This window comes from Callospermophilus lateralis, chromosome 12 (assembly GCF_048772815.1).
Source record: "Callospermophilus lateralis isolate mCalLat2 chromosome 12, mCalLat2.hap1, whole genome shotgun sequence".
Lineage (NCBI taxonomy): Eukaryota > Metazoa > Chordata > Mammalia > Rodentia > Sciuridae > Callospermophilus > Callospermophilus lateralis.
In genome coordinates this window covers 10,101,544-10,173,632 of record NC_135316.1, presented here as the reverse complement: position 1 = coordinate 10,173,632, position 72,089 = coordinate 10,101,544, and positions in this window count along the sequence as shown.

The following is a 72,089-nucleotide window of genomic DNA, read 5'->3' as shown; positions in this document are numbered from 1 at the left end:
TTCAAACTCATTTAGATACCAGATGTTACAATGAAACATCATCTTTTAGACACACATTTAGCTTTGATAATCCCCAAGAAACAATCAGACAACTAGATAAGAAAATATCTCTCCAGGTTTTGAACTTTCATTTAATTATGACTCCTATCAGTGGCACCATAGATTTCCCCATGAGTGGACCAGATGTTTTCACATAGGGGCAACTATAGGTGTAAAATTAAGGGCCTCAGTGTGACTGACTTTACTGCTCTCAGGTGGAGTAATCCTTGCAGTGCAGGGAAAGAATGAGGAAATTTCCCAGAGCGAAGATGGCTCTGGCAGCTGCTGAGAAATCCTCAGTTTCCCCTTTACTTAAAGGATTAGCACCTTTGGATAGACCCAATCCCAGGCAATCTGGCATATCTCCTAACTTTTCCAGTAGAGTCAGTTTTTATCTGCCTTAGGTCTTGAAGGGGGAAGAGGGTATGTACTTCGATCGGCCCAAATTTTTCTCTTGATTTTTTTCCTCAGTGAGTACAAGATTTTCTCTCTTCAAAGCAGATATCATAGCTAAGTCTACTTTACACTGTTGGCATAATTTAGGATTTTCCCTTAGAGCAACGAAAATCTGAATATACAGCACCTCACACCATTTCCTTTTTGTAAATTTTATCAGACTGTCCCAATTTTTTTAATACGCAGGCTAGTGGTGCACCTGGCGTATTGGAGAAAGAGAAGCTCCCATCTGAGTGAGAAGAAAACAGGACTCAGGCGCCCATGCTGCGCCAGAGAAAACTGTTCTCATTAGGGACGTCTCCCTAGGTTTGAGCTTCCTAAACGGTCCAGAAAACCCGTCTCTCACCTTGCTTTGCCAACGGGTTTCTGGTCCCCTTTAGCAAAGTGCTAGGGTCTCAGTTTGCCCTTTGCCAGAGACCCTGGGAGGATTCAGACTTAAGGGCATTACTGTATGCTCCTGGCCACTAAAAACCCATTGGAAAAGAGAAACATGTTCTCTTTTGTTGACTTTGCTCTGTAGACTAGCAGATTACCTGAGGAGTTGATTCTAAAAATGCCTCTCTAGCAGCTTAAAGAGAACACAGCTCATTTTAAACATTGGGCAGTAAAACAGACTATTGAAAGTTACCTATGCACCTTAGGGAACCTGGGCAGATTTTACTAATTATCTCATGCCTTTCTCAGTCTCAACCCGAATTGCTAACATTTCTGACCTGCGAAGGAAGGGGAGCATCCAGGAGGGATTGGATGCAGGGTTTGGAGTGTTGCGTAGCCCATACGGAGGCAAATGTGATTGGGCCTTTCCCTCAGTGCTATTCATCTACCGATCACCCTAGATACCCCTGGGGGCTGTCGGGAGGAGGCTCAAGAGAAAGGAACCTTAAGAATCATCTGAGAGTAGCCCAGACCAGAATTCCGCAGTTGTTCCAAACTCCTTCCCCCACCTCCACGCATCCGAGGCAGATCGGGATTCGGGACACTGTGTACTCACGCCAATTGCTCTCCGGGCCCAGATAGAAAAGTTGGAAGCGGCTTTGGCAGAACCCAACATGCCTGCTCTGTATTGAACAGGTGATTGAGAGCTGCCTAGGCCAGGAAACCTCTCACCCGAGTCTTGAAGAGTGGTGGCTGCACTAGTTGTGTTTAAGTAGCCATCGGGTTCCCACCTTACCCTCCAGAGAGAAAGAGAGAGAAAGCTGCACCTCAAACAGACATGGGGTGCATGCACTTACCTCGGTGTAGAATCTCCTTATGGGACCTCCAATATGAAATTGCTGTTGACCGGTGACGAGTTCTTGCTTCCCCAATGTTGAAGAATAACACCAGAAAGCACACACCGAGGCAAGGTCAGAGTAGAAATTAGAAATTTATTAAAGGACAGCAGAAAAGACTTCTCCCGGAGGAAGAAGGGGACCCAAGAGTTGGAATCCGTGTAAGTGCGGTTGTTTCCCCTTTTTATAGTTTTGGTGATGGAATGTAGGTTGGAAGAGGGGTGGGACACAGGTGGGCCAAAGAAGTAATCCGGTCAGGAAGGACTTCTGAGTCAGCACCTTCAAGTTTGCTGGGGGCTGTTTTCTGGGCTCCATTAACATTTCTTTGAGGTGGACTTTGGCCTAGGGCCTTTTCTGGACTTCATTAACATTCCATGAGTTGTCCTGAGTTTTCCCTGAGTCATTCCCAGCATGGCCTCCATTTTAGATTTCACTCGATATTAGACCCAATTTACCTAACTACACTGACTACCTAACTTTAAATCTGGCTTCAACTGCATGTATTATTATTATTATTTTTATTTATATTTTTTCTATTTCTTTCATTTTCATTTTTGTTGTTGTTGTTGTTCTTTAACTTTTTTTAATGTTTTTATTTTTTTATTTTTTTATTTTATCATTATTATTATTAATATTATTTTAAATTTTAATTTTCATTTTTTAATTATAATTATTATTTAAATTTTTTCTTTCTTTATTTACTATTATTTTCTTTTGTCTTTTCATTTCTTTTCAATTTTCTTATTCCCCCTTCCTTGAATTCTACCTGCCTACTCTCATTCTCTTTAGTGACTTCTTCCCTTCCCTTCTAATATCTTTCCTCCCAAGCATCAAATAAATTTATAAGAGTAAGCAGTAACTCAGCAGTCAAACAAAACAAGAAGTAACATGAGCAGCATAAAAAAGCAAGGAAGAAAAGGAGTACAAACAATGATGGACAGCCTAAATATTCAGAAGGACCTAGAGTCATCAGAAAAATGGTCATATAAAGAACTCAAGGAATACCTTAGACAGATGGAATGCAACCTTAAAGAGGATACGAGACATCAAAACCAAACAGTGAAAGAACACATTGAAAATGAATTACATAAACAGATACATAGAGATTATAAAAAGAATCAAACAATAATTCTAGAAATGAAGGAAATTATAAACCAAATTAAAAACTCAATTGAGAGTATCACTAACAGAGTGGAGCAAGTAGAAGACAGAATGTCAGATAATGAAGACAAAGTATATCATCTTGAAAAAAGTCTAGCCAACAAAGAAATGCTTGTGAAACGTCATGAGAAAAACATCCAAGAGATATGGGATAACATAAAAAAAAAACTTATGAGTCATCTGGATAGAGGAAGGTACAGAGATTCAAACCAAGGGAATGAGTAACCTGCTGAATGAAATAATTACAGAAAACTTTCCAGAAATAGAAATGGAAACGGATAAAAAAAAATTGTAGATGCTTACAGGACACCGAGCACACAAAATCACAGTAGACCAATGCCAAGACACATTGTTATGAAGATATCCAATATACAGAACAAAGAGAAAATATTAAAAGCTACAAGAGAAAGGAGGCAGATTACAATCAGGGGTAAACCAAAAATGTTAACAACGGATTTTTCATCACAGACGCTGAAAGTGAGAAGATCCTGGAACAACATATTTCAAACACGTAAAAACAATGGATGCCAACCAAGAAATCTGTATTCAGCAAAATTAAGCTTCAGGTAAGAAAACGAAATAAAAATATTTCGTGATAAACAAAAGCTAAAAGAATTTGCAGCCAGAAAACCAGCATTGCAAAGCATCTTAAGGAAAACACTACACGAGGAAAAAATGAATATCATCAACGAAAACCATCAGTGGGAAGTGCCTCAGTAATGACAGAGGGCAGGGGAAAAGCTAATCATGGATAAACAAACTAAATTTAAAAAAAAAAAGATAAATAATCAAAGACGGGTGGCAATACAAACCATATATCAATAGTAACTCTAAACGTTAATGGCTTAAACTCTCCAATAAAGTGACATAGGCTTGTAACGTGGATTAAAAAAAAACAAATCCAACAATATGTTGCTTCCAGGAGACACATCTGAATGGAAAAGACGTACACAGGCTGAAGGTGAAAGGTTGGGAAAATTTATACCATGCACACAGTCCTTGTAAACAAGCAGGGGTGGCCATCCTCATATGGAATAAAATCGACTTCAAGACTAATTTAATCAAAAGGGATAAGGAAGGACATTATATACTGTTAAAAGGAACCATTCACCAACAAGAAATAACAATTATCAATATTTACAAAGCAAATAATGGTGCTGCAACATTTATAAAACAAATTCTCCTCAAGTTCAAGAATCAAATAGACCACAACACAATAATTATGGGAGACTTCAACTCACCTCTCTCACCATTGGACAGATCCTCCAAACAAAAGTTGAATAAAGAAAATATAGAATTCAATATCACAATCAATAACCTAGACTTAACTGACATATATAGAATATATCAACCATCATCAAGTGGATATACTTTTTTCTCACCAGCACATGGATCCTTCTCAAAAATAGACCATATATTATGCCATAGGGCAAACCTCAGTAAATATAAAGGGGTGGAGATAATACCATGAATTTTTTTCTGATCACAATGGAATGAAACTGGAAACCAATCGTAAAAGAAGGAAGGAAAAATCCTACATCACATGGAAAATGAAGAATATGTTACTGAATGATCAATGGGTTACAGAAGACATAAAAGAGGAAATAAAAAAATTCTTAGAGATAAATGAAAATACAGACACAACATATCAGATTCAATGGGACATAATGAAACAAGATTCAAGAGGCAAATTCATCGCCTGGAGGTCATTCCTCAAAAAACGAAAACAAAAAAAACAAAAACAACAAATAAATGAGCTCTCACTTCATCTCAAAGCCCTAAAAAAGGAAGAGCAAAACAACGGCAAATGTAGCAGAAGGCAAGAAATAATTAAAATCAGAGCGTAAATCACGAAATTGAAACAAAAGAAACTATTAAAAAATTAACAAAACTAAAAGTTGGTTTTTCAAAAAAATAAATAAGATGGACAGACCCTTAGCCAATGCTAACGAGGAGAAGAAGAGAGAGAACTCAAAATACTAACATATGGGATGAAAAAGGCAATATCACAACAGATGCTACATAAATACAGAAGACAATTAGAAATTATTTTGAAAACCTATATTCCAATAAAATAGAAAATAGTGAAGACATCGATACATTTGTTAAGTCATATGATTTGCCTAGACTGAGTCAGGAGGATACACACAATTTAAACAGACCAATATCAATCGATGAAATAGAAGAAGCAATCAAACGACTACCAACCAAGAAAAGCCCAGGACCGGATGGGTATACAGCGAAGTTTTACAAAACCTTTAAAGAAGAATTAATACCAATACTTTTCAAGTTATTCAGGAAATAGAAAAACAGGGAGCTCTGCCAAATTCATTCTATGAGGCCAACATCACCCTGATTCTTAAACCAGACAAAGACACCTCAATGAAAGAAAACTACAGACCGATATCTCTGATGAACCTAGATGCAAAAATTTTCATTAAAATTCTGGTGATTTGGATACAATGGCACATGAAAAAAATTGTGCACCATGATCAACTAGGATTCATCCCTGGGATGCAAGGAGGGTTCAATATATGAAAATCAATAAATGTTATTCACAACATCAATAGACTTAAAAATAAGAACCATAAGATCATCTTGATAGATTCAGAAAAAACATTAGACAAAGTAGAGCATTCCTTTATGTTCAAAACATTAGAAAAACTAGGGATAACAGGAACATACCTCGACATTGTAAAAGCTATCTATGTTAAGCCTCAGGCTAGCATCATTCTGAATGGAGAAAAATTGAAGGCATTCGCTCTACAATCTGGAACGAGACAGGGATGTCCTCTATCACCACTTCTATTCAATATAGTTCTCAAAAACCTGGCCAGAGTAATTAGAATGATGAAAGACATTAAAGGCATAAAAATAGGAAAAAAAGAACTTAAATTATCACTATTTGAAGATGACATGATTCTATACATAGAAGACCCAAAAGGGTCTACAGAAAAACTACTAGAACTAATAAATGAATTCAGCAATGTGGCTGGAAATGAAATCAACATGCATAAATCAAAGGCATTTCTGTATATCAGCGACAAAACTTCTGAAAAGAAAATGAGGAAAAACACTGCATTCACAATATACTCATAAAAAATTAAATACTTGGGAATCAACCTAACAAAAGAGGTGAAAGATTTATACAATGCAAACTACAGAACCCTAAAAAGAGAAGTAGAATAAGATCTTAGAAGATGGAAAAATATACCCTGTTCATGGATAGGCAGAACTAACATCATCAAAATGGTGATATTACCAAAAGTTCTCTATAGGTTTAATGAAATGCCAATCTAAATCCCAAAGGAATTTTTGGAGAAATAGATAAACCAATCATGAAATTCATATGGAAAAATAAACGACCCAGAATAGCAAAAGCAAATCTAAGCAGGAAGTGTGAATCAGGAGGTATAGCGATACCAGATTTTAAACTATATTACAGAGCAATAATAACAAAAACAGCATGGTACTGGTACCAAAACAGGCGGGTGGACCAATGGTACAGAATGGAGGACACAGAGACTAATCCAAAAAGCTACAACTATCTTATATTTGATAAAGGAGCGAAAAGCATGCAATGGAGGAAGGATAGCATCTTCAACCAATCGTTTTGGGAAAACTGGAAATCCATATGCAACAAAATGAAACTGAATCCCTTTCTCTCGCCATGCACAAAAGTTAACTCAAAGTGGATCAAGGAGCTAGATTCAAATCAGAGACTCTGCATCTGATAGAAGAAAAAGTTGCTTCCGATCTACATATTGTATGGTCAGGCTCCAAATTCCTTAATAGGACACCCATAGCACAAGAGTTAATAACAAGAATCAACAAATGGGAGTTACTTAAACTGAAATTTTTTTTCTCAGAAAGAGAAACAATAAAAGAGGTAAATATGGAGCCTAGATCATGGGAACAAATTTTTACTCCTCACCCTTCAGATGGAGCCCTAATATCCAGAGTATACAAAGTATACAAAGAACTCAAATAATTAGACAATAAGATAACAAATAACCCAATGGGCCAAGGACCTGAACAGACACTTCTCAGAGGAGGACATAGAATCAATCAACAAGTACATGAAAAAATGCTCTCCATTTCTTGCAGTCAGAGAAATGCAAATCAAAACCACCCTAAAATACCATCTCAATCCAGTGAGATTGGCAGCCATTATGAAGTCAAACAACAACAAGTGCTGGCGAGGATGTGGGGAAAAGGGTACTCTTGTACATTGCTGATGGGACTGAAACTGGTGCAGCCAATTTGGGAAGCAGTATGGAGATTCCTTGGAAAGCCGGGAATGGAAGCACCATTTGACCCAGCTATTGCCTTTCTCGGACTATTCCCTGAAGACCTTAAAAGAGCGTACTACAGGAATACTGCCACATCGATGTTGATAGCAGCACAATTCACAATTGCTATACTGTGGAAGCAACCGAGATTCCCTTCAATAGATGAATGGATAAAAAAAAAAAAAACAAACGTTTTTTTTTTTTTTTATATACTATGGAGGATTACGCAGCACTAAAAAATGACACAATAATGAAATTTGCAGGGAAATGCCTGGCACTAGAGCAGATTATGCTTAGTGAAGCTAGCCAATCCCAAAAAAACACAAATACCAAATGACTTCTTTGATATAATGAGAGCAACTAAGAACAGAGCAGAGAGGAAGAGCATGAAGAAAAGATTAACATTAAGCAGAGACATGAGGTGGGAGGGAAAGGGAGAGAAAAGAGAAATTGCATGGTAATGGAGGGAGACCCTTATTGTTACAAAAAAATTACATATAAGAGGTTGTGAGTGTAATGGGAAAATAAACAATAAGAGAAATGAATTACAGTAGGTAGGGAAGAGAGAGAAGATGAGAAGAGAGGGGAGGGGGGATAGTAGGGCATAGGAAAGGTAGCAGAATACAACAGTAACTAATAAGACATTATGTAAAAATATGGATGTGTAACTGATGTGATTCTGCATTCTGTATTCGGAGTAAAAATGGGAGTTCAAAACCCACTTGAATCTAATGTATAAAATATGAAATGTCAAGAGCTTTGTAATGTTTTGAGCAACCAATAAAAAAAGCAGCAATATATATGCCAATCGAAATTCATCATGAAATATATATAATCCAAAGATCGAAAAATATTCATTTTACTGAACATGGATTTATGTATAATGTTATTCAACTAGGAAGCTCACCTGTAGGTTGAATTTTCAGTTCCAACAACGTTTAGGAGGAGTGATCTCTTCTCACAATTTGCATCTGCCAATTCAGCCACCTCACATGTGTGTACAAGTGATATCAGGTAGGATTCTATATGTGCATATAAAAATACATGTGCTGAATAGGCTACAGAGAAAGGGAGACAGGGATTCACATATTTGTTAATTTTAAAAACACATGTAGAACTATTTCAACAAAATATTGACTAGATTTATAACTCCTACATTATATAACGCAAAAGGCAATTCCAACTATACACCATGCCTCCTCTGAACTGCTTGTATTTCTATTCTTTTTGGGTTATTTTTCACCATCATTTTAGGATTATTAGTCAGAGACTAGTAGGGTACGGGTTAGTGTCAGGGATTAAGTATTTCAAATGGAAAATTGGAAAATGAATCCAATGTGTATGTAAATATGTGCTACACAAAAATCTTCCCACTCACATCCAGAACAATGCCTTGACATTACCTTCGCCCCAAGTAAGACACAATTAGAGTAGAAAAGTGTAAAAATCTAGGAATACATATATGGAATGGAATATGCTCGGGAGTTCACAACCTTGGAGGTGGTAGAGGAGTTTCCAAAAGTAAAGGACAGGGTAAACACTCCACAAACAAGGAGCTCTGCTGGCCTAAGAATTCTTGGGAAATGGCCTCTGAGGTTGGGGTCCTGAAACATATGTTGCTGTCATGAGCTTTAGCTTCCTTTGTAGTGATACCATCAAAGCTGGGTCTGCATCTATGTGACCGGGAAGAGATGGTTTCTTATATTCCAATGAACATGAGGAAGCAGTGCTCAATTCTCTCATTTTAGGTAAACTGTGGCCACTGGAGGCTAAGTGTCTCCCGGTGGGGACTGTGAAGACATTTGGTCATCCTCCACTTTTCATGGTGTTTTTTGCTGCTGCACTGGGAATTTGGTATTTGCTTCACAAAATATAAGAATTTCATCTGGGATACAGTGCTGGAGGGAGTTCTGTCACTTGTGGTGGGTCAGGGTCTCCAGGAGAATGCCCCAACCAGGCTTCTATCCCACAGAGCTTGCCCCAATAACCATAGCAACCTTATTCTGAACATTGCCCTTAAAACTCTCCATATAACAAGATGCCTTTACGTATAAGGGTCTCATGTCTGCACTATATCAGTCACAAGCCATTTGGAAGCCAAGGGCAGATCCACATGGCCCCTCCATGATGTTTTATCACACACCTTCCCACCACTGCTCTAGGCCCACTACTCAGCAGGCTCCAAATTACTGGCATCTCGTGTTCTACACCATTTTCATGAAACCCAGTCAAACAAGGCACTGTCTGGTATACACATGATAAGCAACAGGACATCAAATTTTCTGCAGTTCCACCTGGTCATGGGAATTTCAAAAATTTCATGGTATTTATTTAGCAATTTTTCAAAAATAAAGTTAGAGGCACTGTGGGTCTCAATTCATTCAGGAACCATTAAGTGTTGAGAAAGTTCATTTCAATGAAAGCTCTGGAGAACTCTCACAGTCAAGGCTTCTCAAAAAGTTACCAAATGGTCACATAAAGCCGGGCCAATTGACGTCTACAATGTGAGGTCCATGTGTGTTTTGACTCTCATCTATGGCTGCCAAGTCTTTCAGAATAAAATCATGTGATATCCTGGCTGAGATTCCCAGGCCTCTGTGGAAAGCCACCCTGGGCATAGATCTCAGTTTCCAAGAGTGAGTCTTATGTGTGTCCTCCTAAAATCCCAACACAATTCATGGCAATACTTCTTTGAGGTCAATTCCAGAATGCAGTCGCTAAGGGGAATCACACCAGAGTTCAAGCCCAGGTGTACCCAGTCATCCCTTCCAACCGCCACAAAAATTACCACAATTAAAATCAAAACACTCCCACAGGGCCATCATCTTCTTCCATGTAGACACTCATCATAACCTCTAGCTGGAGGTTTCTATGAGCCCAAGGTAGTGTCCAAAATAAGCTCACTTGCCCCTTATTTGCCTAAAATCATGGTGGCCTGGACACTCTTCCTGTGAACCAGGAGTGATCAAATATTCCTGCTGTTAAAGTGTTCCACTTCTCCAATTTCGGCCTACTGGCTGTAGTGTATAGATTCTTTATGTGATTTGGAGTCATGAGAAAACCCAAGCACATATGGGCTAGCCTCTGCAGGGATTTCAGGAACTCATTTGACCAAAAGGATCCCTATTCTCACTTGATGGAGTTCAGGAACTTAAAACAAGAAGGCAAAAATATTCATCCGAAATGACTGCTTTTTTGGACATTTTAGTTTTGGAAGCACATGGGATCTTTCTTTAGATCCATCAGGTGCTGAGAATTTAAGCCACAACCTCATACAAGGACAAGAGGCTGATTCAAACACATCCCATTCCAAAGCAATTAAGCAAAGAGCCACAGGTGGTGTCCATTCATTTCCACATGAAAACAGTGTTCTTCAGGCTACACAAAGGGGTGACCTGAGGCAAAGACCTTTCTGACATTCAGGGTAATAGAAATAGAATTAAGCAAATGGCCTAAAGAAGGGTTTCTCCACTGAGACTTTACTGGTCACACTGATATCTGAGTTTTCTGAGATGCTCTCATTCCCTTCAGCTATCCAGAACATGGCCATGTCACAGAGCCTTGTGGTGTTACATATCTGGGAAACAAAACCATGAGTCTATTCTGGAGAGTGGCCACAATTCTCGAAGAAAACAGAAACTTTAGAAGATAGTAGATGTTGCCCATCCATAAGGCAAGCTGCAGTCCATTCATCAATTGCACAGTATGAATCGCGGAAGCTTTTAACTAGAGACAACACATCCATTGATGCATTCTCTTTTCTAATGTCTACAACCATGGATACAGTGGGATACACAGACATAGAAACACTCACAATGTCAAACGACTTACTAGAAACAGTCCACTCCAAACCAAACAAACCACCTTTCCTACCTATTCTCAGAACATGAGAAAAAACCACAAACTCACACCTACAATGGCAAAGCCACTTCCTTCCCCCAAATAGGTCTGTGACTATCCGGAGTGTCTTCTGACAGGTGGGCCATATTATGTTCCCCCAAAATGGCCTGTCCTGTTTCAGATCTGGTCTCCTTGTCCAACTCTGAAGTTGTAAGGAGCCAGCTGTGAGCCACTACCTGCTTTCTCAGGAAAGGCCCCTCTTCAGGGCTCTGCTGGCATTTGGACATCCTCACATCAGTAGGTACCAAGAAAGACTGACTATGTCTTTGGGAAAAGCAATCAAGTTAGCCCACTGGGTCTGGAGTGGGACTGGCTCTGGGTGCCTGACTTCCTGGATCCCAAGTTCAGAGAATTCCATCACCAAGGAAGTGAAGTGAGGTCACTTCTTTCAGGAACTGAATATGGTCACTGCCTTGGTAACCACTTTGTCCTAACAGTTGCTTCCAAGGTTCCCATGAGATAGAGGCTGCCCCAACATCCTGTGACACATTCAGAAGTTAGAATGGTATATCAACTATAGGCACCCTGGAACAGCTCTCCACAGAGACCTGGTTTGGTCCATCTTCTCTACATTAAGAAGAGAGAGGCTGATTCAGACTCATCAATTCATCCTGACCAGGTTGTTTGTCATGGAAGATGACTATTGCTCTCTCAGGTCCTACATAGCTGCCTACATCTTCTCCAAGGATCATTTCTCCATGGATCTTTGAGGTTCTCAGCAGGTGGAAGATATTCTACATTCCTATATTGTAAGACCCACTCTGTCACTGCTATTACGTTAGTTATATTGAGGGAACAGTGTATGGTTAGGGTTAATAACATGTTCAGTTTGGGTTACGAATCATTCTGCGGGATGAATAATGGTATTGGCAACCTGCGATATTTACAAGAGTATACATGTGAAATATAAGTATGAAAGCAGAAATCTAGGTAAGATTTGAAGCCCAGAAGGGCATTGGGGACTTGAGTGGGATACTTATCTTTGAGTAATGCGCTGCACAGATGTCTCAGATAAATCAATATACACTGGCATCGAACCTTGTTCCTTGGATGATTGAATGTTGAAGAGAACATCCAGTCAAAAACCGATAGTCGGTAGGGTTAGGAAGGTAGTTGGTAGGTTTAGAAAGAAGAGTGAGTATAGGATTTGGACCAAAAGTTCTTCAGCAATAGGGTTTCAGGTAGAGAGTGTATGTAAATGTCAGCACATGTGAAGAGTCAGTCACAATGATGAACTGGGGAAAACATGTAGGAAAGCAGATATCAATAGAGACATTAGGAAATCAAGCAAAGTATAAAGTGTGTGATAGGGTTAGACATTTTCAACAGGTTTGAAGTTGAATATATAATCTTAGGAAGAAACAAATATGTAGTCACGAATAGGATTGATATTTGAGAGCATTAGGCAGCCTGGACATGGATGTTTTTAGTAATGCATGCTATCTTTCCGTTTAGTCTTTGGTACAATTGTAAGTGTGACCTTTGCTTTTTGTGACCGGAATATTTCTGTGATAAAATGTGTATGTAGATCAGGTGACATGAGTATTTCTTCCACCATTTCTGGGAGCAATATTTTGAAGGTTTATAAATTAGTATGGGGGTACAAATAGGTGTACCCTGTTTCTATTAATATAGACATAATGCATGAATAGACCATACTGTGAATAAATAATATAACTGGATCCACTTTAAATAATGGATTGAATGGATATCTGAAAATATATAAGAAATGTTATATTGATATACAATCATTAATTCCAACCAGTGATATATCTAATGATTATCTTATGGTTGTGGTTAATCATGAAGGGTGTGTGAGATTCTCTTCAAAATTGATTATGGAAATCGAAAACAATATATTTGGAAAAAAAGTCTCATGAATAGACCAGTCAAGAAACATAGAGAAATACATGTGTTCTGGAGCAGGAAGTGATTGAAAGTGAAACAAATGCGTCTAAATTTGCTAACTAGTGAATGAAATATATATCCTATGATGTGCATAAACTGAAGAAATAGTAATGTACCAGTGTGGAATAAAAATTAACGTCAAAATACACATTGTGTCCCATAGGAACCAACATGCATTGATGTTAAACTGGGTCAGTTAATGTAGACATATTAGAATTTGTATGCACCTTTCACTGAAGTTAGTTTTCAGTACTAGGAAACAAATATGTATTTCAGGTGTATGAGTATTTCTAAGAATAATCTTGTGAAAAGTTGATTATTAATCCACATACATGAACATGAATGAATTTAGGGAGTGTATATAAGACACATATCTTTCATATTTTTAAAAATCTGGAGAGTGTATATATATATATATATATATATATATATATATATATATATACACACACACACACACACACACACACACACACACAAACACAGAAATTAAAAAGTAGCAATATATATGCCAATCGAAATTCATCATGAAATATATGTCATAAAGATGCAAAAACATTCATTTTACTGAACATGGGTTTATGTATAATGTTGTTCCACTGGGAAGCTCACCCATAGGTTGAATTTTCAGTTCTAACAGCGTTTAGGATGAGTGATCACTTCTCACAATTTGTATCTGCCAAGTCATGTAACTCAAAAGAATGTACGTGTGATACCATGTAGGATTCTATTTGTGCATATAAAAATACATGTGCTGAATAGGCTCCAGAAAATGGGAGACAGTAATTCACATATTTGTTAACTTGAAAAACACATGGAGTACTATTTCAATTGAAAATTGACTAGATTCATAATACCTACCCTTTATCTTGCAAAAGGCAAGTCCAACCCTGAACTGCATGCATTTACGTACTGTTTGGGTTATTTTTCTCCATCATATTAGGATTAGTAGTCAGAGTCTATTAGAATATGAGTTAGTGTCAGGGATTCAGAATTTCGAATGGAAAAATAGGAAAATTAATCCAATGTGTATGCAAATATGTGCTAAAACAAATCTTCCGACTCTCATCCAGAACAATGTCTTGAAATTATCTTCGCCCAAAGTAAGACACAATTAGAGAAGAAAAGTTGCAAAATCTGTGATTACATTTCTGGAATGGAAAATGCTCAGGAGTGCACAAACTTGGAGATGGAATAGGAGTTTCCAAAAGTAAGGACAGGGTACACACTCCACAAACATGGAGTTCTGCATGCCTAAAACTTTTTGAGAAACTGCCACTGAGGTTGGGCACTGATATATAGGTTTTTGTCAGGAGTTAAGCTTCCTTTGTAGTCATACCCTCAAAGCTGGGTCTGCATCTATGTGACCTGGAGGACAACATTTCTTATTTTCCAATGAACACGAGGCAGCAGTGCTGAATTCTCTCTTTGTAGATAAATTGTGGCCCCTGGGGGTTTATTTTCTCCCCGTGTGGACTGTGAAACCATTTGGTCATCCTCCAATTTTCGTGGTATTTCTTGCTGCTGCAGTTGGAGTTTGGTAAATGCTTCACGAAATACAAGGAGTTCATCTGGGAAACAGTGCTGGAGAGAGTTCTGTCACGTGTGGTGGGTTACGGTTTGCAAGAAAATGCACAAACCAGGCTTCAATCTCTCAAAGATTGCCCCCTTGTCCATAGCAACCTGATTCTGAACATTGCCCTGAAACCTCGCCATATAACAAGATGCCTTTACATATAAGGGTCTGAAGTCTGCACTATGTCAGTAACAAGCCATTTGGAAGCCAATGGCAGATCCACACGGACCCACCATGATATTTTATCACACACCTGCCCACCACTGCTCTACGCCCACTACTCAGCAGGCTACAAATTACTGGCATCTCTGTTGTAAACAATTTTCAGAAAACCCTGTCAATCAAGGCACTGTCTGGTACACTCATGATAAGCAATAGGACATCCAATGTTTCTGGAGTGCCACCTGGTCATGGGAATTTCAAAAATTTCATGGTATTTATCTAGCCATTTTTCAAGGATGACGTTGGATGCACTGTGAATTTCAATTATTCAGGAACCATTAAATGTTGAGAAAGCTCAATTCAAAGAAAATTCTGGAGAACTCTCACAAGCAAGGCTTTCCAAAGAGTGGACAAAAGGTCACTTGAAACCAGAACCATTGAGGTCTACAATGTGAGGTCCTATGTGTTTTGACTCTCAACTATGGCTGCCACGTCTTTCAGAATAAAATCATGTGATATCCAGGCTGAGATTCCCAGTTCTTTGTGGAAAGCCACCCTGGTCCTAGATCTCAGGTTCCAAGGGCGACTCTCATGCGTGGCCATCTAAAATCCCAACACAATTCATGGCAATACTTCTCTGAGGTCAGTTTCAGAACTCAGTCTCTAAGGGGAAACACACAGAGTTCAATCCCTGGTGACCCAGTCATCTCTTCCAACCGCCACACAAATGACCAGAATTAAAACCAAAACACTCACACATGCCCCTCATCCTCTTCCATACAGACACTAATCATAACCTTGGCTGGAAGTTTCCATGAGGGACAAAGCCCAAGACTGTCAAAATAAGCTCCCTTGCCCTTCATTTGTTTAAAGTCAGTGTTTCTGGACACCGTTCCTGTGAACCCGGGCTGATCCAAGATGCCTGCCATTAATACTGTTCCACTTCTCCAATTTGAGGCATACTGACTGTCAGGTATAGTTTCTTTATGTGATTTGGAGTCATGAGAAAACCCAAGCACCTATGGGCTAGCCTCTGCAGGGCTTGAAGAACTCAGTTGACCCAAAGGATCCCTCTTCTCACTTGATGGAGATCAGGAACCTTACAGAGGAAAGCAAGAGACTTCAACCACAATGATTGCTCTTTTGGCCATTTTGGAATTGGATGCACACATGGGATCTTTCTTTAGATAGATCAGGTGCTGAGAATCTGAGCCATGGACTCACACTGCACTAAGAGGCGGATTCAGACATATCCCTTTGCAAAGCAATTAAGCAAAGATCCACAGGTGATGCCCACTTATTTCCATTTTAAAACTGATATTTTCAGGTTTTCGAAAGGTGTGGCCTTAGGCAAAGACCTTCCTTACATTCAGGGCAACAGAACAATAGGAAAGCACATTCCCAAAGCAGAGTTTCTCCACTGATACTTTCCTGTTCACACTGATATCTGAGTTTTCTGAGATACTCACCATTCTCTTCAGCTATCCAGTACATGGCCATGTCCCAGATTGTGGAGGAGATACATATCTTGAACACAAAACCATGAGCCTATGGGAGAGTGGCCAGAATTTAGGAAGAAATCAGGAATGTATAAAGGTAGTAGGTGTTGCCCATCTATAAGGTAAGCTGCACTCCATTCATAAATTGGACAAGATGAATGCTGCAAAGATTTCTACTAGACAGGAAACATCCATTGATGCATTCTCTTTTCTAATTTCTACAACCACAGACACAGTGGGATACACAGAAATAGAAACACTCGCCTTGTCAAATGACTTACCAGAAACAGTTCACACCAAACCAAACCAACTGCCTTTCCTACCTATTCTCAGAACATGAGACTAAACCAAAAACACACACCCACACCCAGAAAGGCACCTCTTTCCCACAAGGAGGTCTGTGACTATCCAGAGTGTTCTCTGACTGGTGGGCCATTCTATGTTGCACCGAATTGGACTATCTTGTATCAGATCTAGTCTCCTTGGCCAACTCTGTGAAGCTGACAGGAGCCAGAAGTGAGCCATTACCTGCTTTCTCAGGAAAGGCCCCTCTTCTGATCTCTTCTGGCATTTGGCCATCCTCACATTAGTAGGTACCAAAAAAGACTGATTCTCTCCTTGGTAAATCCAAACAAGTGAGACCACTGGAAGTGGGACTGCGACTGGCTCTGGGTGCCTGCCTTCCTGGATCCCAAGTTCAGAGACTTCCAAAATCAAGGAAGTTAGGTGAGGTCACTTTCTCCTGAAATGAATGAGGTCACTGACTTGGCAACCACTTTTTGCTAACAGTTTCTTCTTATGGTCCCTTTAGATGGAGGCTGCCCCTACTTCATGTGACACTTTCACAAGTTAGAATGGTATATAAACCATAGGCACCTGGGAACAGCTCTCCACAAAGGCCTGGTTTGGTCCATCTTCTCTACATTAAAAAGAGAGAGGCTGATTCAGACACAAACCTGTATCCTGACCAGGTTGTTTGCTATGGAAGATTACTTTTACTCTCAAAAGTCCTTCATAGCTGCATACATCTTCTCCAGGGATTATTTCTGCATGTATCTTTGAGGTTCTCAGCAGGTGGAAGATCCCCTACATTCCTGTATTGTAAGACCGACACTTTCCCTGCTCTTCTGCAATGTTAGATTGAGGGAACAGTGTATGGTTAGGGTTAATAACATGTTCGATTTGTGTTAGGAATAATTCTGCGGGATGATTAATGGTATTGGAAACCTGCGATATTTACAAGAATATATAGGTGAAATATAAGTATGAAAACAGGAATCCTGGTAAGATTTGAAGCTCAGAAGGGCATTGGGCCCTTGATTGGGAGACTTAGTTTTGCATTATGTTCTGCACACATGCCTCAGATGAATCAATTTAAAATTACATAGGACCTTTTTCCTTGGATGATTGAATGTCGAAGAGAACATCCAGTCAAAAAGGGACAGTAGGCAGGATTAAGAAGATAGTCAGTAGGTTTAGAAAAAAGTGTGAGTATAGGATTCGGACCAAAATTTTTTTAGCAATAGGGTTTCGGTTAGAGAGTGAATGTCAATTTCAGCACATGTAAAGAATGAGTCACAATAATGAGCTGGGGAAAATATGTAGGAAAACAGATATCAATAGAGACATTACAAAATGAGACAAAGTATAAAGTGAGTAATAGGATTAGACATTTTCAACAGGCTTGAGTTTGAATATATAATCTTAGGAAAAAACAAATATGTAATCACCAATAGGATTTTCATTTGAGCACATTAGGCAACCTGGACATGGATGTTTTTAGTAATCCATGTTCAATTTCCGTTTAGGTTTGGTACAATCATAAGTGTGACGTTTGTTTTGTGTGTCCTGAATATTACTGTGATAAAATGTATATGTAGATCAGGTGACATGGATATTTCTTCCACCATTTCTGGGAGCAATATTTTGAAGACGTATTAATTAGTACTGGAGTTCAATGAGGTGTATCCTGTGTCTATGAATATAGAGATAATGCATGAATAGACGATACTGTGAATAAATAATATAACTGATTCCTCTTTAAATAATGGATTGAATTAATATCTGAAAATATATAGGAAATCTTATATTGATAAACAATCATTCATTCCAACCGGTTATACCTCTAATTTTAATATTAGTTTTATGGTTTATCATGAAGAGTGTGTGGGCTTTGTTTCAAAATTGATTATGGAAATCAAATATAATGTGTTTGGAAAGAAGTCTCATGAAAAGACCAGTTAAGAAACCTGGAAGAATACATGTGTTTTGAAGCAGTAAGTGATTGAAAGTGAAACAAATGCCTATAAATTTGTGAACTTGTGGATGAAATATATATCCTATGATGTGCATAAACTGAAGAAATAATAATGTACCAGTGTTGTAAAAAAATGAACATCAAAGTACACATTATGTCCCATACGAATCTACAGGCAATGATGTTTAAGTGGGTCAGTTACTGTAGAAATATTAGGATTTGTATGCAACATTAACTGAAGTTAGTTTTCAGTACTAGGAAACAAATATGTATTTCAGGTGGATGAATATTTCTGAGAATAATCTTGTAAAGAGTTGATTATAAATCCATGTACATGAACATGAATGAATTCAGGGAGTGAATATAAGACACATATATTTCATATTTTGAAAAATCTGGAGAGTGTGTGTATATATATATATATATATATATATATATATATATATATATATATATATTAACACACAGACATTAAAATGTAGCAATATTTATGCCTATCGAAATTCATCATTAAATATATATCATCAACAGATGCAAAAGTATTTATTTTAGTAAACATGGATTTATGTATAATGTTTTTCAACGAGGAAGCTCACCCATAGTTTGAATTTTCAGTTCCAAAATCGTTTTGGAGGAGTGATCTCTTCTCAAAATTTGTATCTTCCTAGTCACTGTAACCTCAAAAGAATGTATGTGTGATACCAGGTAGGAATCTATATGTGCATATAAAATTACATGTGCTGAATAGGCTACAGAGAAAGGGAGACAGGAATTCACATGTTTGTTTAATTTAAAACACATTGAGAACTATTTAAACAAAAAATTTACTGGATTTATAACAAGAACCCTTTATCATCCAAAAGACCAGTCCAACTATACACCATTCATCCTCTGAACTGCTTGTATTTCTATTCTTTTGGGTTATTTTTCTCCATCATAATGGATTAGTAGTCAGAGTCTAGTCAGCTATTGGTTAGTGTCAGAGATTCAGTATTTCGAATGGAAAATTAGATAATGAATTCAATGTGTATGCAAATATGTGGTACACAAAATTTTTCCACTCTCATTCAGAATAATGCCTTCACATTACTTTGGCCCCAAGTAAGACACAATTAGAGGAGAAGAGTTAGAAAATCTGTGAATACCTATCAGGAATGCAAAATCCTCAGGAGTTCACAACCTTGGAGGTGGTAGGGGAGTTTCCAAAAGTAAGGGACAGGGTAGATAAATCCAAGCTGATCTTTCATTAAAATTGGGGGCCATCTTGCCACAAAGCCATGAAAAGATAATTTAGGCTTTACTATAAATTAGGGCAAATTCTGAACCTGCTTGGAATGCCTACCAGTGCCTTGAACTCACCCATGTCTGGATCTCTGACCAGATAGCAGTGCTCTCTGAAACTTTAGTGATACCTCATAAATATTTTTCTTTCCCTGGCCAGACAACGTGTCTCTGAGGCTCTAATGGTCCTCATAAATTCTGATGTTAGGGCCAGCAAAAAAAATGTAAAATACCATTAGTGTGATGCTTGTCAAAGTTCTCTTATCTGTAACCCCCCTTTTGTGTATCTTTCTGGGCTACATATCTGGGCTGTAGAAAAGTTGGGTTGCTGTCTTGTTCCCGCCATTTTGGGAGGGAGAGGCAGCCTGGCAGGTTGAAATAATAAGCTTGCCTTAGTTTGATTTTAATTGGAGTCAGTGGTCTTTTCTTGCATCCTGGTCTAACATTTTGGAGTTCCAAAGCGAGATGACCCTGCCCGACCAGATCACAAGACCAGACTGTGGAAATTCTGAAGCTGGCCTTCCCTCCAGGGCTCCACACTGGAGAGCCACTCTAGGGGGTGTGCAGCTTGAGACGTTCCAAGGCCTTGGATTGAGCCTTCAGTCCGTGGAGCACTGCAGAGAACCAAAGCACTAAAACTATTAGCAAGCTCCTGGTAGAGGAGGCCTCCATAGGTAAGTGACGCCTATATAACATCTGATATCCAGTTAAGGGAGAGTACTTCTGATGACAGGGAGGTGGCCTGGGTAGGCTAACATATATCCCTCTCCGGGACAGTAATGAGAATGTTTCTGTCCTCTGTTCTGTTCTGTAGGGAATTGCTCTTTAAATTTAAGCTCACAAGATTTTCTAGGTGTTCAAAAATCTAATTAAATATTAATGTCTACAAAAGGTCTAATATGCCTTTGTACAAGGACTTTTCCTCCAACAACAAAAAAATGGTTTACAATTTTTAATACAATTGTCTAATATTTTAATAAATAAGTAAAGTAAATTTCATATGGGATTACTCATTCATTAGTAGTTTTGTTTGATATCTGATTGATTTACTAAGGTCTGTATAAGTTTGTACTAAAGTCTGTATAAGATTGTAAAATTCAGTCATGTGTTAAAGAGACAAAAATTTCTGAAAACATAAGTTTACCCATAACACTGTGTTTATTAATTTTTATTTTTTCTAGAGCACACAACCATAAAAATTAAACAACTGATTAAATAAGAACTGTTATTTTAGAGAACTGTACTGCCATTTCTTTAAAAGCTAAACTTGGTTAATGTATAAACATCAATGTAATTGTGATGCTATCAATGTGCTCATGTCTTCCAGGTATACAAGTCTGTAAGGTAGAAACTTGAAAAGAGCATTATATCAATCTGGTGTTCTAAAGTTATATGGTAAAAAATATATTGGGGATTTATTTACCTGTTATCAATAAGATATGTAAAGTTTTATGTTACTTTTTACATTGGGGAAACATTTAAATGTATTTTTAAGTTATTGAGAGCCTAATCTATGTAAAGGTTAAAAACTTTCAGCCGTTCTTTAATTCATGTTTTAAATCTGATATCATATGGTGTTAGCAAATGTTCATGTGACCTGACACAATTTATGTAAACGTTGTAAAATGATATTTAAAAAACAAAGATCAGCTTTAGATCTAAATCACTTAAGATTCATATAGAGCCCTGCCTTAACTGAGATAAGGCTGTGTGTCCCATCTTACAACATGTGAGAATGACTACAAAAGCAGTAGGTCAGATTTTATTTCATTTAAAGTTATGTTCAAAAGTTTCTTTGGTTTTTGTTTTCTGTCAAGATTACTAGGATTTAAACAGGGGATATAATGTATAACTCAGCCAAAAAATTTAGGGTAGCTGTTACACGAACTAAGTATTTTTACTCTTGTTAAAAATTTTTATTTTGTAATTTCCTTATAAGTGATCTAAATATTCCCTGTTAGTGTTTTACAGAAGTGTTGCTTTAAGAACACAACATGGGTTAATTTAAGATAATAAGTCATCACCTATAAGACAGAATAATACAGATCCCAATTAATAAAAAGAAAAATAATTATAAAGTTATAGACATTAAAGCCAAGTACTTGTAATATAAGGCTGCTAAAATTTATTTGCTGGATGTTTCAGATTAGGATTTAATTAAAGTTAAATGAAAAGGGCCAAGAAAACCAATATTTGGCTTTTGCCCTCTGAGTCAGTCTGAATCCAGGGAACAGGGGACTTCTCTAAAGAGCTTTGCAACTCTGGGCCAAATTACCTCCAGATCAGGGAAAATAATGAGACCACTGGAGAACATAAAGCCAATGAGTGCATTTGCCATGAAGAGGAGAGTCATCAGAGAAGGGAGACATCCTTATGCTTCTGAGGGAAACCACATGGTCAAGCAAGACCTGGACCCACCTAGCGAAAATGGCACTATCAGAACTGAGAAGCTTCTCTCAAATTTCCCCAGAATTGACTCCCATAAAAGCTCAGTTGACTGTGAAAAATAGATAGAAACAAAAGTCAGTTTCACTGTTTCATCTTAAACAGTTAACAAAGACAGTTAAAACGAAAATACAGCCATTCCTGGGCATTTTAATTAATAATAATAATAATAATAATAATAATAATAATAATAATAATAATATTTTAAGGTATAAAATTTATGTTAGCCTCCCAAAATAAGTAAGACTGGAAGCTAAAAGAAGGATTCTCAGACAGGAATGCCTGATAACTATAAAAAGAGACTATCAAGAGGAGCTGCCAGAGGCAGATTTTTTAGGTTAAGACCTACTGATATTCCTAACCTAAACAGGTAGTCTTCATGTCTGCTAGTACGATTATCCAGCCCTGAGTAACAGAATTAAAGGTTTCTCTATTAGACACAGAGGTCATACTAGTAAAAGGATTTTGCAAGGTCAGATGACATGAAATTATTACACTGTATCTTATGGGGAAGGACAACTGTAACACTAAAATTAAAAGGTTACGTTGACAGTCCAGATAACTGGGGAAACTAAAGTCTGGTGAGGGAACTTCAATACAGCAACATGTTCCAACTGCTGCAACATTTATTCAGTACTCATGGTTTTTGTTTCTCTCAACTTTCAGGGCAGCTGAACAATAGGTAATCAAAAGGCCCAAAGCAGGGTTTCTCCACTGAGACTTTCATGGTCACACTGATATCTGAGTTTTCTGACATGGTCGCCATTCCTTTCAGCTATTCAGTACATGGCCATGTCACAGAGATTGGAGGTGGTACATACCTTGAACACAAAACTATGAGCCTATTTAGAGAGTGGCCAGAATTCAGAAAGAAAACAGGAACTTAGGAAGATAGCAGGTGTTGCCCATCGATAAGGCAAGCTGCAGTACATTCTTAAATTGGGCAGCATGAATGCTGGGAAGATTCCTACTAGACAGGACACATCCAATGATGCATCCTCTTTTCTAGTATCTACAACCACGGACACAGTGGGATACACAGATATAGAAACACTCGCCTTGTCAAATTACTTAGTAAAAACTGTTCACTCCAAACCAAGTAAACTGCCTTTCCTACCTATTCTCAGAATATGAGACAAAACCACAAACCCACACCCACACCCACAAAGACACCTCCTTCCCCCAAGTAGGTCTGTGACTATCCGGAGTTTCCTCTGAGTGGTGGATCTTGCTATGTTCACCAGAAATGGCCTGTCCTATCTCAGATCTGGTCTCTTTGGCCACCTCTCTGAAATTGTCAGAAGTGAGCGCTGAGCCACTACCTGCTTTCTCAGAAAAGGCCCCTCTTCAGAGCTTTCCTGGCATTTGGCCATCCTCACATCAGTAGGTACCAAGAAAGACTGACCCTGTCATTGGTAAATCCAAACAAGTGAGACCACTGGGACTGGGACTGCCTCTGGGTGCCTGGCTTCCCGAATCCCAAGTTCAGAGAATTCCATCACCAAGGAAGTGAGGTGAGGTAACTTCCTTCCTCAAATGAATGAGGTCACTGCCTTGGCAACCAGTTTGTCCTAACAGTTGCTTCCAAGGGTCCCATGAGATGGAGGCTTCCCCTACTCTCTGTGACACTTTCACAAGTTAGAATGATAAATCAAACATAGGCACCCAGGAACAGATCTCCACAATTGCCTGGTTTGGTCCATCTTTTCTACATTAAGATCAGAGAGGATGATTCAGACACAACCCTTCATCCTGACCAGGTTGCTTTCCATGGTAGATGACTTTTGCTCTCTCAGGTCCTTCATAGATGCCTACATCTTCTCCAGGGATCATTTCTGCAAGGACCTTTGTGGTTATTAGCAGGTTAAAGATCCCCTACATTCCTGTATTTTAAGACCAACTCTGTCCCTGCTCTTCTGTAATGTAAGGTTGAGGGAAGTGTATGGTTAGGGTTAATAACAAATTCGATTTTGGTTAGGAATCATTCTAAGGGATGAATAAAGGTATTGGGATCCTGCAATATTTACAACAATATATAGGTGAAATATAATTATGAAAACAGAAATCTAAGTAAGATTTGAAGCCCAGAAGGTCATTGGGCCCTTGATTGGTATACTTAGCTTTGAATTACTTTCTGCACAGATGTCTCAGATAAATCAATATGCAATGGCATAGTATCTTGTACCTGGGATGATTGAATGTAGAAGAGAACATACAGTCAAAAAGTGATAGAAGTTAGGATTAGGAAGATATTTGGTAGGTTTAGGAAGAGAGTGAATATAGGATTTGGAACAAATGTTCTTTAGCAATAGGGTTTCGGTTAGAGGGTGAATGTAAGTGTAACCACATGTGAAGATTCAGTCACAATGATGAACTGGGGAAAATATCTAGTAAAGAAGATATCAATTGAGACATTACAAAATCAGGCAAAGTAAAAAGTGAGTGACAGGATTAGATTTTTCAAAATGGTTGAGTTTGATTATATAATCTTTGGAAGAAACAAATATGTAGTCACCAATAGGATTTCATTTGAGAGAATTAGGCAACCTGGACATGGATGTTTTAGTAATCCGTGTTCAGTTTCCGTTTAGGTTTGGTATAATCATAAGTGTGACATTTGCTTTTTGTGTCTGGAATATTACTGTGATAAAATGTATATGTAGATCAGGTGACATGGGTAATTCTTCCACCATTTCTGGGAGCAATATTTTGAATACATACAAATTAGTATTGGGGTTCAATAAGGTGGACCCTGTGTCTATGAATATAGAGATAATGCATGAATAGACGATACTGTGAATAAATAATATAACTGATTCCACTTTAAATAATGGATTGAATTGCTATCTGAAAATATACACGAAATCTTATATTGATATACATTCATTCATTTCAACCAGTTGTACATCTAATGTTAACATTAGGGTTATGGATTATCATGAAGGGTGTGTGAGTTTTACTTCAAAAGTGATTATGGAAATCGAAAATAAAATGTTTGGAAAGAAGTCTCACTGAAAGACCCGTCAAGAAACCTGGAAGAATACATGTGTTCTAAAACAGGAAGTGATTGAAAGTGAAACAAATGCCTATAATTTGCAATCTTGTGGATGAAATATATATCCTATGATGTGCATAAACTGAAGAAATTGTAAAGTACCAGTGTTGAATAAAAATGAATGTCAAAAGTCACATCATATCCCATAGGATTCTACTTGCATTGATGTTAAAAAGGATTACTTACTGTAGAAATATTAGGATTTGTATGCACCATTCACTGAAGTTAGTTGTCAGTACTAGGAAACAATATGTATTTCGGGTGGATGAATATTTTTGAGAATAATCTTGTGAAATATTGATTATAAATCCACATACATGAGCATCAATGAATTTATAGAGTGTATAATAAGACACATATATTTCATATTTTGAAAAATCTGGAGTGTGTGTGTGTGTGTGTGTATATATATATATATATATATATACATACACATATACATATAACACAGAGACATTAAAAAGTAGCAATATATATGACAATCGAAATTTGTTGTGAAATATATATCATCCACATATATTTGGATATACATATAACACACAGACATTAAAAAGTAGCAATATATATGACAATCGAAATTTGTTGTGAAATATATATCATCCACAGGTCCAAATATATTTATTTTACTCAACATGATTTATGTATAATGTTGTTCAACTAGGAAATTCACGAATAGTTTGAATTTTCATTTCCAACAGCGTTTAATAGGAGTGATCTCTGCTAACAATTTGTATTTGCCAAATCAGCCATCTCAAAAGAATATACATGTGATACCAGGTAGGAATCTATATGTGCATATGAAATTACATGTGCTGAATAGGCTACAGAGAAAGGGAGACAGGAATTTTTTTTATTTGTTAAATTAAAAACACATGGAGAACTATTTCAACAAAAAATCGACAAGATTTATAACAGCTACACTTTATCATGCAAAAGGTAATTCCAACTGTACACGATGCCTCTTCTGAACTGCTTGCATTTCCAATCTGTTTGGGTTATTTTTCTCCATCATATTAGAATTAGTAGTCAGAGTCTAGTAGGGTATGGGGTAGTGTCAGGGATAAAGTATTTCCAAAGGAATATTAGAAAAAGAATTCAATGAGTAGGCAAATATGTGCTACAAAAAATCCTCCCACACTCATCCAGAACAATGCCTTGACATAACCATTACCCCAAGTATGACACAATTAGAAGAGAAGAGTTTGAAAATCCGTGATTATATATCTGGAATGGAACATGCTCAGGAGTTCACAAACTTGGAGGTGGTAGAGGAGATTCCAAAAGTAAGGGACAGGGTAAACACGCCACAAACATGGAGCTCTGGTGGAATAAAGACTTATTTAGAAACAGCCTATGAGTTTGGACACATGAAATATATGTTGTTGTCAGGAGCTTTAGCTTCCTTTGTAGTGAGACCATCCACACTGGGTCTGCATCTATGTGACCTGGATGAAGTGGTTTCTTATTTTCCAATGACCATGAGGCAGCAGTGCTGAATTCTATCTTTTTAGGTCAACTGTGGCCATTGGGGTCAAAGTGTCTCCCCCCCTGTGGACCGTGAAGTCATTTGGTCATCCTCCATTTTTCCTGGTGTTTCTTGCAGCTGCACTGGGAGTTTGGTATTTGCTTCACGAAATACAAGGAATTCAACTGGGACACAGTGCTGGAGGGAGTTTTGTCACGTGTGGTGAAACAGGGTCGGCAAGAGAATGCACCAACTGGGCTTCTATCCCATATAGCTTGCCCCCTTGACTATAGCAACCTGATTCTGAACATTGCCCTGAAACCTCTCCATATAACAAAATGCCTTTACTTATAAGGGTCTGCTGGCTGCACCATGTCAGTCACAAGCCATTTTGAAGACAATGGCAGATCCACATGGCCCCACCGCAGATGTTTTATCGCACTCCTGCCCACCACTCCTCTAAGCCCACTACTCAGCAGGCACCAAGTTACTGGCATCTCTGTTCTACACCATTTTCATGGAACCCAGTCAATCAAGGCACTGTGTGGTACACTCATGATCAGAAACAAGACATCCAAAGATTCTCCAGTGCCACCTGTTCATGGGAATTTCAATAATTTCATGGTATTCATCAGGAAACATTAAATGGTGAGGAAGCTCATTTCATAGAAAGCTGTGGAGAATTATCACAGGCAAGACTTCCCAAAGAGTGGCCAAAATGTCACATTAAGCCATGCCCATTGAGGTTTACAATGTGAGGTCCATGTGTGTTTTGCCTCTCAACTCTGGCTGTCAAGTTTTTCAGAATAAAATCATGTGATATCCTAGCTGAAATTCCCAGTGCTCTGTGGAAAGCAAACCTGGCCCTAGATCAGTTTGCAAGGGCAACTCTTATCCGTGGCCTCCTAAAATCCCAAAACAATTCATGGCAATATTTCTCTGATGTCAGTTCCAGAACTCAGTATCTAAGGGGAATCACACCAGAGTTCAAGCCAAGGTGGACCCAGTCATCTCTTCCAACTGCCACACGAATAAGCAAAATTAAAACCAAAACACTCCCACATGGCCCTCATCTTCTTCCATATAGGCACTCATCATAAACTCCGGTTGGTGGTTTCCATAAGGGACGCAGCTCAAGACAGTGTCAAAAATATGCTCCCTTGCCACTCATTTGCCTAAAGTCAGAGTGGCCTGGACACACTTCCGGTGAACCAGGAGTGATCAAATATGACTGCAATTAATACTGGTCTGCTTCTCCAGTTTGAGGCCTACTGACTGTCAGGTATAGATTCTTTATGCGATTTGGAGTAATGAGAAAACCCAAGAACTTCTGCATGGCTTTGAAGAACTCATTTGACCCGAAGGATCCCTATTCTCACTTGATAGAAGTCAGGAACCTAACAGAGGAAGGCAAGAGACTTCATCCACAATGACTGATCTTTTTGCCATTTTTGTTTTGGATGCACATATGGGATCTTTCTTTAGATAAATTAGGTGCTGAGAATCTAAGCCACAGCCTCACACAGGGTGAAGAGGCTGATTCAGACACAACCTTTTCCAAAGCATTTAAGCAAAGAAACACAGGTGATGCCTATTCATTTCCATTTGAAAACTGTTTTCTTCAGGCTTCAAAAAAGGGTGGCCTGAGGCAAAGACCTTCCTGACATTCAGGGCAACAGAACATTAGGTAAGCAAAAGGCCTAAAGCAGAGTGGCCAGAATTCAGGAAGAAAACAGGAACTTAGGAAGGTAGCAGGTGATGCACATCAATAAGGCTAGCCACACTCTATTCATAAATTGGGCAGGATGAACGCTGGAAAGCTGTCTACTAGACAGGAAACAATCATTGATGCATTCTCTTTTTTAGTGTCTACATCCACAGACACAGTGTGATACACAGATATAGAAACACTCCCCTTGTCAAATGACATTCTAAAAGCAGTTCAGTCCAAACCAAACAAACCACCTTTCCTACCTATTCTCAGACCATGAGACATAACCACAAACACACACCCACACCCACAAAGGCACCTCCTTCCACCAAGTAGGTCTGTGACTAACTGGAGTGTCCTCTGACTGACTGACTTTCCCTGAAATGGCCTGTCCTATCTCAGATCTGGTTTTTTGGGCAACTCTCCGAGGTTGTCAGTAGCCAGTGCTGAGCCACTACCTTCTTTTTCAGGACAGGCCCCTCTTCAGAGCTTTCATGGCATTTACCGATCCTCACATTAGTAGGTACCAAGAATGACTGACCCTATCCTTGTTAATTCCAATCAAGTGAGCACACTGAAACTGGGACTGACTCTGGATGCCTGGCTTCCTGGATCCCATGTTCAGAGAGTTAAATCAACAAGAAAATGAGGTGAGGTCACTTCTTTCAGGAACTGAATGAGATCACTGCTTTGGTAACCATATATCCTTACAGTTGATTCCAAGAGTCCCATGCGATGGAGGCTGCCCCTATTTCCTGTGACACTTTCACAAGTTAGAATGGTATATCAACCATAGGCACCGTGGAAGAGCTCTCAACACAGGCCTGGATTGGTCCACCTTCTCTACATTGAGAAGAGAGTGCCTCATTCAGACTATCCAGATCAAGTTGTTTGCCATGGATGATGACTTTTGCCCTCTCATTTCCTTCATAGCTGAATACATCTTCTCCAGGGATCATTTCTGCATGGACCTATGAGGATCTCAGCAGGTGGAAGATCCCCTACATTCCTGTATTTTAAGACCAACTCTGTCCCTGCTCTTTTGTAAAGTTAGATTGAGGAAACAGTGTATGGTTAGTATTAATAACATGTTCAATTTGGGTTAGGAATCATTCTGCTGGATTAATAATAGTATAGGGAACCTGCAATATTTATAAGAATATAGAGGTGAAATATACGTATGAAAACAGAAATCTAGGTACGATTTGAAGCCCAGAAGGGCATTGGGCCCTTGATGGGGATACTTAGCTTTGAATTACGTTCTGCACAGTTGTCTCAGATAAATCGACATACAATGGTATAGGACCATTTACCTTGGATGATTGAATGTAGCAGAGAACATCCAGTCAAACAGGAAGAGTCAGCAGGATTAGGAAGGTAATCGGTATATTTTGAAAGAAGAGTGAGTATAGGATTTGGACCAAAAGTTCTTTAGAAATAGGGTTTCTGGTAGAGAATGACTGTAAATGTCAGCACATGTGAAGAGTCAGTCACAATGATGAACTGGTGAAAATATGTAGGAAAGCAGATATCAATAGAGACATTAGGAAATCAGGCAAAGTATAAAGTGAGTGATTGGATTAGACAATTTCAACATGCTTGAGAGAATATATAATCTTAGGAAGAAACAAATATGTAGTCACCAATAGGATTGACATTAGAGAGCATTAGGCAAACTGAACGTGGATGTTTTTAGTAATCCCTGCTCATTTTCCATTTAGATTTTGGTAGAAGCATAAGTGTGACCTTTGGTTTTTGTGTCCAGAATATTACTGTGATAAAATATATTTTTAGATAAGGTGACATGAGTATTTCTTCCACCAGTTCTCGGAGCAATATTTTGAAGACTTATAAATTAGTATTGGGGATACAAATAAGTTTACCCTGTGTCTATGAATACAGAGATAATGCATTAATAGATCATAATGTGAATAAATAATATAACTGGTTCCAATTTTAAATAATGGATTGAATTGATATCTGAAAATGTACAGGAAATCTTATATTGATATACATACATTCATTCCAACGAGTTAAACATCTAATGGTAATATTATGGTTATGGTTTATCAGGAAGAGTGTGTGAGTTTTGCTATTGTGGGTGAAGGGAAACGCGAGCCAGATGCAGGTTGGCTAGCCTAGATTACTATGTTTACCTGGAAGTTATCAAAGCCACAAAAGCCAAGGCTGTGTGAGGGAAAAACCAACTTCTTCTGTGAGTCATGGGGATGTGAGCATATAGGGGCTGCCTAGTGGAACCCAAACTTTTCATCAAATTCAGTACACAGCATTGGCCATTTTACCAATTAACAACCAAAACCGATGGCCCCCAGGGGGGTCTCTAGAACCTCAAATTCTGTGTGACCTTTTTAACTGCGGCAAGTGCTCAATAGCGTGGAAGGAAATTCCCCTATGTGGTGGCCTTTTTCCTCCTTCACTCAAATCCTGAACTATGCTTCTCCAATAGATCCTCACCCTCTGCCTTTTACTCCAAATGCTCTGCTGTCAATCCCACCTCAGCAACCTGATTTCTCCCCTCCAATTACTAGATCAAATACCCAAACCACCGCTGGTTCTCAGACAATTGCCCCCTTGCTGAGGTAGCAGTTACTGAGGTACCCCTCTACCCACTCACTCCTCTCTTCTCCTGTCAGTGTCCGCACCGGGTCCCAACAGGTCCTTTTACCAGCTAACCCAAAGCTCAAACAGGCTGAGGAGAGTCCTCAGACACCTATCCAAGATGTAATGAAAATGGCCTTTAAAGTTGCTTTGTCAACACTGAAAACAGGTTACTAAGAATTTGAATTCCCTCACAGGCTTTTTGAAAAACTCACTCCCATCTTCCCCTCTGGTCTGTCTGTTCTACTGCTCAACTTTTTGTTGCTAGGAAAATCCCAAACCCCTTTCCCATTATTCTTTTACATCTCTTCTTCCTCATTCTCAGATCCACGGAGCTGCTCTCACCAACCGCCTTTCACGTCTTCCCCCTCTGTACCAGGACCACAGAAAATTCTTAACTGACCTTTTCCAGAAGTCTTCACCATGGCTGACTTTAGGACTTTTAGCAAAAGAGTCCCTATGAAGGAGTTCAATGTAGATAAACTTCCTCTTGTCTTGTTGCCCTGTTCTACTTGCCATGTGCTGGAAAAATCAGCTCTGCTATGCTAGACACCCCTTTACTAGTTTTTCACAAAATATGTGAACAAGGCCTCTGGCCTTGAGCTGGGGCTTCACAGAGATGACTACATTTTTAAGATAAAGAAGTTACCAACTGGGCTCCATGGTAATAGCTGGCAGGGAGAAAAAAAAGAGAAGACAAAAGCTCTCCCCCTCCCAAGTGTCCTTAAAAAGTAAACTTGCATAGAACAGAGGAAATAAAACAGAAACAAAAACAGCTTTTTGTGAACTTCTGCACACTGTGAACTTCTGAGCTACTTTCCCTACATGTTGGGTACAAAATTCTGAAACTACCTAAACTTGGGGTTCAGCAGATTAATTGATTACAACAGAAGCAATGCCCTCTAAATCCGTTTGCAACCAAATAGGACTGTTTCCCTAGCTTCGGTGCTATCTTAGGTGCCTTGCCTTGTCTGTCCCTACAAAAGTTTAATTCTATATACTTAAACATTATTAATGGGTTCATAAAATGATCAACAGATGTGATTAATTATGTAATGGTGCAGATGATTCCCAGAGTGCTCTATCATGAAACAGGTTCATTTAAAAATCAAATAGGGGGGCAAAAAACTCGGTTCTGCCGTGAAGCTGTATCCCTCACTTTAGCCATCCTATTCGGAATAGGAGTTGCTGCAGGGGTGGGCACAGGAACCACTGCCCTAGTCCATGGGACACAACAAATAACCCAATGAGAAGTACCAATAGACAAAAACTTAAAGATATTAAAAACCTCCATCGCAGCTTTACAGCAATCTTTAACCTCGCTCTCTGAAGTAGTTTTACAGAACAGGCGACGTTTGGAATTTCTCTTCATGAGAGAAGGGGCCTTTGTGCTGCATTGAGGGAAGAATGTTGTTTTTATGGTGACGATACTGGAGTTGTGAAAGAATCTATGAGTAAATTAAAAAAAAAAAAACGCCTTGAAGAGTGTCAACGAGAGACAGAGGCCCAAAAAGGGTGGTTTGAGTCTTGGTTCACACAGTCCCCGTGGGTAACTACACTTTTATCAGCCTTGGCCAGTCCTTTAATAATCTTCATATTATTGCTAACTGTAGGTCCCTGTATGCTCAACCGTGTAGTTTCCTTTCTCCAAGCTCAAATTGGACAAGTTAAAATTATGGTAATCAGACAACAATATTCCCGACTAGCAGACATAAATTGTGACACCCCCCAAGGAACATTTTTATGATTAAAAGTAACCAGAACAAGAAGTGGGGAATGAAAGGATAATAAAATAGGTACTTGTCAATTTCTGTTTTTCTGTATGCTTAACAAAACACTGTTGAAATCTTGAGAACTGTTTGCTTATCTTGTTCCCCGAATGTACTGTCCCCAATTGCCAAACTGCAGAATGTACTCCCTCACACATTTGCAAACAAACCGCCCACTTGCCATGACCCATCAATAAATTTCACTCCCCACCCTCTCTAAGAAAAGTATATAAGCTCTGCTTAAGCTGTTCTCAGTGCTCTCTGCTAAATTCAAGTGAGCTCTGAGCCACAGCATGCTGGACCCCCAATAAACACTTTGCTGTTGCATGTGACAGTCTCTTGGTGGTCTCTTACTCCAACGCTCGACCAACATTTACATTGGTACAATCATAAGTGTGACCTTTGCTTTTTGTGTCCAGAATATTACTGTGATAAAATGTATACGTAGGTCAGGTGACATGAGTATTTCTTCCACCATTTCAAGGAGGAATATTTTGAAGACATGTAAATTAGTATTGGGGGTATAAAGAGGTGTACCCTGTGTCTATGAATATAGAGATAATGCATGAATAGACAATATTGTGTATAAATAATATAACTGGTTCCACTTTAAATAATGAATTGAATTGATATGTGAAAATATATAAGAAATCATATATTGATATACAATCATTCATTCTAACCACTTATACATCTAATGGTAATATTAGGGTTATGGTTCATCAGGTAGGGTGTGTGAGATTTGCTTCAAAAGTACTTATGTATATCAAAAATAATGTGTTTGGAAAGAAGTCTCATGAAAAGACCAGTCAAGAAACATGAAGGAATATATGTGTTCTGAAGTAGAAAGTGATTGAAAGTGAAACAAATGCCTATAAATTTGCGAACTTGTGGATTAAATATATATCCAATGATGTGCATAAACTAAAGAAATTGTAATGCACCAGTGTTGAAAAAAATTAACTTCAAAATACACATCATGTCCCATAGGAGACTACTTGCATTGATGTTAAACTTGGTCAGTTACTGTAGAAATATCAGGATTTGTATACAGCATTCACTTAAGTTAGTTTTCAGTAGTAGGAAACAAATATGTATTTGAGGTGGATGAATATTTCTGAGAATAATCTTGTGAAAAGATGATTATAAATCCACATACCTGAATATGAATGAGTTTAGGAAATGTATAATAAGACAGATATATTTCATATTTTGAAAAATCTGGAGAGTGTGTATATACACACACAGATATTAAAAAGTAGCACTATATGCCAATTGAAATTCACCATGAAATATATATCATTCACAGATCAAAAATATTCATTTTACTGAACATGGATTTATATATAATGTTGTTCAGCTAGGAAACTCACCCATAGGTTGAATTTTCAGTTCCATTAGCATTTAGGAAGAGTGATCTCTTCTCACAATTTGTATCTGCCATGTCAGCCACCACAAAATAGTGTACATGTGGTACCAGGTAGGATTGTATATGTGCTTATAAAAATACATATGCTGAATAGGCTACAGCGAAAGGGAGACAGGAATTCACATATTTGTTAACTTTAAAAACAACTGGAGAACTATTTCAACAAAAAATTGACTAGATTTATAACTCCTACCCTATACAGTGCATAAGGCAAGTCCAACTATACATCATGCCTCTTTTGAAATGCTTGTATTTCAATTTTTTGGGGTTATTTCTCTCCATCATATTAGGATTAGTACACAGAGTCTAGTAGGGTAGGGGTAGTGTCAGGGATTCAGTATTTCAATTGGAAAATGGGAAAATGAATCCAATGTGTATGCAAACATGTGCTACACAAAAATCCTTCCACTCTCATCCAAAACAATTCCTTGACATTACCTTCGCCCCAAGTAAGACACAATTTGAGGAGAAGAGTTATAAAATCTGTGAATACATATCTGGAATGGAAATTGCTCAGGAGTTCAGAACTTTGAAGGTGGTAGACGAGTTTCCAAAAGTAAGGGACAGTGTAAACTCCACAATCATGGAGCTCTTCTGGCCTAAAGACTTCTTCAGAAACTGCCTCTGAGGTTGGGCACTTGAAATATATGTTGTTGTCAGGAGCTTTAGCTTTCTTTGTAGTGAGACCATCAAAGCTGGGTCTGCATCTATGTGACCTGGAGAACATGGTCTCTTATATTCCAATGAACATTAGGCAGCAGTGCTGAATTCTCTCTTTGTAGATAATTGTGGCCACTGGGGGCTAAGTGTCTCCCCATGTGAACTGTGAAGCTATTTGGTCACCTTCCACTTTTTGTGGTGTTTCTTGGCGCTGCACTGGGAGTTTGGTATTTGCTTCACGAAATACAAAAAGTTCAACAAGGACAAACTGCTGGAGGGAGTTCTGTCACGTGTCGTGGGTCAGGGTCTACAGGAGAATACACCAATCTGGCTTCTATCCCACATAGCTTGCCCCCTTGACCATAGCAACCTGATTCTGAACATTGCCCTGAAACTTCTCCATATAACAAGATGCCTTTACATACAAGGTTCTGCTGGCTGCTCCATGTCAGTCACAACCCATTTGAAAGCCAATGACAGATCCACATGGCCGCACCACAGATTTTTTAACACACACGTGCACAACACTGCTCCACGACCACTAATCAGCAGGCTCCAACTTACTGACATCTCGGTTCTACATCATTATCATGAAACCCTGTCAATCAAGGCAGTGTCTGGTACACTCAAATCAGCAACAGGACATTCATGGTTGTCCAGTGCCACCTGGTCATGGGAATTTCAAAAATGTCATGGTATTTATGTAGCCATTTTTCAAGGATGAATTTGGAGGCACTGTGGGTTTCAATTCATTGAGGTACCGTTAAATGGTGAGGAAGCTCATTTCAATGAATGCTCTAGAGAACTCTCACAGGCAAGGCTTCCAAAAGAGTGGCCAAAAAGTTACATGAAGCCAGGCCCATAGAGGTCTACAATGTGAGGTCCATGTTTGTTTTGACTCTCAACTAAGGCTGCCAAGACTTTCAGAATAAAATCATATGATATCATTGCTGAGATTCCCTGTGCTGTGTGGATAGTCACCCTTGGTCTAGATCTCAGTTTCCAAGGGTGACTCTCATGTGTGGCCTCCAAAAATCCCAACACATTTTATGGCAATAATTCTCTGAGTTCAGTTCCACAACACAGTCTCTAAGGGGAATCACACCAGAGTTTAAACCCCGGTGGACCCAGTCATCTCCCAACCGCCACACAAATGACCAGAATTAAAACCAAAACACTCCCACATAGCCCTCATATTCTTCCATATATACACTCATCATAACCTGTGGCTGGATATTTCCATGAGGGGCACATCCAAAGACAGTGTTCAAAAAAAGCTCCCTTGCCCCTCATTTGCCTAAAGTCATTGTGGCCTGGACACCCTTCCTGTGAACCAGGAGTGATCAAGTAGGCCTGCTCTTAATATTGCTCTGCTTCTCCAATTTGAGGCCTACTGACTGTCAGGTATAGACTCTTCATGTGATTTGGAGTCATGAGGAAACCCAAGCACCTCTGCATGGCTTTGAAGAACTCATTTGACCCAAAGGATCCCTATTCTCACTTGATGAAGGTCATGAAACTAAGAGAAAGGCAAGAAACTTCATCCACAAAAACTGAACTTTTTGCCATTTTTGTTTTGGATGCACACATGGGATCTTTCTTTAGATACATCTGGTGCTGAGAATTTAAGCCACAGCCTCATACAGGGCCAAGATGCTGATTCAGACGCATCCCTTTACAAAGCAATTAAGCAAAGAGCCACAGGTGATGCCCATTCTTTTCCATATGAAAATTATTTTCTTCAGGCTTCACAAAGTGTGGCCTGAGGCAAAAACCTTCCTGACATTAAGGGTAACAGTACAATAGGCAAGCAAAAGGCCCAAAGTAGGGTTTCTCCTCTGAGACTTTTCTGGTCACACTGATATCTGAGTTTTCTGAGATGCTCCCATTCCCTTCAGCAATTCAGTACATGGGCATTTCACAGAGAGTGGAAGTGGTTTATTTCTTGGACACAAAACAATGAGCCTGTTCTAGAAATTTGCCAGAATTCAGGAAGACAACTGGAACTTGGGAAGATAATAGGTTTTGCCCATCTATAAGGCAAGCTCAAGTCCATTCATAAATTGGGCCGGATGAATGATGGGAGCTTTCTATTAGACAGGACACATCCATTGATGCATTGTCTTTTCTAATGTCTACAACCACGGACACAGTAGGATACACAGATATAGAAACACTTGCCTTGTCAAATGACATACAAGAAACAGTCCACTCCAAACCAAACAAACCAACTTTCCTATCTATTCTCAGAACATGAGACAAAACCACATACTCACACCCATACTCAAACGGCACCTCCTTCTCCCAAGTAGGTGTGTGAATATATGGAGTGTCCTCTGACTGGTGGGCCATACTCTGTTGCCTGAAATGCCCTGTACGGTCTCAGATCTTGTTTCCTCTTCCAACACTGTGAAGTTGCCAGGAGCCATTGGTGAGCAACTATCTGCTTTCCCTGGAAAGGCCCCTCTTCAGAGCTCTCCTGGCATTTGGCCATCCTCACATCAGTAGGTACCAAGAAAGACTGACCCTGTCTTTGGTAAATCCAAACAAGTGAACCCAATGTGACTGGGACTGGGCCTGGCTCTGGATGCCTTGCTTCCTGGATCCCAAGTTCAGAGAGTTCCATCACCAAGGAAGTTAGGTAGGTCAATTCCTTCAGGAACTTAATGAGGTCACTGCCTTGACAACCACATTGTCCTAACAGTTGTTTCATAGGGTCCCATAAAATGGAGGCTGCCCCTACTTCCTGTGACACTTTCAAAAGTAAGAATGTTATTTCAACCATAGGCACCTGGGAACAGCTCTCCACACAGGCCTGGTTTCGTCCATCTTCTCTATATTAAGAAGAAAGCGGCTGTTTCAGACACATCCCTTCGTACTGACCAGGGTTTTTGCCATGGAAGATGATTTTTGCTCTCTTAGGTCTTCCATAGCTGCCTACATCTTATCCAGGGATCATTTCTGCATGGACCTTTGAGGTTCTCAGCAGGTGGAAGATCCCTTACATTCTTGTATTGTAAGACCAACTCTGTACCTGCTCTTCTGTAAAGTGAGATTGAGTGAACAGTGTATGTTTAGGGTTAATAACAGGTTTGATTTGGGTTAGGAATCCTTCTGCGAGATGAATAATGGTATTGGAACCAACAGAAATCTATGTAAGATTTGAAGCCCAGTAAGGCATTAGGCCCTCGAGTGGGATACTTAGTTTTGAATTATATTCTGCACAGATGTCTCAGATGAATTGATATACAATGGCATAGGACCTTTTATCTTCGATGATTGAATGTCGAAGAGAACATCCAGTCAAAAACGGATAGTAAGTAGGATTAGGATGATAGTTTGTAGGTTTAGAAACAAGAGTGAGTATAGGAGTGGGATCAAAATTTCTTTAGCAATAGGCTTTTGGGTAGAGATTGAATGTAAATGTCAGCACATGTGAAGAGTCAATCACAATAATGAACTGGGATAACATCCTCACTCCATGGGTGCATCCTCCCCCAAGTGGAGGGGCCCATGGGGGACGAACCCTTATGGCAAGGACAGAAGATGGTTGGTCAGAGCTGTTACTCATACTTTTATATAAGAAAGAGAGATCTGTGGGGATGTAAACTTAAGAAATAAGCCTGTGAGAGGGGAAGAACATCCTTTTAAATGTTGGCAGAATGGTCTTCCATCTCCAGACGATGATGGGCCTTAATGGGCTTAGAGGCCAAAATATTAATCTGTTCTTTAATAAATTGTACCAGCCTGTTTATAATGCAGGGTCCTATGGACACAATTATAAGTAAACCCAACAAAGGGCCTAATAGGGGAAGAAGGTAGGGTAGAAATCCATTAAGCCCAGTCCAGAGGGGATTTTCAAATAGTTCGCGTCATCTCTTTCTAGATCTTATTGAAGGTGCTTAATTTTAGTGCATACTATGCCTGAATTATTGGCATAAAAGCAGCATCGTTCCCCTAAGCCCAAACAAATACATCCCTGGTTATCTGTCAGCAAATCTAAGCCTCGTGTTTTTGAAGGAACACTTCTGCCTGGGAGTCTATTTGGTCCTGCAGATCTTTAATGGTTCCTGATAGAGTTTGTACATCATTTATAAGTTGTTGAGACAGGCGATGGTAAGAGTGTATAGCTGTGCCTAAGCCAGTGTACCTGTGCCCACAGCAGCTGTTATTTCAAGGCTGGCAATGAGTGGTAAGGCCTGTATTGCCCGCCTGTGTCTTTTGACTAAGGTGTCTAGGCTAGGAATGGGTAGAGGATCGTCTCCTGGGACTATACTTATATCAGGGAGTAATAAGGCAAGAACAGAGCCACCGGTCGAATTCGCTGGAAGCCTGGGGAAGGCCAAGTTTCCTCCACACATTAAAACTCTGCCATTGGGGGGACAAAGAGTTGGGGTGGGTGAGGAATAATTTTGTATATTGAGCAATTTTCAAAGAAAGTAACTCCAACATCAATATCATAGGTGTTATTCTGCATTGCGCCTAAAAGACATAATGTAATAGTGCCTATAGGTTGTACTTAAAAAGGAAATCCGGGTTGGCATGTATTATCATTGTCTATGATAGAATTAATAGGAACTGCCATAGTCATGATTGCCCCTGTTGTCATGCAGAGCCAGCAATCACCAGCAAGAGTGTGGTTGGAATTATTAAGCAAGGATAAGGTAGTTTCCAAAATATCTAATGTATTGGTATCTAAACCTGGGAGCTGGGATTTAGGCTACATTAAGGCATGATATGTGAGCTCAGGGATTTGGGGTTGCAAAAGTTTGATTATCTGAAGATACTTGACAGCATCAGTGGTTCTTCCACCGTCAGTGACCCCTGTAGGGGCCTTAATGGGCCAGCAGGAGGGTTTACCGACAGGGCCTTGGCAACCAGCTGACTGTAGCTTGGTGTATTTGCCTTCTCCTCCCTGGTCAAATAGAACGGGGGTATAATGAAGAGTGGTCCCCCCTGCTGCATGAGTTTTATTTTGGGAGGCTTCAAAAAATTGTTCTCCCTGCTTGTTAACACAAATTGAGGGTGACACATAACAAGAGTCATGCCTCGCCTGGGTATGCGAACAGGTTGCAGAAGAATTTTGGAGAGCTTTACTTTTACTAGGGGGAATAAACTTTGGCTTGTTAACACATACCCATTTAGGCTGATGAACTCCTCCAAGTTTATGGTCAACCTCGGCATGGAGGTAAGCCACCTTAGTCACGCAGTCAGCAGTCTGGGTCCAACTAGTGGGAGCCTGAGTCCAAGATCATCCCTTGCATTCACAGGGGGGCCCAAAAACTTACTTCATGATGTTGGAACATGGAGGGCCAAGGCCTCCATGTACAAACCTGTTAAGCAGAAGTACCTAAAGCAGGATCCTCACACAGATTGTTGGCTGCATCTGAAAAATAACACAATTTGTCCTCAGGGGGAGGGCCTCCATCCCTGTGTTGAGGTAAGTCATTAACTTGTTTAACCAGGCATTCTGGTAACCATCTTGGCGCTGATTGCTCTTGGTCCAAAAGACAAGCTGAGCCTCGTCCCCAGATGAGGACAGGATCTGGACCTTTCCATTTATTTGTAAGGGAATTGCACCACATAAGAGGTGGGCAAACAGAATTGGACAAGGGATGCCAGTTTCTGTCTGTGGCCGAATGGCCTTCACTGTCTAGGGTGAGAAAAATAAGGGCAAATAAGGCATGATTAAGGCGATGCCTGGGAGTGGTAAATACAAGGGCGGAAGCCTTATGGAGGGTTATCCAAGTCTATAAGGTAAGGTGGGCACGTTCCACAGCGCCTTGGCCCTGAGGGTTGTATGGAATTCCAGTAGTATGACGAATTTGCAAGGTAGCACAAAACTATTTAAACTTGGCACAGGTATATGCAGGATAATTATCTGTTTTAATATGTATTGGTTTACCCATTATGGAAAAGGCTGAAACAAGAGGAGAAAGGACATATTTGGTAGACTCTCCTGAATGTGGTGATGCAAAAATAAAGTCACTGAAGGTATCTATAGAAACGTGTATATATTTGGTAATTCCAAATTCAGGAAAATGAGTAACATCCATTTGCCAAAACTGATTGGGCAGTAATCCTCGGTGGTTAACTCTCATGTGTTGAATGGGGATGGAGACAGTGCAACCTAGGCATGCTTTTACTATTTCTCGTGCCTGTAGCCTGGTAATTTTACAAAGTAATCAAAGGCTCTTGGAATTTAGATGGTGAAGATTGTGGAACTCCGTGACCTTTTGAATGGAGCCAACAAAAATTGAAAAGATGGAACGAGTTGCTGCATCAGCTTGGGCATTACCTTGTGTTAGAGGCCTGGGATAATCAGAGTGTGCCCTGATGTGTTCTAAGAAAAATGGGTGTTGTCTGGCCTGAATTAGCTGCTGAAGCTGGTGAAACAGAAAGGCCACATTGGAAGAAGCCTTAATGGTGGGTGAAATCTCCAGCAGGAACACAGAATGAGCATAAATATAACAGGATTATATAAATATATAAAAATTGTATAAATATTAACAGGATTATAAAAAATATTATAAAAACTTGTGTTATGGCAAACAATTCCACAAACTGTGCTGACTGATACATAGTATCAAAGGTGGTAGGGTGGTTATTGACAACAAAGAGCGCTCAGCCATTACTGGAACCGTCTGTAAAGACATTAAGGGCTTGAGGAATGGGAGCCTTTTGAGTAATTTTGGGAAAAATAAATGGATGTAACTGGACAAAATGTAAAAGGGGGTCATTGGGGAGGTGGTTATCAATTGTTCCCCAAAAGCCTGATAGGGCAATACCCCATTCATCCCCTGTCTGTAGTAAAAATTCGGTTTGGTCCTTCGTATATGGAATTAAATTTTTATGAGGTTCTTTGCCAAAATGTTGTCGAGAAACAAACGACCTTTAATAATAATAGAAGCTACCTGAGCAAGATTAACAGTTATAACCTTGGAGGATGTGGTGGGTAAATGGACCCAAAGCAAGGGGCAGCCTTTATTTTTAAAATGTGGATCTCGCTGCCAAAATATTCCTGTGGGTGTATGAGGAGTTTGTAAAATAACCAGAACCAGAGGAAGGTTATAAGAAATTTGTGTAACAAACTCTTGGGCAATGGCTTCTGTGACTTGGTTTAATGCCAGTAATGCCTCAGGTGTAAGCTTTTGAGAGGAGGAGGGGTGGGAATCACCTCTCAAAATATCATTAAGGGACAAGAGTACACAAGTGGGTAATTTTAAATATGTTCTTAGCCATTAAATATCCCCCAGTAATTTTTGAAAATCATAAAGAGTGTGAAGATGGTCCACACATAGTTGTATTTTAGGAATTTGAATCTGATTATCTTGAAGTTTAAGGCCCAAATAGGTATAAGGGTCCTGTGTTTGAACCTTATCAGAAGCTATCTGTAGTCCCAAGGTAGTGAGGGTTTTGTAAAGGTCCAGGATTAATAACGTCATGGATATTAGGTGCAGCAATTGACAGATCATCCAATTCTTGTAAAATATAAATTTGTGGACATTACTCTCTCACAGGGTCTACTGCTTGAGCAACGTATTTTTGGCAAAGACTAGGGCTGTTGGCCATACCTTGGGGAAGAACCTTCCATTGAAATCTCTGCATAAGGCCCTGAAAATTAATGTGAGGGAGACTAAAGGCAAAATAGGGTCTATCCTCAGGATGTAAAGCAATGGTAAAAAAAGCAATCTTTTAAGTCAATAACCATTTTACAATAGTTTTTGGGAATAGCCACTGGTGTGGGAAGGCCTGGCTGTAGTGCTCCCATCAGGCATATAACTTTATTAATGACACACAAATCTTGTAAAAGGCGCCACTTGCCTGATTTTTTCTTGATAACAAAAATAGAATTATTCCATGGTGAGCTTGATGGCTCTATATAGCCGGCTGCCAGCTGTTCCTGCACTAACATGGAGGCAGCCTCCAATTTTTCTTGGGTAAGGGGCCACTGATCCACCCACACAGGAGTCTGAGTCTCCCAAATAATTTTATCTGCATGGGGTACAGGAGGGTCAGGGACCAACACTAAAAATCCAAATACCCAAGTCTATATGTATTTGTTTTTTGTATGGGTTGTATAGGCTCAACCAGTCCTTGTCTCAGTCTCCCCAGGCCTGTACCAGGGACAAAATTCATATGAAGCATTTGATGAGTCACCATGGAATTGGGACTGAAAAGAATAACTTACATTTGACTCAAAATATCTTGGACGTATAATTTAACAGGGAGGTCAGGAACAAAGAAAGGAGTGACAGTTCCCTTATTACACTCTTTATCAGTCCAGCTAAGAGCCCTAGAGCTGACCAGAGGATTTTTGACTGTCCTATCCCTTTAAGGTCTGTCAAGGATGGGGTGAGGGGCCAACCTGTTGGCCAGTATTTTGGAGAAATAATTGTGGCATCAGCTTCAGTATCAAGAATTCCTTGGAATTCCTTTCCTTCAATAAGTAAGATTAGGGTGGGTCTATTGTGAGAAATGGGCTGAACCCAATATACATCAGAGGAGCCCAAGGAGGTAGCCCCCTCGGTAGGTTTTAGTGGTGGAATTGCCTCCTGAATCCGAGGGAAGGAGTATTAATTGTGCAAGTCTTGTTCCTGCTGGGATGGCCGCAACTCCATTAATAGCTGTGGCCAGTATTTTTATTTCTCCAGTGAAATCATTATCATTAATGCCAGGGAAGACCTGAACACCTTGTAAGGTAGTAGAGGCTCTTCCAAGAATAAGGGCACACGTATGAGATGGAGTGGGACACATAATTCCAGTGGGTATTATCTGGGGCCCTTGCATTGAGTCTAATATTGTATGGGTGGCGGCAAAAAGGTCCAATCCTGCGCTGCCTGGCGTGGCTAATTGGAATGAGGCAATTGTGGAGAAGGATTTTGAGATAGGCTGCTGAGGGCATTTGTCTTAGATCTACACTCACTGGCCCAGTGATGACCTTTACCACATCTAGGGCAAAGGGTAGCTGGGGGCAGTTTAGCCTCAGTTTGAAAAGACACTATTCTTAGGCTTTGTTTGCCTGTCAGACACTCACGTGCAAAATGGCCAGGTTGTTTACAAGTAAAGCAAGTACGTGAGCCAGGATTGTGAAAGGCCTTGGTAAAGGCGGCACAGAGGGCGAGACCCATGGCAAGGGCTACACCCACCCCTGCACAGAGTCTAATAAAGTCAGAAAGTTTCACTTTTTTCTTATGTGGTCGAAGAACATCCTGACATTCCAGGTTGACATTTTCAAAGGCAAGATGTTTTACAAAGGTGCTTTCGCTTTTGCTTGGTCCAAGCAAGAATCCCGCAGCTAGGTTAAGCCGGGGAACAAAGTCGCTATAAGTCTTGTTGGGCCCTTGTCGAATTTTTGCCAGGGAAATGGTAGCGGAGGCCTTTTGAGGGAGGCATCTCCAAGCATTTAAGCCAGCCATCTGAATCTGTGTCAAAAGTCCAGCAGGGAAACGTGCCAGTTAAATTTTAGTGTCAAAAGGCGCATTGCCCGCTAGCTTAAACATAAGTCCAGGAATTAGAGGAGGGCTTAGTTAAATTTTTCTGAGCAGTTTCCTGACAGTGCTCTTTGAAATCTGCATTCCATAACAGGAAGTCTCCGGCATTGAGGGTAGCTTGGTCTAAAAATTTCCAATCATTGGGAGTAAGACATTGTGTCATGTAGCTTTCTAATAAAGCCTACGTGTAGGGTGCAGTGGGTCCATAGTGAGCACAAGACTTTTTAAGTTTTTTCAAGAAAACACAGGCTTAATGTTTTGTAGACACTCTGAGTTCCTTCCTGCCTAGGGATGAAGTCCTCATCCTCTGAGTCCTGATCTCCTTGATCCATTTCCCCCGCTTCCTCCTCTTGATCCTCCTCTAAGTCTTTGACATCAACCTGGGCAGGCTTAACTATCTAACTGAGGGTGACTGAAAGGTGAGAACAGTCCAATGGAGTGGCTTAGCCTTTGTATTAGACCACTTTGGGCCAGCTTGCGTTGACTCCATGCCTAAGGCTAATGAATAAAGCTCAGAGTCAAGGGATCTTAATTCTTTTTAAACTTGGATCTCTTCCAGTCTATGTTGGAGAGACTCTCCCAAGGGAGCCAGGTTAGGCAAGGGAATTGGGGAAAAAATATCTGGTGCGGGGATTTGGCCCCTGAAGGGCCGGAGCACAAAAGGCAGGAGAGATATAGGAGGGAGGTGGATGTGTAAGTCCTATAGGCTGTGGCTTGGTCCTAAGTGGTGGCGGGTCTTCTGAATCATAGGGAGCTGCTTCCTTCTCCAAGTTAGCCTTCTTCCCAGGGGTCAATGTGTCTCCAGGATTTAAAACTGGATAAAGGCGGTTGGTAACCATTGGAGCCCTATTAATTAGGGTGGTATTTTGAGGGGGACCAGGAAGGTTTCCAGGGTCCTGGGGAGACTGAGAATGGTCTATGTCTATACTAACTGATGGGCATGCGAGGGGGGACGAGAGGTCTTTTGCATAGTCTCTTTTCCAATCCTGAAAAGTTTTAAGGTACCATTGTCAAAGGGTGAACTTTTAAGAAATTCATTAATTAATTTCCAGTAAGAAAAGGTGGGAACAGGCAATTTTTCTGTCCAAAGGATTCATAATAATCTTTTAAACAGTCTCCTGCTCTAAGCCATCTTTTACCATTAATGGTCCCTTCAAGGTGAAATCATAGACACAATTCCCCTATGTATGAAAAGAAAAATTTTAAGTCCTTTTTCTTAACACGTGCCCCCCATGTCTTGAAGGACTCCTTGAGGCCCGACAAATACAAACCATGTGACGAAACTGCTTGTCCCATGGTGGGTCACTCCCCGTGCGTCATCCCCACTCTCCTCCTGGATCTGTCTCTCGGTGGTGTCTGCTGAGGCAATTGCGAGCTCCGCTTGACCAAGTTTTCCAGGAGAACGGGGTTCCCTATCACTCAAAGGCTCTAGCCCCAGTCAGTGGGCACCAGATGTCCCGGCTGGCAGGACACATCAACGTGGGCAGCGAACCTAGATAGGGAGGAATGAAGGGACAAGAGACACGAGAGATGACAGCAAGACAGGAGTTCTGATCAACCTTCAAAATACATTGTTCACACAGGGGATTTTATATGCTGGAGATGGGAAAGCACTCTTATCGGCAGTTCCTGGATGTCTACACAAGGTGAGATAACCTCAGGATATTTCAGAAAGACAGATGGCCACAGAATGTCTCAGGGACACAGATGGCTAAATGATGTCTCCAAGAGATGATGTCTCCCTGGGTGTTGTTTCTTGTAAGTGTCAGGCTATTCTTTGAAGGAGAATTCCTTCTACCTCTGACAGTCAGGGATTCAGTATTTCCAATGGAAAACTGAAAAAAGAATGCAATGTGTATGCAAATATGTGCTACTACAAAATCTTCCCACTTTCATTCAGAACAATGCCTTGACATTACCTTCACCCCAAGTAAGACACAATTAGAGAAGATTTGAAAATCTGTGAATACACATCTGGAATGGAAAATGCTCAGGAGTTCACAAACTTGGAGGTGGTAGAGGAGTTTCCAAAAGCAAAGGACAGGGTAAAAACTCCACAAACATGGAGCTCTGCCGGGATAAAAATTTCTTGAGAAACTGCTTCTGAGGTTGGGCACTTGAAATATATGTTGTTTTCAGGAGCTTTAGCTTCCTTTGTAGTGAGACCATCAAATCTGGGTCTGCATCTATGTGACCTGGAGGACATGGTTTCATATTTTCCAATGGATATGAGGCAGCAGTGCTGAATTCTCTCTTTGTAGGTAAACTGTTGCCACTGGGGGCTAAGTGTCTCCCAGGGGGACTGTGAAGCCATTTAATCATCCTCCACTTTTTGTGGTGTTTCTTGTAGCTGCACTGGGAGTTTTGTATTTGCTTCTCGAAATACAAGGAGTTCAACTGGGACACAGTGCTCGAGGGAGTTCTGTCATGTGTGGTGGGTAAGGGTCTGCAAGAGAATGCACCAACCAGGCTTCTATCCCACATAGCTTGCCCCCTTGACCATAGCAATCTGATTCTAAACATTGCACTGAAACCTCTCCATATAACAAGATGACTTTACATATAAGGATCTAGAGGCTGCACTATGTCAGTCACAAACCATTTGGAAGCTAATGCAAATCCAAATGACCCCACCACAGATGTTTTAACACACACCTGCACTCCACTGCACTAGGCCGACTACTCATCAGGTTGCAAATTACTGGCATCTCTCTTCTACACCATTTTCATGAACACCAGTCAATCAAGGCACTGTCTGGTACACTCATGATCATCAATAGCACATACAAAGTTTCTCCAGTGCCACCTGGTCATGGGAATTCAAAAATTTAATGGTATTTATCTAGCCTTTTTCAATGATGACATTGGAGGCACTGTGGGTTTCAATTCATTCAGGAACCATTAAATGGAGAAAAAGCTCATTTCAATGAAAGCTCTAGAAATTATTAACAGGCAAGGCTTCCCAAAGACAGGCCAAAAGGTCACATGAAGCCAGGTCAATTGAGGTCTACAATGTGAGGTCCATGTGTGTTTTGATTTGCAACAATGGCTGCCAAGTTTTTCAGAATAAAATCATGTGATATCCCTCCTTACTGTGAATAAATAATATAACTGGTTCCTCTTTAAATAATAGATTGAATTGATATCTGAAAATATATTAGAAATCCTAAATTGACATAAAATCAGTCATTCCAACCAGTTATGTATCTAATGGTAATCTTAGGGCTATTGTTTATCATGAAGTGTGTGTGAGTTTTGCTTCAAAAGTGATAATGGAAATGGAAAATATTGTGTTTGGTAAGAAGTCTCATGAAAAGACCAGTCAAGAAATATGGAGGAATACATGTGTTCTGAAGCAGGAAGTGATTGAAAGTGAAACAAATGCCTATAAATTTGCTAAATTGTAAGTGAAAGATATATCCTATAATGTGCATAAACTGAGGAAATAGTAGTGTACCAGTGTTGATTAAAAATGAATGTCAAAATATGCGTCATGTACCATAGGAATCTACTTGCATTGATGTTAAACTGGGTCAGTTACTGTAGAAATATTAGGATTCGCGTGCATCATTCACCGAAGTTAGTTTTCTTTTTTTTTTTTTTAATTTTTATTTATGATTGTTCAAAACGTTACATAGTCCTTGATGTATCATATTTCACACTTTGATTCAAGTGGGTTATGAACTCCTATTTTTACCCCATATACAGATTGCAGAATCAAATCAGTTACACATCCATTGATTCACATATTGCCTTACTAGTGTATGTTGTATTCTTCTGCCTTTTCTATCCTCTACTACCCCCTCCCATCCCCTCTCCTCCCCTCTTCTCTCTCTAATCCCGCTACTGTAATAAATTTTTCCCCCTTGTATTATTTTTCCCTTTCCCCTCACTTCCTCTTGTATGTAATTTTGTATAACCCTGAGGGTCTCCTTCCATTTTCATGCAATTTCCCTCCTCTCTCACTTTTCCTCCCACCTCACATCCCTGTTAAATGTTAATTTTCTTCTCATGCTTTTCGTCCCTACTCTGTTCTTAGTTACTTTCCTTATATTAAAGAAGACATTTGGCATTTGGTGCTAGGGTTTGGCTAGCTTCACTTAGCATTATCTCCTCTAATGCCATCCATTTCCCTGCAAATTCTATGATTTTGTCATTTTTTAATGCAGAGTAATACTCCGTTGTGAATAAATGCCACTTTTTTTTTATCCATTCATCTATTGAAGGGCATCTAGGTTGGATGCACAGTCTTGCTATTGTGAATTGTGCTGCTATGAACATCGATGTAGCAGTTTCCCTGTAGCATGCTCTTTTTAGGTCTTTAGGGAATAGAATGAGAAAGGGAATAGCTGGGTCAAATGGTGGTTCCATTCCCAGCTTTCCAAGAAATCTCCATACTGCTTTCCAAATTGGCTACACCAATTTGCAGGACCACCAGTAATGTACAAGTGTACCTCTTTCCCCAAATCCTCCCCAGCACTTGTGGTTGTTTGGCTTCATAAATGCTTCCAATCTTACTGGAGTGAGATGGTATCTTAGGGTGGTTTTGATTTGCATTTCTCTGATTGCTGGAGATGGTGTGCATTTTTTCATGTACTTGTTGATTGATTGTATGTCCTCCTCTGAGAAGTGTCTGTTCAGATCCTTGGCCCATTTGTTGATTGGGTTATTTGTTATCTTATTGTCTAATTTTTTGAGTTCTTTGTATATTCTGGATATTAGGGCTCTATCTGAAGTGTGAGGAATAAAGATTTGTTTCCAGGATGTAGGCTCCCTATTTACCTCTCTTATTGTTTCTCTTGCTGCGAAAAACCTTTTTAGTTTGAGTAAGTCCCATTTGTTGATTCTAGTTATTAACTCTTGTGCTATCGGTGTCCTTTTGAGGAATTTGGAGCCCGACACCACAGTATGTAGATCGTAGCCAATTTTTCTTCTATCAGACGCCATGTCTCTGGTTTGATATAAAGCTCCTTGATCCATTTTGATATAACTTTTGTGCATGGCGAGAGAAAGGGATTCAGTTTCATTTTGTTATGTATGGATTTCCAGTTATCCCAGCACCATTTGTTGAAGATGCTATCCTTTCTCCATTGCATGCTTTTAGCTCCTTTATCAAATATAAGACAGTTGTAGCTTTTTGGATTAGTCTCTGTGTCCTCCATTCTGTACCATTGGTCCACCTGCCTGTTTTGGTACCAGTACCATGCTGTTTTTTTTTTTTTTTTTTTTTTTTACTATTGCTCTGTAATATAGTTTGAAATCTGGTATCGCTATACCGCCTGATTCACACTTCCTGCTTAGAAATGCTTTTGCTATTCTGGGTCTTTTATTTTTCCATATGAATTTCATGATTGCTTTCTCTATTTCTACAAGAAATGCCGTTGGGATTTTGATTGGCCTTGCTTTAAACCTATAGAGAACTTTTGGTAATATCACCATTTTGATGATGTTAGTTCTGCCTGTGCATAAACAGGGTATATTTTTTCCATCTTCTAAGATCTTATTCTACTTCTCTTTTTAGGGTTCTGTAGTTTGGATTGTATAAATCTTTCACCTCTTTTGTTAGGTTGATTCCCAAGTATTTTTTTTTGAGGATATGTGAATGGAGTGTTTTTTCTCATTTCTGTTTTAGAAGTTTTGTCGCTGATATACAGAAATGCTTTTGATTTATGCATGTTGATTTTATATCCTGCCACATTGCTGAATTCATTTATTAGTTCTAGTAGTTTTTTTGTAGAACCTTTTGGGTTTTCTATATATAGAATCATGTCATCTGCAAATAGTGATATTTTAAGTCCTACTTTTCCTATTTTTATGCCTTTAATTTCTTTCATCTGTCTAATTACTCTGGCCAGTGTTTCGAAAACTATGTTGAATAGAAGTGGTGATAGAGGACATCCCTGTCTTGTTCCAGATTTTAGAGGGAATGCCTTCAATTTTTCTCCATTCAGAATGATGCTAGCCTGAGGGTTAGCATAGATAGCTTTTACAGTGTCGAGGTAAGTTCCTGTTATCCCTAGTTTTTCTAATGTTTTGAACATAAAGGGATGCTCTACTTTGTTGAATGATTTTTCTGCATCTATCGAGATGATCATATGGTTCTTATCTTTAAGTATATTTATGTTGTGAATAACATTTATTGATTTCCATATATTGAACCGTCCTTGCATCTCAGGGATGAATCCTACGTGATCATGATGCACAATTTTTTTTGATGTGCCTTTGTATCCAATTCGCCATAATTTAATTGAGGTTTTTTGCATCTACGTTCATCAGAGATATTGGTCTGTAGTTTTCTTTCTTTGAGGTGTCTTTGTCTGGTTTCGGAATCAGAGTGATGTTGGCCTCATAGAATGAATTTGGCAGAGCTCCCTCTTTTTCTATTTCCTGAAATATCTTGAAAATTATTGGTATTAATTCTTTTTTAAAGGTCTTGTAAAACTCCGCTGTATACCCATCTGAACCTGGGCTTTTCTTGGTTGGTAGTCTTTTGATTGCTTCTTCTATTTTATCCATTGATATGGGTCTGTTTAAATTGTGTGTATCCTCATGACTCAGTCTGTGAAAATCATATGACTTAAGAAATTTATCAATGTCTTCACTGTTTTCTATTTTATTGGAATATAGGTTTTCAAAATAATTTCTAATTGTGTTCTGTATTTCTGTAGCATCTGTTGTGATATTGCCATTTCGATCTCATATGTCAGTAATTTGAGTTCTCTCTTTCTTCACTTAAATCCAAAACACTCCCACATGACACTCATCTTCTTCCATATAGACACTCATCATACCCTGTGGCTGGAGGTTTCTATGAGAGGCAAGGCCAAGAAAGTGTCCAAAATAAGCTCACTTGCCCCTCATTTGCCTAAAATCATGGTGGCCTGGGTACTCTTCCTTTGAACCAGTAGTGATCAAATATTCCTGCTGGTAAAGTGTTCCGCTTCTCCAATTTGAGGCCTACTAGCTGTCAGGTATAGATTCTTTATGTGATTTGGAGTTATGAGAAAACCCAAGCACCAATGGGATAGCCTCTGCAGGGATTTGAAGAACGCATTTGACCCAAAGGATCCCTATTCTCACTTGATGTAGGTCAGGAACCCAACCTAAAAAGGCAAAAAAATTCATCCACAATGACTGCTCTTTTGGCCATTTTGGTTTTGGAAGCACATGGGATCTTTATTTAGATCTATCAGGTGCTGAGAATTTAAGCCACAACCTCACACAAGGACAAGAGGCTGATTCAAGCACATCCCATTCCAAAGCAATTAAGCAAAGAACCACAGGTGATGCCCATTCATTTCCATATGAAAACAGTTTTCTTCAGGCTTCACAAAGGGGTGGCCTGAGGTAAAGACCTTCTTGACATTCAGGGTAATAGAAACATAAGTAAGCAAATGGCCCAAAGCAGGGTTTCTCCACTAAGACTTTCCTGGTAACACTGATATCTGAGTTTTCTGAGATGCTCCCATTCCCTTCAGCTATCAGTACATGGCCATGTCACAGAGCCTTGTGGTGGTACATATGTTGGACACAAAACTATGAGCCTATTCAGGAGAGTGGCCAGAATTCACGAAGAAATAGGAACTTAAGAAGATAGTAGGTATTTCCCATCCATAAGGCAAGCCACTCTCCATTCTTAAATTGGGCAGGATGAACGCTGGGATGCTTTATATTAGACAGGACACAACCATTGATGCATTCGCTTATCAAAGGTCTACAACCACGGATACAGTGGGACACACAAACAAAGAAACACTCGCCATGTCAAATGACTTATTAAATATAGTCCACTCCAAACCAAACAAACTGCCTTTCCTACCTATTCTCATAACATGAGACAAAACCAAACTCACATCCACACCCACAAAGGCACCTCCTTTACCCAAGTAGGTCTGTGACTATCCAGAGTGTCCTCAGACTGATTGGCCATACTATGTTCCCACGAAATGGTCTGTCCTGTCTCAGATCTGGTCTTCATTACCAACTCTGTAAAGTTTTCAGGAGCCATAAGGGAGTCACTACCTGCTTTCTCAGGAAGGCCCATCTTCAGAGCTTTCCTGGCATTTAGCCATCCACAGATCAGTATTTACCAAGAAAGACTGACTCTGTCCTTGGTAAATTCAAACAAGTGAACCCAATGGGACTGGGACTGGGACTGGCTCTGGGTGCTTGGCTTCCTGAATCCCGAGTTCAGCGAATTGCATCAACAAAGAAGTGAGGTAGGTCAATTCCTTCAGGAACTGAATGAGGTCACTGCCTTGGTAACCACTTTGTCCTAACAGATGCTTTGAAGGTTCCCATGAGATGGAGGTTACCCCTACATCCTGTGACACATTCAGAAGTTAGAATTGTATATCGACCATAGGCACCCGGGAACTGCTCTCCACACAGGCCTTGTTTGGTCCATCTTCTCTACAATAAGAAGAGAGAGACTGATTCAGACACATCAATTAATCCTGACCAGATTGTTTGCCGTGGAAGATGCTATTGCTCTCTCAGGTCCTACATAGCTGCCTACATCTTCTCCAGGGATCATTTCTTCATGGATCGTTGAGTTTCTCAGCAGGTGAAAGATCAGCTACATTCCTATATTGTAAGACCAACTCTGTCCCTGCTCTTCTGTAAGTTATATTAAGGGAAGAGTGTATGGTTAGGTTCAATAATAGCATCGATTTGGGTTAGGAATCATTCTGCAGGATGAATAATGGTATTGGCAACCTGCGATATTTACAAGAGTATATAGGTGAAATATAAGTATGAAAGCAGAAATTTGGTAAGATTTGAAGCCCAGAAGGGCATTGGGCCCTTGAGTGGGATACTTAGCTTTGAATTATGTCCTGCACAGTTGTCTCAGATAAATCAATATACAATGGCATAGGACCTTGTAACTTGGATGATTGAATGTTGAACAGAACATCCAGTCAAAAAGCAATAGTCAATAGGATTTGGAAGGTATTCAGTAGGCTTAGAAGAAGAGTGAGTATAGGATTTGGACCAAAAGTTCTTAACAATAGGGTTTCTGGTAGAGAGTGAAGGTGAATGTCAGCACATGTGAAGAGTCAGTCGCAATGATGAACTGGGGAAAACATGTATGAAAGCAGATATCAATAGAGACATTAGGAAATCAAGTAAAGTATAAAGTGAGTGATAGGATTACACATTTTGAACAGGCTTGATCTTGAATTTATAATCTTAGGAAGAAACAAATATGTAGTCACAAATAGAATTGATATTTGAGAACATTAGGCAACATGGACATGGATGATTTTAGTAATCCATGTTCACTTCCCATTTAGGCTTTGATACAATTGTACATGTGACCTTTGCTTTTTGTGTCGAGAATATTTCTGTGATAAAATGTATATGCAGATCTTGTGACATGAGTATTTCTTCCACCATTCTTGGGAGCAATATTTTGAAGACGTATAAATTAGTATGGGGGTACAAATAGGTGTACCCTGTGTCTATGAATATAGAGATAATGCAAGAATACACCATTCTGTGAATAAACAATATAACTGGATCCACTTTAAATAATGGATTGAATTGATATCTGAAAATATATAAGAAATCTTATATTGATATACAATCATTTATTCCAACCAGTTATATATCTAATGGTCATCTTAGGGTTATGGTTTATCATGAAGGGTGTGTGAGATTTGTTTCAAAATGATTATGGAAATCGATAATAATGTATTTGGAAAGAAGTCTCATTAAAAGACGTGTCAAGAAACATAGAGAAATACATGTGTTCTGGAGAAGAGAGTGATTAAAAGTGAAACCAATGCCTATAAATTTGGTAACTAGTGGATGAAATATATATCCTATGATGGGCAAAAACTGAAGAAATAGTAAGGCACCACTGTTGAATAAAAATGAACGTCAAAAGATGCATCATGTCCCATAGGAATCTACTTGCATTGATGTTAAACTGGGTCAGTACTGTAGAAATATTAGGATTTCTATGCAACTTTCACTGAAGTTAGTTTTCAGTACTAGGAAACAAATATATATTTCAGGTGGATGAATATTTCTGAGAATAATGTTGTGAAAAGTTGATTATTAATCAACATACATGAACATGAATGAATTTAGGGAGTGTATATAAGACACATACATTTCATATTTTGAAAATTCTGGAGAGTGTGTGTGTGTGTATATATATATATATATATATATATATATATATATATATATATATATATACACACACACACACACACACACACACACACAAACAACCACAGACAATAAACATACCAATACATATGCCAAACGAAATTCACCATGAAATATATATCATCCACAGATCCAAAAACATTCATTTCACTGAACATGGATTTATGTATAATGTTGTTCTACTAGGAAGCTCACCTATAGCTTGAAATTTCAGTTCCAACAGCTTTTAGGAAGAGTGCTCTCTTCTCACAATTTGTAACTGCCAAGTCAGGCACCTCACAAAAATGTACTTGTGATATCACGTAGGATTCTATATGTGCATATAAAAATACATGTGCTGAATAGGCTACAGAGAAAGGGAGACAGGAATACACATAATTTTTAACTTTAAAAACACATGGAGAACTATTTCAATTAAAAATTGACTAGATTAATAACACCTACCATTTATCTTGCAAAAGGCATGTCCAATATACACCATGCCTCCTCTGAACTGCTTGTATTTCAATTTTGTTTCGGTTATTTTTCTCCATCATATGAGTATTAGTAGTTAGAGTCTCGTAGGGTATGGGTTATTGTGAGGGATATAGTATTTTGAATGGAAAATCGGAAAATGAATCCAATTAGTATGCATATATGTGGTATACAATAATTTTCCCACTCTCATCCAGAACAATGCCTTGACATTACCTTCGCCCCAAGTAAGACGCAAATAGAGGAGTAGAGTTAAAAATCTGTGAATACATATGTGGGATAGAAAATGCTCAGGAGTTCACAAACTTGGATGTTGTAGAGGAGTTTCCAAAAGTAAAGGACAGGGTTGATCTCCCAACCTGATCTTTCAATAAAATTGGGAGTCATCTTGCCACACAGCCATGAAATGATAATTTTTTCTTTACTATAAATTAGTGCAAATTCCGAACCTACTTGGAATTCCTGCCCATGCCTTGAACTCACCCATATCTGGCTTTCTGACCATATTGCAGCCCTCTCTGAAACTTTAGTGACACCTCATAAATATTGGCCTTCCCTGGCCAGAAAAAGACCCTCTCTAGGCTCTAATGGTCCTCATAATTTTTGATGCTGGGGCCAGCAAATAAAAAAATGTAAACTACAATTAGTGTGATGCTTGTCAAAGTTCTGTTTTCTGTAACTCCCCTTTTGTGTAACTTTCTGGGGTATAAAGCTGGGCTGCAGGAAAGGTGGGGATGCTGTCTTGTTTCCGCTGTTTGAGAGGGAGAGGCAGCCCACCCGGATGAAATAATAAGCTTGCCTTAATTTGATTTTAATTGGAGTCAGTGGTCTTTTCTTTCATCTTGGTCTAATATTTTAGAGTTCCCCAGTGAGATGACCCGACCAGATCACAAGACCAGACTCCTGGAAATTCTGAAGCTGGTCTTTCCTCCAGGGCTCTGGGCTGGAGAGCCAAGTTCAAAGGCCTTGGAGTGAGCCTTCAGTCCGGGGAGCACTGCAGTGAACCATCGCACTATAACTATTAGCAAGCACCTGGTGGAGGAGGCCTCGATAGGTAAGTGGCATCTTTATAACATCTGATATCCGGTTAAGGGAGATCTCTTCTGATGACAGAGAGGTGGCATGGGGAGGCTCACATATACTCCTGTCCGGGACAGTAACAAGAATCATTCTGTCCTCTGTTCTGTTCTGTAGGGAATTCCTCTGAAAGGGTAGAGAGGTGCCAACAGACACACAGGAGCTCCTTCCCCGGAGCTTTAGCAAGACATTGTATTGCTCCTCTGTTTTTCTGTTTCTTCACCGGTTTTCTGTTTCTTTCTGTTTTTTTCTGTGTTCTGTATGTTTTTGGTTTGTTTGTTTTTGTGCATTTTGTTGTGTGATTTCTGTGGTAAAAACTTAATGATATTGGACGTGAAAATGGGTAATAAAGCAAGTAAGCCTGACACCCCTTTGGACTGTGTTTTAAGGAACTGTGATGAACTTTACCCCCCTTTGTTAAGCAGGATGAGAGAAGCCCCTAGCTGGTTTCCTGGAGCACACCCACTGCAGAGGGAAATGCCTGCTGGTGACCTAAGAACTGAGTATCTCTTAGGTGAAAAAGTGAAACTCCTTTAAAACCTCTTGTCCCTCCAGATCAAGAGAGTCACAACCTTTGGGCAGAGTCCCCTGTGTTTCTCCTTTGGTAGCAAAGCAGTAAACCTTCCTTTTTCTTTTTCTCAAACGCTGTTCTCATTATTAAATTGGTATTAATTGGCTTCAACGTCAGGAACCAAAATTTAAGTTACAAATTTTGATACCCTCCCCCCGACCCCGGGACTTTTTGAGAACTGACTACAGAAATATTAGGAGACGGAGCGTGCTCGGGGTGGAACTGAACCAGAGGAGCTAATCCTGTAAGTAAAAGGAGCGACTGAAGGATTCCCAGCAGCTGCCAAAGCCCTGTTGCTTCAGAGAATTCCCTCCTTCCTTCCCTGCACTGTAAGAATTATGCCACCTCTGTCTTATTAAAAAAGAGAATAAGAAAAAGGGGACACTAAATGCAGTAAAGTCACCATGGAGACCCTTGATTTCACATTTCAGGTTGCTCCTCTGTGAAAACATCTGATCCCCTTGTGGGGACATCTATCCTGCTACAGGTGTAGGAGATTTTTATCTTATCTCTTATGTTTTAAAGGCTTCTGTCTGTCAGCCATAGTCTGGAACTCCTTTCTGTCTGTCTTGTGTCTTTGTTTCTGGCCCTTAAAGACATGTGCAATAATGTGTTCATATTATAAATTGTTTCTTGGGAATGATCTTAGCTCAATGTGTGTCTAAATGATGACGTTTTATTGTAACAATCTGGTATCTTAATGGGTTTTTGAAGCATTGTACAATCTTGCAGTTAAAAGTCAGGTTCAGATAATTGTTTAGTTTATGATATTAGATAATTCATGCCAGAGAACTTAAATACTTAGGATGGAAAACTAAAGAATTCTATTTCCAAGTTGGCAAGTAACTTCCCAAACATTCAGTCTTATTTTTCACCAGTTTTGAATTGGGTAGACTGGGAAAATATCACAGTGTGTACCAGTGCATTAATTTGGAAAAGGATAGTAAATCATAGTATGGTATCTGTTGACAGAACAAGATGTAAAGATATAAAATTTTGTGAATTGTAACTTAAAATTGTACCATAATTTTCAACATCCAAACCTGAAAATTATGGTTAAAACGCCTTAGGCCTGAGGTGTCTGCTCAGAATAGCAGTTTTTCCCAGCTCCTTCCAGACCTCAGCCAGGCCTTATGTTGAAATGCAAATGAAAGAAGCCTACTAGCTCAGTAGGAGACTGATCTGAGGCCTAAGGGGGGGGGGAATTACATTGTATGGTATTTACTAATAACTGCCCAGTCACTTTTTCTAGGACTCTTATTTTTTTCCTTAGATTCTGTATTTTTTTTAACTCATGATTTTGATCCTACAGACCTAGGTTAATGTTTTCCTGATCAGTTCTATCTTTCACCAACAGTGGAGTTTTTGAAACATTGCAATTGAGATTTCACCTGCAAAAAGCTACAAGGCCTTTACTATAATTCTGTGTGCACACCCTTGTTATGTGTTGTATGTGTATATATACATATGTCCGTATATCAGGTATATTATATACAAATTAACATACACAGGAGCGCTCATAAAAAAAAGGAGCACTCACAAAAACAAATTTTAAAAAGCGGATCCAAAGATCTTTAATTCACGTGATTTAAATGGTTCACTTTAAATTGGATAAACAGATAAAAGTAAATGTCTTTAAATTTAAGCTTACATGTTTTTCTAGGTGTTCAAAAATCTAATAAAATATTAATGTTGACAAAAGGCCTAATATTCCTTGTTTCTAGGACTTTTCCTTCAACAAAAAAATGGTCTATACTGTTCAATACTTTTGTCTAATATTTTGATAAATAAGTAAATTAAATTTGATATGGGGATACTCATTCATGAGTACTCTTGTTAGATATCTGATTGATTTACTAAGGTCTGTATAAGTTTGTTCTAAAGTCTGTATAAGATTGTAAAAATCAGTCATGTGTTAAAGAGACAAAAATTTTTTAAAACATAAGTTTACCCATAACATTGTGTTTATTAAGTTTTATTTTTCTAGAGAAAGCAACCATAAAAACACAACAACTGATTAAATACGATCTGTTATTTTAGAGCACTGTACTGCCATTTCTTTAAAAGCTAAACTTGGTCAATGTAGAAACATCAATGCAGTTGTGATGCTATTAATGTGCACATATCTTCCAGGAATACAAGTCTCTAAGGTAGAAACTTTAAAAGAGCATTATGTGAAGCTGGTGTTCTGAAGTTGTATGGTAAGAAAAAATATATTGGGGATTTATTTACCTTTTATCAATAAGATATGTAAATTTTATGTTACTTTTTACATTGGGGAACAATTTAAATGTATTTTTATGTTAATGAGAGCCTTAGCTATGAAAAGGATAAAACTTTCAGCGTTTATTTTATTCATGTTTTAAATGTTATATTATATGGTGTTAGCTAATGTTCATGTGATCTCAAACAATTAATGTTAACTTTGTAAACTGATATTTAAAAACAAAGATCATCTTTAGAAGTAAAACACTTAAGATTTATAAAGAGCCCTTCCTTACTTGAGATAAGGCTCTGTGTCCCAACTTACTACATGTGAGAATGACTACGAAAGCAATGGGTCAGATGTTATTTCATTTAAAGTGATGTTCAAAAGTTCTTTTTTTTCCTATCAAGATTACTAGGATCTCAAACAAGAAATATAATAAATAACTCAGCCTAAAAATTCAGGGTAGCTATTACACGAACTAAGTATATTTACTCTTGTTAATATTATTTTGTAATTTTCTTATAAGTGATCTAAAGATTCCCTGTTAGTGTTTTACAGAAGTGTTGCTTTAAGAACACAACATGGGTTAATTAAAGATAATAAGTCATCACCAAAAGACAAACAGAAAAATACAGATCCCAATTAATAAAAAGATAAATAATTTTAAATTACAGACATTAAAGCCCAGTACTCTTAATATAAGGCTGGTAAAATTTATTTGCTGGATGTTTAAGATTAGGATTTAAAATTAAAGTTAAATGAAAAGGGCCAAGAAAACCAATATTTGATTCCTGCCCTCTGAGTCAGTCTGTATCCAGGGAACAGGGGACTTCTCTAAAGAGCTTTGCAACTCTGAGCCACATAACCTCCTGATTAAGGAGATTAATGAGACCACTGGAGAACAGAAAGCCAATCAGTGCATTTTCGATGAAGAAGACAGTCATCATAGAAGGGAGACATCCCTGATGCTTCCGAGGGAAGCCACATGGTCAAGCAAGACGTGGACCCACCTAGCGAAAATGGCACTAGCAGAACTGAGAAGCTGCTCTCAAGTTTCCCCAGGAATGACTCCCGTAAAAGATCAGCTAACTGTTCACAACAGATAGAAACAAAAGTCAGTTTGACTGCTTCATCTTAAACATTTAGAAAAGACAGTTAAAACCAAAATACAGCCATTCCTGGGCATTTTTAATAATAATAGTAATAATAATATTTTAAGGTATACACTTTATGCTAGCCTCCCAAAATAAATAAGTCTGGAGGCTACAAAGAAGGGTTCTCAGACAGGAATGCCTGATAACTATAAAAAGAGACTATCAAGAGGAGCTGCCAGAGGCAGAAGTTTTTAGTTTAAGGCCTACAGATATTCCTAACCTACACAGGTAACCTTGGTGTTTGCTAGTACAATTATCCAGCCTTGAGTAACAGAATTAAGGGTTTCTCTATTAGACACAGAGGTCATACTAGTAAAAGGATTTTGCAAGATCAGATGATATTAAATAATTAAACTGAATCTTATGGGGAGGGACAACTGTAACCCTAAATGTTAAATATTAAGTTGACAGTCCTGATAACTGGGGATATTTAAGACTGGTGAGGGAACTTCTATACAGTGACATGTTCCAGCTGCTGCAACATTTATTCAGTACTCATGTATTTTGTTTCTCTCATAGAAGAACCCGTCACCAGATGACGTTACAACCTGTACTTCCCCAAACAGACTTCAAACCGAACTGACTTCTAAAAGGCAACTCATGTCTCTCAGGCCGTGCCCCATCAAGTCACCCTCTCTTAGCTCAGAAAAAGCCAAAATGAGTGACGCCTCTCTTCTGACAACAATAGAGCCAAAATTAAATAGACTACCAATATAAGTAATTAATTAAGTCAGGTAAAATCAGGGAGACCGGTTTTGGGTGAGTTCAAAAAATAGAGAGACTGTTACCTGAGGGATTAAATTTCCCTCAGTGCTCTTCCCCTACCCTATCAAAGATTTGAAAGGGACACATTAGAAAATGGGGGAATGATAGACCCAACCTGATCTTTTATTTAAATTGGGAGGCATATTGCCACAAAGCCATGAAAAGATAATTTTGGCTTAACTATAAATTACAGCAAATTCTGAACCTGCTTTGAATGCCTGCCCATGCCTTGAACTCACCCATGCCTGGCTCTCTGACCAGATAACAGCCTTCTCTGAAACTTTATTTACACCTCATAAATATTGGCCTTCCGTGGCCAGACGACACTCTCTGAGGCTCTAATGGTCCTCATAAATTCTGATGTTGGGGCCAGCCAAAAAAAAAAAAATGTAAACTATCATTAGTGTGATGCTTGTCAGAGTTCTGTTATCTGTAACCACCCTTTTGTGTAACATTCTGCGCTATAAAGCCATTCTGTAGGAAAGGTGGGGTTGCTCTCTTGTTCCCGCCGTTTTGGGAGGGAGACACAGCCTGGGCGGTGGAAATAATAAGTTTGCTTTAATTTGATTTTAATTGGAGTCAGTGGTCTTTTCTTGCGACCTGGTCTAAAAGGTAAACACTCCACCAACAAGGAGCTCTGCCCGCCTAAAGACTACTTGAGAAACTGCCTCTGAGGATGGGCACTTGACATATATGTTGTTGTCAGGAGCTTTAGCTTCCATTCTAATGAGACCATCAAAGCTGGGTCTGCATCTATGTGACCTGGAGGACATTGATTATTATTTTCCAAATAACATGAGGCAGCAGTGCTGACTTCTCTCTTTGTAGGTAAACTGTGGCCACTGAAAGCTAAGTGTCTCCGCATGTGGACTGTGAAGCCATTTGGTCATCCTCCACTTTTCATGGTATTTCTTGCTGCTGCACTGGGAGTTTGGTATTTGCTTCAAGAAATACAAGGAGTTCAACTGGGACACAGTGCTGGAGGGAGTCCTGTCACGTGTGGTGGGTCAGGGTCTGCAGGAGAATGCACAAAGCAGGCTTCTATTCCACGTAGCTTGCCCCCTTAACCATAGCAACCTGATTCGGAACATTGCCCTGAAACATCTCCATATAACAAGATGCCTTTTATGGAGAGGATTCAGACATATACGTGATTCCTGTCTGCACCATGTCAGCCACAAGCCATTTGGAAGTCAATGACAGATCCACATGGCTTGACCAGAGATGCTTTATCACACACCTGCACATCACAGCTCTGGGCCCACTACTCAGCAGGCTCCAACATACTGGTATCTCTGTTATACACCATTTTCATGAAACCCAGTCAATCAAGGCACTGTCTGGTATCCTCATGAACAGCAACAGGACATCCAAAGATTCTCCAGGGCCACCTGGTCATGGGAATTTCAAAAATTTCATGGTATTTATCTAGCCATTTTTCAAGGATGAATTTGGAGAAACTGTGGGTTTCAATTCATTCAGGAACCATTAAATTTTGAGGAAGCACATTTCAAGGAAAGCTCTGGTGAACTCTCAGAGGCAAGGCTTCCCAAAGAGTGGCCAAAAGGACACATGAAGCCAGGCCCATTGAGGTCTCCAATGTGAAGTCCATGTATGTTTTGACTCTCAACTATGGCTGCCAAGTCTTTCAGAATAAAATCATGTGATATCCAGGCTGAGTTTGACAGTACTCTTTGGAAAGCCACCCTTTTCTATATCTCAGTTTTCAAGGGTGAATCTCATGCATGGCCACCTAAAATCCCAACACAATTCATGGCAATTCTTCTCTGAGGTCAGTTCCATTACTCAGTCTCTATGGGAAATCACACCATAGTTCAAGGTCAGGTGGACCCAGGCATCTTTACCAACCACCACACAGCTGACCACAATTAAAACCGAAACACTCCCACATGGCCCTCATCTTCTTCCACATATACACTCATCATAACCTCTGGCTGGAGGTTTCCATGAGGGGCGCAGCCCAAGACACTGTCCAAAATAAGCACACTTGCGCCTCATTTGCCTAAAGTCAGGGAGGCCTGGACACCCTTCCTGTGAACAAAGAGTGATCAATTAGTCCTGCTCTATAACTGCTCCGCTTCTCCAATTTGAGGCCTACTGACTGTCTGGTATAGATTCTTCATGAGAATTTGTGTCATGAGAAAACTCAAGCACCTATTGGCTAGCCTCTGCAGGGCTTTGAAGAACTCATTTGACGCAAAGGATCCCTATTTTCACTTGATGGAGGTCAGGAAGGTTACAAAGGATGGTGAGACACTTCATCCACAAAGACTGCTCTTTTGGCCATTTTGGTTTTGATTGCACACTTGGAAACTTTCTTTAGATGCATCAGATGCTGACAATCTAAGCCACTGCCTCACAAAGGGCCAAGAGGCTGATTCAGCCACATCCCTTTCCAAAACAATTAAGCAAAGAGCCACAGGTGATGCTCATTCATTTCCATTTGTATACTGTTTTCTTCAGGCTTCAAAAAGGGGTGGCCTGAGGCAAAGACCTTCCTGACATTCAGGACAACAGAACAATAGGTAAGTAAAAAGCCCAACGTAGTGTTTCTCCACTGAGACTTTATTGGTCACACAGAATTCTGAGTTTTTGAGATGCTCCCATTCCCTTCACCTATTAAGTACATGCCCATGTCAGAGAGCTTGGAGGTGGTGCATATCTTGGAAACAAAACCATGAGGCTATTCTGGAGAGTGGCCCGTATTCAAGAAGAAGAGAGGAACTTAGGAAGGTAGTAGGTGTTGCCCATCCATAAGGCAAGCCACTCTCCATTCTTAAATTGGGCAGGATGCATGCTGGGAAGCTTTCTACTAGACAGGACACAACCATTGATGCATTCTCTTTTCAAATGTCTATAACAATGGATACAGTGGGATACACAGACATAGAAACACTCATGTTGTAAAACAAATTTCTAGAAACATTCCACTCCAAACAAACAAACCGACTTATTCTCAGAACATGAGACTAAACAACAAACTCACAGGGACACTCACAACAGCACCTCCTTCCCCCAAGTATGTCTGTGACTATCCTCAGTGTCCTCTGACTAGTGGGCCATACTATGTTCCCCGAAATGGCCTGTTCTGTCTCAGATCTGGTCTTCTTTGCCAACACTTTGAAGTTATCAGGAGCCATGGTTGAGCCACTACCTGCTTTCTCAGAAAAGGCTTCTATTCAGACCTCTCCTGGCATTTGGCCATCATCACGTAAGTAGGTACCAAGAAAGACTGACTCTGTCCTTGATAAATCCAAACAATTGAGACCACTGGGACTGGGACTGGGACTTCTCTGGGTGCCTGGCAGTCAATCACCAAGGAAGTGTGGTAGGTGACTTCCTTCAGGAACTGAATGAGGTCACTGCCTTGGCAACCACTTTGTACTAACACTTGCTTCCAAGGGTCCCATGAGATGGAGTCTGCCCCTACTTCCTGTGACACTTACAAAAGTTAGAATGGTATATCAACCACAGGCACCCGGGAACAGCTCTCCACACAGGCCTGGTTTAGTCCATTTAATCTACATTAAGAAGAGAGAGGCTGATTCAGTCACATTCCTTCATCCTGACCAGGTTGTTTGACATGGAAGTTGACTTTTGCTCTCTCACATGCTTCATAGGTGCCTACATCTTCTTCAGGGATGATTTCTGCATGGAACTTTGAGGTTCTCAGCAGGTGGAAGATCGCCTACATTCCTGTATTGTAAGATCAACAATTTCCCTGTTCTTCTGTAAAGTTAGATTGAGGGAAGAGTGTATGGTTAAGGTTAATAACAGGTTCGATTTCGATTAGGAATCATTTTGCAGGATAAATAATGGTATTGGAAACCTGTGATATTTACATGAATATGCAGGTGAAATATAAGTATGAAAACAGAAATCTAGGTAAGATTTGAAGTCCATAAGGGCATTGGGTGGCCTGGACACCCATCCTTTGAAGCAGGAATGATGAAATAGCCCTGTTGCTAACACTGCTCTTCTTCTCCAATTTCAGGCCTACTGAATGTCAGGTATATATTCTTAATGTGATTTGGAGTCGTGAGAAAACCCAAGCACCTATGGGCTAGCCTCTTCAGGTCTTTGAAGAACTCATTTGACCCAAAGGATCGCTATTCTCACTTGAAGGTAGTCAGGAACTGAAAAGGTCATCGAACGTTGGAGGAAAAGACCAACAAGAAACTGTCTCATGCCAAAAGAAATGGTTTATTGGGGGTCCAGCATCTGGGGCTCAGAGCTCACTCCAGAGGAGGAAAGAAAAAATAGCCCCGAGAACAACTTGAGCAGAGTTTATATACATTCTTTAGAGAGGGCAGGGATTTTACATACATCATAGCCTCCTTTAGAAAATCATCATACACCGCAGGAAAATCAAATAGCAACTCTAAAACAAGATTCGCACATCCATTGGCGGGAACAGGTTGGGCAGGGGGTGATTGGTTAGCCCTGAGAAGGGGTATACATTTAAACTGGTTGGTTGAAGCCCTGAGATGTATACGTGCTGAGCTGCAGGGTTTCTGGGAAGGGGTTGTTTAGCTACTAGGTGGTCAGGGAAGATTTCAACACACATCTAATGGGCAGTTCTGGGAATTGTCTTAACTGCCACAGAAATTTCAGGTTCTGAGTGCAGCTTGGAAACTTTACAAAACCTGGTTCTTTATGTTTCAATTTAAATTTCTTTTATTCTTTCATTTTCCACTCCTTTTTCTGACTACTTTTAATCTTAAAAGTAATGAATCATAATTATTGCGGGTTCTCAGATTCTATTTCTGCCAGTGGATAGTATTTTTATCTGATTACCATGAGTTTCTTCCTGCCCAATCTGAACCTGGAGAAAGGAAACTATGCCGTTTAGCAAACAAGGTCCCACAGTTAGTAACACCATAAGGATGATCAGGGGTCCAGCTAAGTCTGATAAAAGTTTAGTTAACCAGGGGAACTGGGTAAACCATGACTCAAAACACCCTTGTTGAATCTTCCTTTCTCTCTGGCGCTTTTCAAGGCATTTTCTCAATTTACTCATGGATTCTTTAAAACTCCACGATGGTCAGCATAAAAACAACATTCTTCTCTCAGTGCAGCACAAATGCCCCCCTCCCTCATGAAGAGGAGGTCTAATCCTTGCCTGTTCTGTAAAATAACTTCAGAGAGAGAGGTTAAGGATTCCTGCAAAACTGTGATGGAGGTCTCTAACGTTTTCAAGTCTTGATCTATTGCTGTTTCTAATCGGGCCATTTGTTGTGACCCACGGATCATAGCAGCTGTTCCCGTACCCACTCCTGCAACAACTCCTATCCCCAGTAGGATGGCTAGAGTAAGAGAAACTGGCTCCCGGTGAAATCAGGTTGTTTGTCCCCCTAGTAGACCTTCAAATTATTCTGCATCATCATAGAGCACCCTGGGGAGTATCTGCACCATTACACAATAATTTACAGAGCTATCTAATACCTGGGCTGAAATGCAAGGAGTTCTGATTGTGTGGAGTTCAGTACCATAATGGTTCCTTTTATTAGTTCCCAGGGGGAGGAGTCAGCGGTATTCTGGACTGGGAAAGTAGGCAAAGACCGAAACCAGGAAGTATGAGATGGTAGAGGGGTTCTGGTAGATCTAGGCATGGGAGGTTTAGGAGGCTTAATTCCTGTATTGAGGGGATTGGGCCCTATTGCTGTGGGATTTTCTTCCTTTTTAAGCCGGATGGTGAACCAGAGACCAAAGTCATAACCGGGGCAATAAATATAAAATCACATTCCCCAAGTATTTCCCATAGGCCATGTTGTTCTGAGGTACCCCCTTCCTTTGGAAGTGAAAGTTATATTGAGGGGGTAACATAGACTATTCTTTCCACAGCGAGTTTTTGACACCACTTGGCTAGCGGCACATTTCTTGGGATCAATCCAGGTGTCATTTGGTCCTACCTGAATCATACTGTCTGGAGAGTTTGGGTTCCACCATGCACTCCCGTTTGTTCACATCCCCAAGATCTACAATAAAAGTCAATGGTTCCTCCACAGGTTTGGGCCTGTTTGCAACTTCGGATATCAGCTGGGCACACATAAAAATCAAGACTGGCTAGTTTACACCTGAGCTTGGGGAGATGACATCCATAATTCATGGGGTAAGGTGGTCTATGTTGCCCTGGTTTGGGTTTGAGTGGGATATGTGTGGGATCCTCTATGTCAGGGAGATCCCAGAGAGGCCAGTGGCAAGCTGACAAATGTCTCGGTGGAGAGATGGCCACCTAGTCCATAAGGCGGCTGTATGTGAAATAGACCACACTACTTGCTCAGTAGGATTTATAACTTGCCATTGTTGCTGAACAGGCTGATGGGGATTAGGAATTCTGGTGGCCAGGGGAAGAATCCATAGCCCTATCCACACGACAGACACGCAACTTGAGAGGGTTACCAGTCAGTTTCAGTTTCCAGCCAGAATCTGTACAGGGCACAGGCTTGAGATGTGAGGCATGTATCCAGGAAGTGATCCCATCCACTTTCACCACAGTAGGTGTTATTAGAAGCACCTGGTATGGTCCTTTCCAGCGGGGTTCCAGGGATGACACCTGATGCCGTCTCACGTAGACTGTCTCCCACTTGATAACGATGTGGGGTTCCCTTGTCTCCAGGCTGATAAGCAGTGGCCAACTATTTCCACAGGTATTGCTGGCTGCTGGGTTTGTTCAAGGGCTTTAAGTCTGTCATGCAAGGGTGTGTGAAAGGAATCATTAAGTCTCAGAGTTGGGGTTAGGTCCCTTACTGGAGGAGGGGCACCATAGAGAATTTCATAATTGGTGAGGTTACACAAAGAGGCATAGAGGTTATTTCTTGCAGGAAACAGTGCATAAGGTAAGAGCATAGTCCAATATTTTATGCCGGTCTCCAGGCTTAATTTCGTTAAGGTCTCTTTGATGTTTCTATTCATCCTTTCTACCTGTCCTGAGCTCTGGGGTCTATAAGCACAATGTAACTCCCAATTAATCCCCAGGGTCCTGGCGAATCCCTGACTTACTTGGGCTACAAATGCCGGTCCATTGTGGGACCCTATTACCTTAGGCAGGCCGAACCTTGGAAAAATGTCTTCTAGTATCTTTTTGACCACCATCTGAGCCGTTTTTGCTTCATGGGGAAGGCTTCGACCCATCCTGAAAAAGTATCTACAAAGACTAGGAGATATTTGAGTCAATAACTTGCTGGCTTAATTTTAGTAAAGTCCACTTCCCAGAATCGTCCTGGTCTGGTTCCTCGTAAGTGCTTCCCTGCAGGAAGCTTGGATGGGTAAGTATTAACAAATTGACAGACTTGACAAGCTCTAGTCACCTGCTCAGCTATTTCTTTCCTCTGTGAGTCAGTCAATAATAAGTCCTTTCTTCGGTCCTTTAAGAGTGCCTACAACTTCTTTGAGTCTAAGTGGGTGAGCTAGTGTAAGTCTTTGACATAAAGGTGGGCTTTTTGAAATTGTAAACTTGGCTCTGTAGGGTCCCAGAGTTCTGTATCTGTCTCCTTAGATGATAAGTTGCCTGAAGCTTCCGGAGCTGCTAAGTCTCCTGATTTTTGTTCCCCCCGGTGTGGAAAAAGTTAACAGAGTCACTTCGTTTAGGGCTGCCAATTAAGCTTCCTCATCTGCCCTTCTTTTTCCAACCACCACGGGGTCGTTTCCCTTCTGGTGCCCTGGACAGTGCCCTATAGCTAGTTCTTTAGGGCCCTGCACTGCTGAGAGAAGGTGGAGGATCTCATCTTTATTCTTTCTTTCTTTCCTGGAAGAGGTTAATAGTCTCTTTGCTGGTAAATACCCATGTGCACATGAGCAGTGGCAAATGCATAGCGGCTGTCAGTGTATATGGTGGCTCTTTTGCTTGTTGCTAGTTCCAATGCTTTCGTAAGAGCAATCAGTTCTGCTTTTTGAACTGATGTCCCTTCTGGGAGACCAGAGGACGAGATGACATTAGTTTTGCTAAGTACTGCTTGTGCAGCCTGCCGCTTACCGTCTTGGAGGAAGCTGCTGCCGTCCGTAAACCATACGACTTCAGGGTGAGGCAGTGGCTGATCCTTCAAGTCTTGTCGTATACTGGTTTTCTCTACCAGTATGTTTTGACACTCATGAGCGACGGGTCCTGATGATTCTTCTGGCAGCAGTGTAGCCGGGTTGAGTGGAGCAGGGGGTCCCAGCATTATTCTGTCTTTGTCAAGCAAGAGGCTCTGGAAGTGTTTAATTCTGGAGTTTGATAGCCACCTCTCTGGAGGCTGGCAGATGATGCTCTCCAGGGCATGGGGGACTATAATGGTGAGCTTCTGTCCCAACGTTCATTCATGAGCATCTTTTATTAGAAGGGCTGCCACTGCTATAGCTCTTAAGCAAAGGGACCACACACTAGCCACTGGCTCCAGTTTTTTTTATAAGAATGCTACTGGCCATTTCCAAGGTTCCAAAGTCTGAGTGAGCACTCCCCGTGCTATTCCTTTCTTTTCTTCTATGTAGATATTGAAGGGTTTATCTACATCTGGTAGTGCTAAGGCTGAAGCAGAGAGCAGCGCCTTTTTTTGACATTATCAATAACTTGTTTGTGCTCAGGGGTACATTGGAAGTGGGCATCCCTCTTTATCAGCGGGTATAAAGGTGCAGCCAGAGATGCGAACACAGGAATCCATAACCTGCAAAAGCTGACAGTCCCAAAAAACTCTCTTAGTTTTCTCTTATTAGAAGGGGGAGGTATCTGCACAACGGTTTGTTTTCTGGGCTCAGTGAGCCATCGTTTGCCACCCCTAAGAGAATAACCCAGGAAGATTACTTCTTGCTGACAAAAGTGGGCCTTTTGGCAGAAGCCCTATATCTAAGCCGAGCAAGCTTGTATAATAGTGCTTGGGTCCCAGACTCAGAGTTCTCCTTGGTGTCGGCTGCCAGTAGCAGATCATCCACATATTGGAGTAGGGTGACATCAGGGTGGGCAGTTCTGAAGTCGTTGAAGTCCCTGTGGAGGGCTTCATAAAAGAGAGTGAGGGAGATTTTGCACCCCTGTGGGAATCTAGTCCCGATTAATTGGCCAGATGTTCCAGTTTTTGGGTTTATCCACATGAAAGCAAACAGCAACTGACTGTCCTTATGTAGGGGCAAGCAGAAGTAAGCATCTTTTAAGTCCAGCACAGTGTACCATTCCCGCTCCGGATTCAGAGTGCTAAGCAAATTATATGGATTGGGTACTGTGGGGTGAATGTCCTGCACTCTGTTGTTGATCTCTCTTAGGTCTTGAACAGGACGGTAGTTCCCAGTTCCTGGCTTTCTAACTGGTAGCAGCCGGGTATTCCAGGCTGATTGACAGAGCCTTAAGACCCCAAGAGTCAGGTATTTCTGAATATGGGGCCTTATCCCATCCTTAGCTTCTTTGCTTAGAGGATATTGTTTAACACTGATTGGAGAGGCAGAGGCTTTTAATTATACTACTATTGGAGGTTGTTTAAGGGCTAGGCCTATCCCAGCAGTTTCTGCCCAGGCATTAGGATACTCTTTTATCCATTTCTGTGCGAGTTTGCTTTGTTGATCAGTCCTAGGGGACGCGAAGGGTGATGTTCACCTTCTACGGACATAGTCAAAGCCGTGACTATGGGAGCTTTTACTGAAGGCTTTAGAAACTCCACTTGGGGACCATCAGAGATAAAGGTTATTCTAGCCCAGAGTTTGGTAAGCAGATCCCTGCTCAACAATGGGGCTGGGCATTCTGGGATTACTAGGAAAGAGTGTGGACTTTTCCATTTACTAGGTTCATAATCCTCTTATTTGTCCAAGCCCGATATCTACTGCCATTAGCCCCTTGAACTAGGGACCATTTATTTGATAGGGGGCCCAGTGGGGTCTTAAGGGCTGAGTATACTGCTCCTGTATCCATTTCAAAGTTCACTGGAATCCCCTCCACTTCAAATGTTACCCTGAGATAGGGGAGGGGATCCAAGCCCCGACTTTCTTAGTCCTCTTCTAGAGTCAGCATGGCGGGCTCGTGTGGCTGCTCCTTTTTGGGCCACTCTTTGGCTCAGTGTCCTTTTTCTTTTCAGTAGGCACATTGATCTGATGCCAGGGGCAGCCTTTGGCGTGGGCCCAGGTATCCCTTTCTGTCTCCCTCCATTTAACCTTCTGGGGTATTTGTTGCTGTGAACAAAACCTTAGCCAATGCTTTAGTCTGCCTTTTGCTCCTTTCATCCTTCTTATGTTCCCTTTCCTTCTCTCTCCTCTGTTCCTTCTCCTCCTCAATTTCTTTCTTATAATATACTTTCTCAGCTTCTCTGACTAAATTACTTAACGTCATATCTTGTAATCCATCTAGACATTGTAACTTTCTCTTAATATCTAGGGCAGCCTGCTCAATAAAGGCCATTGCAACAGAAGCCTTTTGGTCCTCTGCCTGAGGATCAAAAGAAGTATATTTCCTTTATGCTTCCATAATTCTCTCCTGAAATATAGAGGGAGACTCATTAGGCCCTTGGATAATCTCTCTTACCTTGGCCAAATTAGTCGGCCCTCTGGCGGTCGCTCGGAGACCCGCTATTAGAGCCCGGCGATAAGTGGACAGATGCTACCTACCTTCAAAATTGTTGGGTTCCCAGTTGGGTCGGTTCATTGGCCCGTAGGGATGGAGAGGGAGCATCACAGGGGATTCTGAGTTTTCAATTATCCATCACCGCCGGGTTCCTTTAGGTGGCCCAGCTTCCTCCAGGGGAGGAGGGGCTGCTGCTGCTGCAGGGAAGTCCCCTGGAGGGCTTGAGTCTGGCCCAATTCCCTCTAGCAGCTGAGAGGCTGGGTCAGCGGCAGGAGGATCATATGGAACGTGTTGGGGGTTGGGGAGCGAGGGTAGAGAATGAGGAGGAGGAAGATTATCCAGTCTTGTGACTCAGGGAGAATGGTGGGAAGAGCGGGAGTTGTGGAAGGTTTGAATGATATAATCGTGAGGAAAGGGGTATATGTTTGTTGATCTGGGTGGCCACGTGGCCCCAGCTAAAAGACTATATCTCTGACTTTTCAGATTAGAGGGAAGTGGAAGGATCCTTCTGGTGGCAATCCGAATCCCAGTATGGGCCATTCTGAAGCACAGAGAGTCTGCCAGGTCTGGCGTTTTACTGAAAAAGAAAGATTCTGGGCCCTTGAGCGGACATCAGTCCAATGATCAAGGGTCAGGGACAGAGGCATGGAAGTGCTTTGTCCCATAATGGA